This window comes from Saccopteryx leptura, chromosome 3 (genome assembly GCF_036850995.1).
Source record: "Saccopteryx leptura isolate mSacLep1 chromosome 3, mSacLep1_pri_phased_curated, whole genome shotgun sequence".
In the NCBI taxonomy this organism is placed as follows: Eukaryota; Metazoa; Chordata; class Mammalia; order Chiroptera; family Emballonuridae; genus Saccopteryx; species Saccopteryx leptura.
Genome location: NC_089505.1, coordinates 90837430 through 90907031, shown reverse-complemented (window position 1 = coordinate 90907031; position 69602 = coordinate 90837430). Strand labels below are relative to the sequence as shown.

General features: G+C 48.6%; 3 protein-coding genes across 6 annotated transcripts in view; 2 read left to right on the top strand and 1 right to left on the bottom strand.

Annotated features, from left to right (window-relative positions):
- The window catches only part of SRM (spermidine synthase), a 4141-nt gene extending 117 nt beyond the window's left edge, over positions 1-4024 (top strand). Inside the window, exons 1-8 of the mRNA XM_066375059.1 lie at positions 1-163; positions 714-834; positions 1281-1373; positions 2146-2299; positions 2907-2990; positions 3081-3226; positions 3308-3430; positions 3540-4024. The exon at positions 1-163 is cut by the window's left edge and continues 117 nt beyond it. Of these exons, the coding sequence (XP_066231156.1) occupies positions 1-163; positions 714-834; positions 1281-1373; positions 2146-2299; positions 2907-2990; positions 3081-3226; positions 3308-3430; positions 3540-3560 (905 nt within the window). The 3' untranslated portion in view covers positions 3561-4024. The remainder of the gene's footprint in view (positions 164-713; positions 835-1280; positions 1374-2145; positions 2300-2906; positions 2991-3080; positions 3227-3307; positions 3431-3539) is intronic.
- Positions 4025-10291: 6267 nt separating this feature from the next.
- MASP2 (MBL associated serine protease 2) lies at positions 10292-31881 on the top strand. Of its 3 annotated transcripts, none has more exons than XM_066375054.1 (11): positions 10292-10390; positions 10529-10757; positions 11311-11488; positions 12239-12370; positions 14694-14890; positions 14965-15112; positions 19180-19298; positions 20783-20861; positions 26054-26188; positions 26690-26764; positions 27935-31881. In XM_066375054.1, the coding sequence occupies exons 1-11, from the start codon at positions 10317-10319 to the stop codon at positions 28696-28698; spliced, it is 2130 nt and encodes a 709-aa protein (XP_066231151.1). In that variant the 5' UTR covers positions 10292-10316; the 3' UTR covers positions 28699-31881. The 3 variants fall into 3 exon arrangements, with proteins under 3 accessions (XP_066231151.1, XP_066231153.1, XP_066231152.1); XM_066375055.1 differs by having other exon boundaries at positions 10378-10444; XM_066375056.1 differs by lacking the exons at positions 14694-14890; positions 14965-15112; positions 19180-19298; ... (2 more) ...; positions 26690-26764; positions 27935-31881 and adding an exon at positions 13067-13208 and having other exon boundaries at positions 10302-10390.
- On the bottom strand, positions 26412-37603 carry TARDBP (TAR DNA binding protein). Of its 2 annotated transcripts, XR_010750179.1 has the most exons (7): positions 37472-37603; positions 36258-36506; positions 35100-35263; positions 34476-34616; positions 33704-33874; positions 30239-33316; positions 26412-26812 (listed from the first exon to the last, which is right to left on the bottom strand). XR_010750179.1 is itself a non-coding variant. In XM_066375058.1 (6 exons), exons 2-6 carry the CDS (start codon positions 36493-36495, stop codon positions 32786-32788), a joined length of 1245 nt encoding a protein of 414 aa, XP_066231155.1. In that variant the 5' UTR covers positions 36496-36498; positions 37472-37568; the 3' UTR covers positions 32288-32785. The 2 variants fall into 2 exon arrangements, 1 of the variants encoding a protein (XP_066231155.1); XM_066375058.1 differs by lacking the exon at positions 26412-26812 and having other exon boundaries at positions 32288-33316; positions 36258-36498; positions 37472-37568.
- Positions 37604-69602: the final 31999 nt, after the last annotated feature.

The window sequence follows — 69602 nt, the reverse complement described above, 5'->3', positions numbered from 1 at the left end:
AGCCCGGCCCCGACGGCCCCGCCGCTTCCGGCCCCGCTGCCATCCGCGAGGGCTGGTTCCGCGAGACGTGCAGCCTGTGGCCGGGCCAGGCCTTGTCCCTGCAGGTGGAGCAGCTGCTGCACCATCAGCGGTCGCGGTACCAGGATATCCTTGTCTTTCGCAGGTAGGTACTACCGCTGGCTCGCCCTGCACCCCCGATCCCCTAGGACGGCTCGCAGCCCAAACCACCCGCCTCTCACCCCCACGCGAATCAGCCGGGACTCCTGCCCTGATCTCGGCCCAGTCCACCTCCTTCCTGCCAGACCCCTTTACCTCCGACGCCCCTGGGCCGTCTCTGCCCACCCCTCCTCCTGAAGAACTGTCAGAAGTTGTGAACTAGGCCCGTGTGCTCCCTCGGTCCCCTCCCCACCCTGTATCCCGTCTCCTGGGTTGGGGGCCCGCGTTTCGGGCGGTCCTCTTTGGCAGGGAGGGAACCGGAGTCTGCGCCTACCCGACGCGCCGAGCTCCACGTGTCAGTCTGGGACACGTCAGAGTCTTACGGAGTCTAATGCCTAGCGGGCCTGCCTGCGGGTCCTCGCCACGTGTCACCCCCAGTACTCACCTCTGGGACTCCTTCGCAGGTTGGGGGAGATTCTTCTCACCCAGGGTGAGCGGAGGCACGTTGCCCCCACCCGAGGGGACCCAGGTCCCTGACTGTCACTCCCGCCCTGCAGTAAGAGCTACGGCAATGTGCTGGTGTTGGACGGTGTCATCCAGTGCACGGAGAGAGATGAGTTCTCCTACCAGGAGATGATAGCCAACCTGCCGCTCTGCAGCCACCCCAACCCACGCAAGGTACCCCGCTCCCACCAAGACTCAGCCTTGAGCCCAGTGATAGGAAAGCCACCCTAAGGATCCCACAGGACAGTACTGAGGCCCCCCAGTGTGCCCAGTGCTCAGCCAGATGCTTCATAAAGGGTTGTCAGAGGAAATGCTAGCCAGGACAAGGAGAACGAGTGGGAAAGCAGCCCACTTCACAGGGTGGCAGCTGACCCAGTCTGGGAGGAGCAAACAGTGCTGGCTGAGGCCTGGAGCTCAGGAAAGAGGTTCCTGAGTAGAAAATAAAGTAATGAGGTCTGTGGGTCAGAGGAGCTGCGGCACATACCCTCACTCCAGGTGGTTCTGTGTGAGCGCGTCTGCCCATTGCAGGCCCAGGCCACTGCGTCCTGCTGGAGCGTGTTTGCTGGCCCGAGGCCCTGCTGGGGCTGGACCCTTCTCCTGACTGTCCATCCCCCTACCAGGTGCTGATCATCGGGGGTGGGGACGGGGGCGTCCTGCGGGAGGTGGTGAAGCATTCCTCTGTGGAGTCCGTGGTCCAGTGCGAGATTGATGAGGTGAGTGCCCGCGCAGGGTCTGGGTTCAGGTTCCTGTTCTGCACTGAATTGGCGATGTAACCTTGAGCAAGTCGCTTAATATTTCTAGGCCTGTTTCTTCACCTTAAAAATATGTTGGGAGGATTTAGTAGGGCAGTAGTGGGCCTGTCACATAGTAAGTGTGCCATTGATGCTGTTTCTTAGTAAGACTGGGTGCTGGTTTTTAATTCAAGTCCCAGGCAAGGCCCAGAGATATTCAAACCACTTTAATGAGCATCTACTATGTGGCAGCCATGGCTCTAGGTGCTGGGGTACAATGATGAACGAGCAGCTTCAATCCCTGTTGGAACTGATATTTTAGTTAAAAAGAGATGGCAAAGGGTGATAAGATAAAGGCATGAAGGGCAGGTGGAGGCTGGTCAGGGCAGGCCCCTGGGAGGTGGGTTTGAGCTGCAGCCTGAATGAGAAGCCTCCGACCACACGGAGGCAGGAGGCAGAAACAGCTCTTCCAGTGAAGACTGGAATTGCCACCCTCTGAAAGCCCCTGAGATGGCGCGGGTCAGTCTGGGGGAAGGGAGTAGGAAGGTGGAGGTTCAGCTGAGAAGCAGGCCAGGGCCAACCCCCCTTGAGGAGTTGAAGGAGGTCCCAGAGCATTCCCCATGTTATAGATGTGGAAACTGGGGTTCCACAAAGTAAACAGCTGGCCCAGGGTGACCAGACTGTGAAAGGGACTACTGGGAGTCCCACGTGACTCCATCTGTCTCCATCCTGGTCCCTCCTGTTCCCTCTCCAGGATGTCATTCAGGTCTCTAAGAAGTTCCTGCCGAGCATGGCTGTTGGCTACTCCAGCTCAAAGCTGACCCTTCATGTGGGTGACGGATTTGAGTTCATGAAACAGAACCAGGACGCCTTTGACGTCATCATCACTGACTCCTCGGACCCCATGGGTAGGCAGAGGGTGCGCCAGGGCCTCCAGCAGCTGCCAGCCTCCCCCCTGCACAGCAGGCCTGAGTTGCAGACTCAGAGGACCCCGAGCTAGGACAGCACTTTTCCCTTCTCAGTTGTTCCCTTCCCCTCAAACATGGCTCAGAAGAGTAGGGGGCCCAGGCCACTGCTCAGAGTTCACAGTTAGTTGGGGACCTGGAGGAGAGGGGGACTCTGGCCTCAGCCCACTGAGTCCCCAGTTTCCTCGTTAGCCTCCTCTCTGCCCTTGACAGGTCAGCATCAGGGCCGGGGAGGGTTCTTCTTCTAAACCAAGGCCCAGGGTGGGAGTGCCCCTGTGCCATGGTAATAGGAATCCCCTGGGAATGGGGTTGCAGTGTGGAACCACCTGGGATGCGGGGGCAGCAGCCTCTGTACCTGTCAAAAGCATCTTCTTCATGGTTGGTTACTGAATTCCACAGACCAGGGTTCAAGTCCCAGTTCTGCTGCCTGGCAGCTGGGGGTGGCGGGAGGACTATGTAGTGGGGTGATGGTGGCCCCTGCCCCCTAGGCCAGGCTCTGGAGGTCTCAGCCAGAATGTGTTCATTGTCACTCGCCCCTCTCTCCCCGCAGGCCCTGCTGAGAGCCTCTTCAAGGAGTCCTATTACCAGCTCATGAAGACGGCCCTCAAGGAAGATGGGATTCTCTGCTGCCAGGGTGAGCGCCCGGAGCAGTTTGGCATCCCGGGCAGGCGGGCGGGCAGGGTGGGGCCGCCATCGTGCCAATGCTGACACTGCCTCCCCCCAGGCGAGTGCCAGTGGCTGCACCTGGACCTCATCAAGGACATGCAGCACTTCTGCAGATCGCTCTTCCCCGTGGTGGCCTACGCCTACTGCACCATCCCCACCTACCCCAGCGGCCAGATCGGCTTCATGCTGTGCAGCAAAAACCCAGTGAGCTTCTGGCTGTCCTGGGGGTGGGAGGGGGCAGATGGGCATGGAGAGCACTCCCCTGATGCCCCTGCCCCACCCCAGAGTACCAACTTCCAGGAGCCGGTGAGGCAGCTGACGCAGAAGCAGGTTGAACAGATGCAGCTGAGATACTACAACTCTGACGTGCACCGGGCAGCCTTCGTCCTGCCCGAGTTTGCCCGCAAGGTGAGCCCCTGGGGGGGCCGGCCTGGTGGGGGCACCCAGGCGCCCTGAGAGGCCTACCTCGGCCCCTACATGACCCAGCATTCTCCTGACGAGGCCCCATTCCCACCAGGCCCTGAATGATGTGAGCTGAGCCCAGGAGCCACTGCCAACATTGCCCGGGACCTCGGGCCGCCAGGGAGCCCTGGACAAGACCCCTGCCAGCACACCCGCCAACCAAGTGTTACAGGCCCCAGAATGCTGCCCAGCCTGCTGCTGGCCGGACTGTCTGTTTGTCTGTCTTTCTCTCTCTGTGGTGTTCAGCCTCTAAGCCTATATCAGCTGTGTACAGCACCGTCTTCGCCCTCTGTCTCCCCTCACTCACCAAACACATGTATTTATAACAAAGTTCTGAATTGTGTGTTCCCAGACCTTGAATGGGCCTGGCGGGGCTGCCCCAGCCATTATTGGGCATTTCTGTGTGCCAGGCTCTGAGCTGGACCCAGAGTCTGTCCTCCAAGTGTCTGCCGCATGTCTGCCAATAGGCAGGCCGGGCCCTTGTCCTCCGGTATCAGCGACACAGCAGTCATCAAACTGGACCCAAATCTGTCCTGAGAAGCTGCCTTAGTCATTCTTTCGTCCAGCCCCACACAGATGGTGACAGCCCAGGGGTCAGGGCTGTGAGGTTGACAGGATCAAGGTGGGGCCGCTCTGGGGCTGTACCTTCTCACACGGCCCTGCAGTGTTCATGGAAGATGGGAGGACAGACTGTCAGGTTCCACCTGGGGTGGGGGCTGTAGGGGACTCCACAGGCGGCTGCTTGGTCTGGGTATAGTTACTTGGGCCCGTTTGTTTAAGCACATCAGGCGCCCTGACGTGGCACAGAATTCAGGCTTGGGTTCCAATCCTGTCTGCCCCCCTCCTGGGTGCCTGCTGCTAAATTCCTGGAACCCGCTGGCCAAGTGCTGAGAGGTTGAGAAAGCAGGTGTGGGTGGCCACACCAGGATCGGGCCCTCTCCATGGTGCTGAAACCCGGTCTGTGCCTGGGTGCCTCACCCCTCCTGAAGGTCAGGACTGAGATTGGTGTTGGCAGAGGAGCCGCCACAACTGGGTGCAGGCTGGAGGAGGGGTTCTGTAGCCTGCTTCAGTCTCAGGACCTACAGCCATCAACCCAGAGGCGCTGCTGAGGATGCATTGCCCTGGGAGACTTAGGGGCAGGGAGCAGGACAAGGGAGTAGACCCAGCCTGCTGGTGGTACTGGAGCACTCCCTGGCTCCATCCCTACTCTGGGCAGCTACCTTGGACCTCATTCAGCAGGTACTGGGAATACATCATCATGGGGGTGGGGAGCAAGCAGGCAGCTTTGCAACCAACTCCTTGAGCACACACCTGGACCCCACCCCCATGAACTAACTCACTGGCCTCAGCACCTGACACGTGACCTAGGTCAGCAAGTATGGCCCCAAGCTACTGTCCCCATTCCATCTTCAAATTCTAGGACAGTCTTCAAATCCCAGCTTGGGAGCCAATATCACATATCACATGCAACCCAGGGTCTTCCCACTCCCAGGGAGACCAGGTCAAATCCGGCCTTATCTGGGCTATGATTTTTGTATCAGAAGAAGACACAGTGGCTAGTTATGGAGTGCTGACCCACCGTGTGTCTCAATTCCTTTAACCTCCGCAACCACCTGTGAGGAAGGTGCTATTAACCTACACAGGAAGGTTACGTGACACGTTCATGAGCAGGCAGGGGAGGATGCACCAGGCAGGTGGCCTTCCAAAAGTTGCTCCATTCTGCTTAGCCCTGCCTGGTTCTGCAGCTCAGCCTGAGCACCCTGGGCTTCCATCAGGGACATCCAACCAGAGGTCTATTCTCAGGGCCCCTCCCCCCTAGCCCTTCTTACCGACCATGTTCCAGGAAGGTCCATCCTGAGGGCAACCCAGGGAGGGTGGACAGGAGGGAGGGGGGTCCATCTCAGAGGGCTGAACCCGTGTCTGTCTGAACTCCAGTGACTTGAGCCACTCAACTCCCAATCTGGTTACCCCACCTGTAAAATGGGAGAGATGGTCCTCACTTAATCCAGGCTTCATTAAGAATTCTGCATCTCTCATTCGGTGTTCGTTAAGCTAGTAAAAATCAGAATGGCTTCTCAGGGCAGAGGAAGAAGGGGCGAGAGTGTCCATGTTATTTCTCAAAATTAGTCATGCCTCTGGTTTAAGGGTTTAGTAATTTGAATAGTTCCATGTGAATTGTTAGAAGAAAAATGGCAGGCAGTCCTGTGCCTACTTTTCCTTCCCACCCTGGAGGTGGCCATATTCCTTCTTGTCTCTGCGTCACATGCTTGTATTACTACTTCCCAACCTGTCATTTCTACTCATGATCTGTTGAATTTTCCACTAGGGAAGATAAGGATTTCCCTTGTTCCTTCCCTGTCCCTACCCCATACTCGCAACAATTAAATGATAATCTTGCTTAGCTCAATATTCAGTGTTACACTGTTGCAGCTACATAAATGCCACTCATAGCGGAGGCAGCAGTAAAGAGACCTCTTTCTCTTCTGCACAGCTTCGTTTTCCCTGGAGGGTTTTTGGGAATTGTTTTCGTTCACTTAGTTTTCAACAAATTTATCGCTGATATAACCCCAAACTTTTTACCAAATTCTCTAAAGCTCTTTAAGATTTGCGGATGCGCCTGACCAGGCGGTGGCGCAGTGGATAGAGCATTGGACTGGGATGCGAAGGAACTAGGTTTGAGACCCCGAGGTCGCCAGCTTGAGCAAGGGCTCATCTTGTTTGAGCAAAAGCTCACCAGCTTGGATCCAAGGTCGCTGGCTCCAGCAAGGGGTTACTCGGTCTGCTGAAGGCCCACGGTCAAGGTACATATGAGAAAGCAATCAATGAACAACTAAAGTGTCGCAATGTGCAATGAAAAACTGATGATTGATGCTTCTCATCTTCTCCGTTCCTGTCTGTCCCTGTCTATCCCTCTCACTGACTCTCTCTCTGTCTCTGTAAAAAAAATAATAATAATAATCTTTAAAAATAAAGAAAAAAAAAAGATTTGTGGATGCCCTGACCAGGCAGCTCAGTTGGTTAGAGCTTCGTCCTGATACGCCAAGGTTGCAGTTTTGATCTTCGGTCAGGGCACACACAAGAATCAACCAATGAATGCATAAATCAATGAAACAACAAACTGATGTTTCTCTTTCTCTCTCCCATCCTTTCTAAAGGTCTTATTATTCTGGATACTCAGGAGGACACTTTCATTTCTATCCTTTTTGTTGTTGTTGTTGTTTTTCTTTTTAAAAAATTCTTTTCAAAAACAATTCATTTTGGGTTTTTCTCAGAGGGACACTTTCAATCAGTGAACTCAGGTTCTCCTCAATTCTGAAAGATTTCCTTCTTTTGTTCAAAATTTCCTCTTCTGTTTTTTTATCTTTTTTTTCTGGAATTCCTGTTACTCTATTTCTATTTATTTATTTTTAAATTTATTTACTGATGTTAGAGAGGAAGGGACAGCAAGAGACAGAAACATTGATCTGTTCCTGTGTGCGCCCTGACCAGGGATCAATCCCGCAACCTTTGTGTATCTGGACGATGCTCTAACCAATCAAGCTATCCAGCCAGGGCTAATTTTTTTAAAGGCTTTTTATTGATTGGTTTTATTTTTAAGAGAGAGAGAAAAAAAAGAAAAGGCAAGTGGAGTGGGAAGTATCAACTACTAGTCACTTCTCGTATGTGCCTTGACCAGGCAAGCCCAGGGTTTCAAACCAGCGACCTCAGCGTTCCAGGTCAATATTCTATTCATTGTGCCACCACAGGTCAGGCAGGGCAAATTTTTATTGATTGATTTTAGAGAGAGGAAGGGAGAGAGAGAGAAACATTGATTTGTTGTTCCACCCATCCATGCATTCACTGGTTGATTCTTGAATGTGCCTTGGCCAGGGATTGAACCTGCTACTTTGGCATGTCAGGACGATGCTCTAATCAACTGAGCCACCCAGCCAGGGCTTACTGTATATTTGACATAATGTATAGGGCTTCTAAGTTCTTTAATATTTTTCATTTCCTTTTTACTCTGTTTTCTGGAAGATATTTTCAAACTTATTTTCCAAACATTTTATTACTTTTTCTTTCTTTCTTTTTTTACTTATTGATTTTAGAAAGAGGAAGGGAGAGAGAGAAATATCAATTTGTTGTTCCACTTATTTATGCACTCACTGGTTGAATCCTGACTGGGATTGAACCCACAACCTTAATGTATCAGGACGATGCTCTAACCAACAGAGCTACCCAGCCAGGGCTCTTAATTCTCTTTTTTAAATAGCACCCTGTTCTTGCTTCTCTTTTTCCTCTGAAGGTATTTATAATTGTTTTACTTTGGTTTGGGGCATTTTCTTTTCCCTGCTTTGTTTCTGTATTTTTTGGTCGATTGCTTGACTTCTTTTTTTAATCTTTCTCCATGTTTAGAGTTTTCCTTGGTATTCCTTGAATGTTCTGCTCCTGCGTTAGAGTGGGGATGAAAAAGTTCAAGAACCTGCCTGATCAGGTGGTGGCGCAGTGGATAGAGCATTGGACTGGGATGCAGAGGACCCAGGTTCGAGACCCCGAGGTCGCCAGATTGAGCGCGGGCTCATCTGGTTTGAATAAAAAGCCCACCAGCTTGAACCCAAGGTTGCTGGCTCCAGCAAAGGGTTACTCGGTCTGCTGAAGGCCCACGGTCAAGGCACATATGAGAAAGCAATCAATGAACAACTAAGGTGTTGCAATGCGCAACGAAAAACTAATGATTGATGCTTCTCATCTCTCTCCGTTCCTGTCTGTCTGTCCCTGTCTATCCCTCTCTCTCTCTGAAAGAAAAAAAAAAAAAAAGTTCAAGAACCTGACTGGGGCTTGTCAAGTGACATTCCCTGCGGGTGATGGCGGCTGAGCCACTTGTATGTAGAACCTTCAAAGCCAGTATCTTTAGGTCTTTCCTGTTGGGCTAGTCACACTTCCCAGAGAAGAGGGAGAAGCGTGGATAGCAGCCAGATTCTAGGAGTCGGGTTAGGAGGCAGGTTGGGGCTCTCAGTATCCAATCTATTTGCTTAATGCCCTTGTTAATGCTGGGACTCCCCATTGCACTCCCTTTAAGAATCAGTCTCCAAGCCCTGGCTGGGTGGCTCAAGGGATAAAGTGCTGACCCGAAGCACCAGAGATTGTGAGTTCAACACCCAGCCAGTCAGGGCACGTACAAGAAGCAATCAATAAGTACACAACTAAATGGAACAGCTAAGTGAAATGAGTTGATGCTTTTCCCTCACTCTTTTCTGTCCCTTTAGCTTTCTCTCAAATCAATGAAAAAAATTAAAAAAAAAGAATCAATCTTCAGCCCTGGCACGCAGAGGTTGGGGGTTCAATTCTTGGTCAGGGCACATACAGGAACAGACTAATGTTTCTGTCTCTCTCGCTCTAAAACCAATAAATAAATTTTAAAAAATAAAGAGAATGAGAATTACACATACAAGGTAATAAAACCCCAAAATGACAGCATCAGGACAAAGACTCAGTCCCCAGCCCTGGCCGAATATCTCAATTGGGTAGAGCATTGTCCCAATATGCAAAAGGTGCAAGTTCAATTCCTTCAGTCCCTGGTCGAGGCACATACAGGAATGGGTCAATGTTTCTATCTCTCTTTCTCTCTCTAAAATAAATACATTTTTTAAAAGTTAAGATAGAATTATTTCCTGACCTGTGGTGACACAGTGTATAGAGCGTAGACCTGGAATGCTGAGGTCGCTAGTTTGAAACCCTGGGATTGTCTGGTCAAGGCACACATGGGAGTTGATGCTTCCTGCTCTTCCCCCCTTCTCTCTCTCTCTCTCTTCTCTAAAATGAATAAATAAATAAATCTTTATATATATATGATTATTTAAAAAAAGGAATCCAGGCCCTGGCCAGTTGGCTCAGTGGTAGAGCATCGGCCTGGCGTGCAGGAGTCCCGGGTTCGATTCCCGGCCAGGGCACACAGAAGAAACGCCCATCTGCTTCTCCACCCCTCCCCCTCTCCTTCCTCTCTGTCTCTCTCTTCCCTTCCTGCAGCCGAGGCTCCATTGGAGCAAAGTTGTCCCGGGCGCTGAGGATGGCTCCGTGGCCTCTGCCTCAGGCGCTAGAATGGCTCTGGATGCAACAGAGCAATGCCCCAGATGGGCAGAGCATCGCCCCCTGGTGGGTGTGCCGGGTGGATCCCGGTCGGGCACATGCGGGAGTCGGTCTGACTGCCTCCCAGTTTCCAACTTCAGAAAAATACAAAAAAAAAAGAGAGAAAAAAGGAATCCGTCTCCAGGAACCTAGCATGCATATGATGTCTGACTACTCTCACAGGTCCCCAAACATATGTATGTATTAAATTTGGTGATTTTCTCTTGCAAAAAAACAAACAAAAACAAAACAAAAAAAAACTTGGAGTGGGGTGGGGTGGGGGGGAATCAGTTTCAAGTTTCTTCTGGGGTCAGGGGATGGGAAATAAGAATTGGCTGGCTTCTTAATTAACACTTCCAGAAGAACTTGGTGTTGCCAATTCCCAAACTAATTCCTGATCCCACTGCCAACTCGGAGTTGCCTTCCAGAGAGCTGTTTCCACCGGTCCATCTGTTTTTCCAGCTTCCAGAATGTTGGTGCTGGCTCCTCTCCCATGTTTGCCATCCTCGTGGACTCAGGTGTCCTATACAGCAAGTTTGCAAGAGGGAGCAAGAGCAGATGCATGGCTGTGTCCCTCCGTCCCTACCTAGAGCATCACTGTGGACACCTGGGCAGCCGCAGGTCACCCAGTGAGGAGGAGACACAGAGGTTAAGGGTGACCGGATCCAGCTCCTGGCTTCTGGAGTGTCCTATCCCCTCTGCCTTGCTGTCTGGGCAGGCAGGAGCCATGGGGTCAATTCCCAGAATTCCAGGGTCGGCCCGCTGCAGGGCTGGGCCAGGTGTTGGACAAACAGATCAAAGGTGAAACTGTGCGAATCCAGACCGGCCCGGCCAGCCTGAGGGGTGCACCATGAGGTGGGTGGGAGCCCCGCAGCCCCGCCGGCAGGGGGAGCGTGCCCGCAGGCCCCTCGCCCTCACCTGCCCCCGTGCTGCCCGCAGGCTGCTCATCCTCCTGAGCCTGCTGTGGGGCGCGGCAGCCGCCCCCGGGGACCCGCAGTGGCCCAAGCCCGTGTTCGGGCGCCTGGCGTCCCCAGGCTTCCCGGGGACGTATGCCGACAACCAGGAGCAGCGCTGGACCCTGACGGCCCCCCCGGGGTACCGCCTGCGTCTCTACTTCACCCACTTTCACCTGGAGCTCTCCTACCTGTGCGAGTACGACTTCGTCAAGGTGCCAGCAGGGCAGGGGCCCCGAGAGCCGGCCAGGGCTGGAGGGGAGGCGGGGACGCCCGGCAGGGGGTCTGGCCTCAGGGGGCGGGGACGCCCGCAGGGGGTCTGGCCTCAGGGGGCGGGGACACCCGGCAGGGGGTCTGGCCTCAGGGGGCGGGGACGCCCGGCAGGAGGTCTGGCCTCAGGGGGCGGGGACGCCCGGCAGGGGGTCTGGCCTCAGGGGGCGGGGACGCCCGGCAGGGGGTCTGGCCTCAGGGGGCGGGGACGCCCGGCAGGGGGTCTGGCCTCAGGGGGCGGGGACGCCCGGCAGGGGGTCTGGCCTCAGGGGGCGGGGACGCCCGGCAGGGGGTCTGGCCTCAGGGGGCGGGGACGCCCGGCAGGGGGTCTGGCCTCAGGGGGCGGGGACGCCCGGCAGGGGGTCTGGCCTCAGGGGGCGGGGACACCCGGCAGGGGGTCTGGCCTCAGGGGGCGGGGACACCCGGCAGGGGGTCTGGCCTCAGGGGGCGGGGAGGCCGTGGGTCCTGCGGTCCCTCCCAGCGACGCCCGCCCTCCAGCTGAGCTCGGGACCCGCGGTGCTGGCCACGCTGTGCGGCTGGGAGAGCACGGACACGGAGCGGGCCCCCGGCAACGACACCTTCTACTCGCCCGGCCCCAGCCTGGACGTCACCTTCCGCTCCGACTACTCCAACGAGAAGCCTTTCACGGGCTTCGAGGCCTTCTACGCGGCCGAGGGTGAGCTGAGGGTAGGCCCGGGGGCTGAGATGACCGCGGGGTACAGCGCCGTCATAGGCCAGGCCAGCCGCCCCTGCGGCGTCCCCACCTCCCAGGCGGGATTCCTGCCAGTCCAACCAGAGAGCAGTTCTCTTCCCTCTGACACCATCTGCAATGCAAACAGCAATCCCAGCCAGACCTCCTCGCGGACTGAGCCCCACTCCCTGCTGTGCGGGGGCTGAGACCTGGCCACCCTCACGACTTGGGGGGAGGGGGCGCTCACAGACGGACAGGAAGCTCCACCAGCCCGAGCTGAGGACACACAGAGTTTGGCCCCCCGTGTCTGCCTGTGGGTGGTCTTTGAGTCTGACGTTGATTTCAGATTCTGGCCCCTGCAGGGAGCAGCTGTGCAACCTTGGTCAAGTGGCTCAACCTCTCTGTGCTCCTCAGGAGGCTGCTGTAATGGTGGGGTGGATCTGTGTGGTAGTCCTGCCCACTGCCCCCTGGGTTCTATTGTCAGCTGCTCCCTTCACTCACCTTGAGCAGGACACAGCCTGTCATGGATTTTCAAGAGGTGTTATTTCCTTCTCCCTCCAAGTACTGTGGGGAGGTGGCAATGAGCCCAGGTGTCTGGTGCTCAGCTGGGCACCAGCCACCTTCGGACATGAGGAGGCTCCTCTCAGGTCAGCTGTGAGGGGGAAGTCTCCTGAGCCCAGGCCCTACTGCTGATCCACCTCCTGCTGACCACCAGCCTGGTCCACCCTCCCCCAGATATTGATGAGTGCCAAGTGCCCCCTGGAGAGGCACCCATCTGCGACCACCACTGCCACAACCACCTGGGTGGCTTTTACTGCTCCTGCCGTGCTGGCTACGTTCTCCACCAGAACAAGCGCACCTGCTCAGGTGAGCCACGGTCTCAAGGGAGACCCTGGGCGTGGCCCAGCCCCAACCCTCCTGAAGCCATGGCTGTTCTGTCCCCGGGTCTGGAAGCTGCAGCCCTTTCTCTGCTCTTCCATCCCCTCCACCCCTCCACTCCTCCACCTCTCCACCTCTCCACCTCTCCATCTCTCCACCTCTCCACCTCTCCATCTCTCCACCTTTCCACCTCTCCACCTCTCCATCTCTCCATCCCTCCACCTCTCCACCTCTCCATCCCTCCACATTCTCTAAATTCCTCCCCCCTTTCATCTATGGCTCACTCTCATTCCAGTACATTCACCAACTAGCACGTGTTAGGCCCTGCTGGGCTCTGGGACCCCATACAGGCCACCTCACCCCCCTGGAGAGGCTCCCAGTGTGGAGGCGTGGGGGGTCTAAGCCCAGCTCACGCAAACTCTTGTCCACAAAACTTCAGGATGAGGGGCAGGGCCTGCTCAAAATCACCAGTTCCCAGCCCCCAGCAGGTCAAACCCTTTCATCCCCACTGCCTAAGGATGCCCCTTCCTGCCCATGCCAGACACCTGGACAGAAGACAGAAACTCAGCTGGTGCCCTGGGGAGTGGGGAGCCCCGCCTGCTGGCTCTGACCCTGCCTCCCCGCCCACTCGCTCTGGTGACTCCTCCCCCGTGTCTCTCCTCCTCTCTCTGTTCTCTCTTCCAGAGCAGAGCCTCTAGCTTCCCCTCCAGCTCCGGCCTGCAGCAAGCAGTAGCTCTGGGTCAGGCGAGATGGTGCTGCTTGCAGCCCCCCATCCACCTCTCCAACCCCTGCCACGGAACTAACAATAAACCCGGCTCCACCTCCACCTGCAGCTGCGTGTCTCTGGGGTGGGAAGCAGGGGCAGGTGGTGGTGTGCTCCCTGGACCTGCCCCTCTCTCCCTCCCCTCATCATAGCCTGGATGAGCCTAGTCGGTGGGCGCCCCCCCCAGGACCCCAGGCTCCTTTGCTTGAAGGGCTCCCCATCCCTATTTGGAAGTGGCCCTACAGAGGAGGAGTTCACACAGGGGAACAGCTTTCTCTGCTCCCCCACCAGGTGCACAGGGGCGGAGCTCTGAGCATCCCTGGACCACCCCCTGTTCACAGGGCAGCCCAGGCCCTGTGTGTGCTGGGCCAGGGAAGCCTGACTCAGGGGCAGAGAAACCCAAGGAGGTGGCCTTGGGCGGGCAGTCTGGTTGGTCTCTGCATCCAGGACCAATTCCCTCTGCCCCGGTGGGGGGGGGGGGGAGCAGCCGCAGGAAGAAAGGAAGGTGGAATTGGGCTTCCTAGAAGACCCTCAGCTCATGCCTGACCTGTGGTGGTGCAGTGGATAAAGCATCGACCTGGAAATGCTGAGGTCGCCGGTTCGAAACCCTGGGCTTGCCTGGTCAAGGCACATATGGGAGTTGATGCTTCTAGCTCCTCCCCCCTTCTCTCTCTCACCTCTCTCTCCCTCTCTGTCTCTCGCCCTCTCTCTCTCCTCTCTAAAAATGAATAAATAAAATCATTAAAATAAATAAATAATTAATTTAAAAAAAAAAAGAAGACCCTCAGCTCAGGATTGCGTCCCCCTCTGTAGCCTAGGAGGATGGGACAGCCCCTCCCTGAATGACAGGATGCTCGCTAGGACAGGGTTAGCTGTTCCAGTGAGGGTAGAGGGTACCAGACTAGTTCATGATCAGTGTGGATTTAGACTTCCCTCAACCATCCCCCAGGACACAGCTTGGGCTCAGGGAAGGTGGGCAAAGGGAGGCCCTTCCTGGCCTCTTGACTGGCCCAGGTGCAGACCCAGGGGAGGCTGGACTGGCCCTGGCTGGACGTGGGTGGGAGCCCCAGGGCGGATGAGCTTGGGACTTACTGGGGTCAGGGTGAGTCAGGTTCTGTCAACCCAAGGAGACTCGCCTCCCCCCCAAATCCTGAGAAATAAGGACCCTCTCCCCTCCCCCCCCCCCCGGATCTTGGTGCCTCCTCCCCCCTTAGCACAGCCCAGCCTCACTCACTCTGCTCTGGGACTCTGGCCCAGGACTCCCACCACCAGGACCCCCTCAGCTTTAGGGCCTCCGCCCCCCAGGGATGTGAGTGAGGGCTCTGGAAGATGCACACCCAAGTGTTGCCTGTTTTAGCTGAGGCAAGTGTTGCCTGTTTTAGCTGAGGCCTGGGAGCTGAAGACACTCCCTCCCTGGATGGTTCCTTCAGCGGCTGGGGAGGGGTCCTTGGCCCCCAGAGGCGCCTCTGGAGCTGGCCACATGCAGGTGGGCAGGGTCACGCTGCCTGCACCAGGCTCACGCCGCCCTGTCCTGTCCCCTCCTCCCAGCCCTATGCTCAGGCCAGGTCTTCACCGAGCGGTCTGGGGTGATCAGCAGCCCTGAGTACCCACAGCCGTACCCCAAACTCTCCAGTTGCACCTACAGCATCCGCCTGGAGGAGGGGTTCAGCATCATCCTGGACTTCGTGGAGTCCTTCGACGTGGAGACGCACCCCGAGAGCCCGTGCCCCTACGACTCCCTCCAGGTCTGGTTCCCGGGCACCCCGCCGTGTCCTGGCTCCTGCAGGTCCCGAGGTGACCAGGGCCTCTCTTCTTTCAGATTCAAACAGACAAAAAGGAATATGGCCCCTTTTGTGGGAAGACATTGCCTAGTAGGATTGAAACCAAGAGCAACTCCGTGACCATGACCTTTATGACTGATCAGTCTGGGGACCATACAGGCTGGAAGGTCAACTACACCAGCACAGGTGAGGGCGGGGTGCAGGCTGGCAGGAAGCTGACTCCTGTCTCTTCCCGAAGCGTCAAGGAGGCACAAGGGACAGAAGACCCTCTGGTCAGGCCTGGGAAAGGTCAGGGAGGAAACACTTTTCCTTGGCGCTCTAAGCCTCACGGAGCAGGTCCGAAAAGCCCACTGACAAAAGGCAGATTAGCAGGAGAAAAGGACACATTTATTTCCTGTAAGTTTTACGTGGCACAGGAGCCTTCCTAAGGAAATGAGGACCTGGGGAAACAGCTAGAGCAGCGTGGGTTTGTGCTGGGGCTAGAGGGGGGGGGGGGGGGGGGCAGTCACGGAGGCAGGGGGTGGCCCAGAGGTCTGAGGGAAGTGACATAACTTGGGGAGCCTGTCCGAGCCTGTCCGCCCCCCCACCTGAGAGCTCGGGCTGCCCCCTCCCTGCAGGGTCTCACAAGGGTCCCATTACCCGCTTCGGGGAGAAGGGCGAGGTGGGGAAGGTCAGGGCGGCCTTCTGACTTTTTCTCAGACTCCTTCCAAGGTGTCATATTCAGAGTAGGGTCTTGAACTCCATCAAAAACAGACCAGGTCTGAGTGGGCTGGTCTGTGAAGGAAGGGGGCCCTCCGGGGAAATGCCATTCACCCAGTGGCAGAAAATGAAGAAACTTCCCTCTGACCCTCCGAGTTCATCTGGCTGGTCTAATTAATAATCAAAGAGATGGGAGGCAGACTCACAAGGCGAAATGACCAAATTCAGTACATACATGTGTACGGGAATCCCGCACACGGGAGAGAGTCTGAGACCCCCATGGGCACAAGAGGATCTGACAGAAAGAGAACAGGGGTGTATATGACGTTCTGAACTAGGAATGAGGGAGGCAGCTTGCGGCTTCAGCAGATCATTGCAAGAAGAGCATGTGTTTAGTAATTAGTAGTTTGCCCTGCCTGTAGGTAGGTCAAAATAGTTTTTCTCTGATAATCTCTTATTATGGGTGAGGCCCCTAAGGCAAGTTCTAGGTAGTTAAGTTTTTCTTGAGCCTGCAGCTAGAGTTGTGTTACCAGACTGAAGGAGTCTGTCCATATCAAAGCCCAGTAAGACATGAACAGGGGTTTGCAGCCGAGAAGGGAAGGATTTATTAAGGAGATGGTGCCACGCCCAGAGACACAGGCAGCTCGCACCCAAGGACCTGGCTGGATCCCTGGGCTTCTAGGGACTGGGGTATTTAAGGAGGAGAAAAAAAAATCATTAATCACAATAACTAATAGACTGACGGTTGTGGTCTCTACTGATTGGGCGGTGCTAGAGTAGAGGGTAACTAATCGTTGCATTTGGTTCTGAAGATTTGTTCTGTGGGATCGTTCTGCTTTCCTGGATCCAGAGCTAACACACAGCTGAGGCCAAGATGTCATGGTTAGTTTGATTGAAATCTCTGTCTCAATAGTCAATAGACCTGCCTGACCTGTGGGGGCGCAGTCAAGCGTCGACCTGGAACGCTGAGGTTCCTGGTTCAAAACCCTGGGCTTGCCCAGTCAAGGCACATATGGGAGTTGATGCTTCCTGCTTCCCCCTTCTCTCTTTCTCTCTCTCTCTTTCTCTCTCTCTCTCTTCTCTAAAATGAATAAATAAAAAATTTTAAAAATATATTAAATTTAAAAAAAAATAGTCAGTAGACCCAGGACCTTGTTTCTAAGACTAGGGGATGCTGACCAGCAAAAGCTCATTGTCCTGAGGGCTGACTGTTTAAGCAAGGGAGAGGGAGGTGGGGAAGTCAGGGTGCTGGGCGAGGCCAGTTTGAGTTAAAGTGGGGGGGGGGGACCAACACAAAAGTCTAGATGAAAGAAAATAAGGTTTCTGCACGGTTACAATTCCCTTTAGCTCAAAATGATCTGCATTCCAGGGGCACATCTTGGGTGACTCTTTCTGAACACCCCACCTTCCCCATCGACCCATCTATCCATCGGTAAGGAAGACTAAACATGTAGAGAAATTTTTCTTTTCTTTTTCTTTATTTCTGTTCTAGCAGAGAATTTTTATAAGTTTCTCTGAGGCAAAACTGAAGACAGTCACTGGGGAGCAAGCTCTCAGATGCTCTAGAGAGGAACGGCTTGCAGTCTCTCTGACGCATTTGAGGTTAAGGGGAGAACGTGCAGGTGGGGGAGAGAGGGCGTGGGGGGGTGACAGCGTAGTTAAGACTGGGTGCTCTCTTGAGGGCGTCACCCTTTAGGACGGCCTGAAAGGGGGCAAAGGTGTGTTAACCTAGATGGACAGAAACGGCGGACAGGGCTTGCTTGTGGCGAAGATAAGCCTTGTACTAAAGAGACTGTATGTCTGGGGAGGGACTACCCACCACGACAGATGCAGGTAGGACTTGCTGATCAGACTGCCCTGGAAGGTTGCTTTCCATGGGCCCCCTTTTTTCACCCACAAAGTAATAAAACTCCCTAAATGGATTTTCCAGTGTTAGAGCAAGTCGGGAGAATCAGGTTTGCCAGGCTGGTGGGTGAGAAGGGCCAGGACAGAGCCTTGAGGTGTGAGCAGGGCACTGGCTTAGGTACTAGGTGACTTTGGGGAGCACTGGGACCCTCCAGAGCCACCAGGGCTGTCCTGAGGGGAGACTCGGGGGTCTGCCAGGGAGTAAGAGCCACCCCAGGACACAGAGACCAGCAGCTGGAGGAAGGAGGACACTCAGCTAGTGACTGGGGCACGCCGAGGGGCAGCCGTGGAGGACGGGCGGAGGCATTGGGCTGCTAGCGGGCCAGGGTTTGAAGAGGAAAGCAGAAGACAGTCTCCCTGGGGGCCCGAGCACTGTGGGCGGGTGCTCAGGAGAGGAGGCACGCGGCTTCCCGAGCGCCAGTCTGGATCGGGCCTGGTTTCTCCCTGTGTGGGGGCTCACTGCAGTCCACTCTTTCCGAGCAATTAGCAAACCATTACCCTGGGTGCTTCATGTTCCATCCTCACAGCAGCCCTGGACGGTGAGCAACCATCCTCACCACACTCACCCTACAGCTGCAGAAACCGAGGCACAGAGCAGTTGACAGTCACCACAGGGAATGGAGAGCTGTGCCTTAAACCCAGGCAACATGTGGCCTTTCCTTCCAAGTGGGTGTCCCTGGCAGGGAGCAGGCACCCCCTGAGTGGTAACTCTCCTATCTTATTACATGCCTGGCTTTCTCCTCCTTCTCCTTCTCCTTCTAGAGAGAGAGAAAGAGAAACAAGAAGGGAGAGAGATAAGAAGCATCTACTTAGTTGCTTCATTTTAGTTGTTCATTGATTGCTTCTCATATGTGTCTTGACCGAGGGGCTCAAGCTGAACTAGTGACCCCTTGCTCAAGCCGGTGGCCTTGAGCTCAAGCTGATGACCTCAGGGTTTACAAACCTGGGACCTCAGCATCCTAGCTTGACACTCTATCCACTGCACCACCACTCATCAGGTTGCTTGGCTTTCTTTTTTTTAAGGACTTTATTTACTGTATTTTTTGCTCCATAAGACACATCCCACCCCCAAAAAAAGTGAAGGGGAAAATGCCCGTGCATCTATGGAGCGAAAAATACGGTATTTTATTAAATATTTTAATACACCATTTGGTTCAGCATATATTTTTCTTATTTTCCTCCTTAAAACTCTAGGTGTGTCTTATGGTCAGGTACATCTTATGGAGCAAAAAATACGGTATTCATTTTAGCGAGGGGCTTGAGAGAGAGAGAGAGAGAGAGAGAGAAGGGGGAAGAAGCAGGAAACATCGACTCCCATATGTGTCTTGACCAGGCAAGCCCAGGGCTTCAAACCAGCGAACTCAGCATTCCACGTCGATGCTGGGCCACCACAGGTCAGGCACTTGGCTTTTTTACATAGTGTGAGTCAAAACCTAGGCAAGGCCAATTTGTCCTCATTTGCACAATACTCAAACAAGAGTTTTATCTTGCTTTCGGTTTTAAATCTTGAGAACTCAACCAGACTTGTGGATCTCTTGCTTTGCATATTAAGTGTCTCACTTATAAACCAAGAACTTCAAATGCTCACTCAGTTTAGACTCACCTGCCATAGACCCATCAGAGCCCACAGCCTGGTTTCCTCTGCGCAGCCCAGCCGTGCCCTGATCCGGTGGCACCACCTAATGGCCACATCTCACCTGTGCAAGCCCAGTACATCCTGAAAGACAGCTTCTCTGTCTTTTGCGAAACTGGCTACGAGCTTCTGCAGGTATGTGAACGCAAAAACGGTTTAGTGCACCATGATCGTGATAGTTTTTAAATGTGTACATATTGGCGTCGCAAACACGGGGAAGAACAGGGGGAAAACAGCTGTTGCCACCATGGTGGGGTTTTGTGTTTTTTTTGGTGACTAGATAAACGTCAAAGAAACGATCAGTTTGCTGAGGACAGGGATGGCTATGGAGAAGTTTTTATTCTTAGGAAGCCTAAAAAAGCTACTCCGGAAAGATAGTGATTAAAGCAGACAAGTTTCCCCAGTTCACACATGGCAGCAGCTCTCGGTAAAGCGGCTGAACGGACAGAATGAGTTTGCTCTCTTTGTGCTGGGTGCTCCGCGAGGTCATCGCGTTTTTCTTTTTTGGGAGCACAGAGAGCACCGGGCTCAGGGAGCGCACGGGGTGGGGGGTGGGGGGGGGGGAGGCGGGGAGTCATCGAACTTTCAATTAAGCTCCGCCACCTGGTCAAACGATGACCTCTACATGCAACAACTCCTGGGCCCGCAAAAAAAGAAATTAAAGGGAGCTAGGAAATAGTATATTCCGCAAAGTTATAAATAGTGGCCACTGAGAAGGGACGGAGAGGATAATTTTAAAAAATGCTTAGTGTGTTGCTTTAGGGGCTCAGGTAGAAGATTAACACGTCCTCTTTATGTTCTTCAAAATTGTCACTGAATCCCAGTGGTTTAAAAGTAATAACAGTACAACGACAGCTAGCTGTGCAGCACAGGCCTGCGGAGGGTTGCTACCGGAAAGGGAGCAGCTTCTCCACCTTGCGAACTTTTGTTTTGGGGCGGGCTCTCCTCCTGGTCCTGTTGGGCTGCAAATCCGTTCAGCTGCTGAGCTTTTAAAATGCTCCCTGCTTGAAGCGTCGGGCTGCTGACGGAGCCTGCGTCTCTCCTTGAGTCTGCTTTTAGAGAAGTAGCATTTCAGTCAGCCCAACATGTTCCTCTGTGAGCAGTATCGGCAATGAAAACCGGTTGAGAACCCCTCCATGGAAATCTCGGGAAAGCGTCTTTTGTCACAATCATCCAGCCAAGGACCACAGGCTAGGAACATCCAGACACCTTCGTGCGGTGTCTCCTCGGGCAGGTGGCCTTCCCCACACTTCTGACCACCTCCCTTCGGCACGCTCCAGAGACATGGTGGGAAACACCAGAGGGAACTTGAGACATGTTCTCAGAATAGGGCAAAAAAAAAAAAAAAAAAAGTCATTAATGTGATTCCTACAAGGCCAAGACACCGTGAGCGAGGGTTTGTGTAGCCTGCGCGATGCGAGGAGCAGTCCCCGCGGCACGTGCGCCCCCGCGCGGAGGCAGGGCTGGGCTGGGGTGCGCCAGGCCCTGTGCGCGCATCGCTCCCTCGCGAGCATCTGGGGAACCGCTGGAAGAGGAACTACTTACTGTAAGGGTATAGCTTTGGGGGGTGGTTTTCTGATGTAAACAAGGAAATCAATATTTTCTGTGTCCCCCTTTAGGGTCATTTGCCCCTGAAATCATTTGTTGCAGTCTGTCAAAAAGATGAATCCTGGGACCAGCCGATGCCAGAATGCAGCAGTAAGTCACGAGAGCGGGATGCTTCCGCTGCCGTTCACTCCTGTTGCTGCTTCTGTTATTATTAAAAAAAACACAACAATACCATTTCTTATTTAGAGGAAGGGGAAAGAGAAGCATCAGTTTCCTTTTCCACCCATTTATGCATCCACTGTTTGACTCTTGGTTATGCCCTGACCGGGAACCACACCTATAACTCTGGCATATTGGGACCACGCTCCCATAGTCTACCTGGGACTGAGCTACCTGGCCAGCGCCTGTTAATATTTTTAAAAATTTTATTGATTCATTTATTTTAAATTACCTGGGATTAAACGTGCAACCTTGGTGTAACCAATGTTGCTCTAACCAACTGACCTATCAGGCTGGGGCTTCTTCTAGTCTATTTAAAAAGGATGATATTTAAAGCCCTGGCGGGTTGGCTCAGTGGTAGAGTGGTGGCCCCACGTGTGGATATCCCAGGTTTGATTCCTGGTCAGGGCATACAGGAGAAGCACCCATCTGCTTCTCCACCCTTCCCCCTCTCCTTTCTCTCTGTCTCTCTCTTCCCCTCCTGCAGCCAAGGCTCCAGTGGAGCAAAGTTGGCCTGAGCACTGAGAATGGCTCCATGGCATCTGCCTCAGGTGCTAAAATGGCTCTGGTTGCAACAGAGCAATGGCCCCAGATGGGCAGAACATCTCCTCCAAGTAGACATGCCAGGTGGATCCTGGTTGGGTGCATGCAAGAGTCTGTCTCTCTCTGCCTCCCTGCTTCTCACTTCAGAAAAATACAAAAAAAAAAAGAAGAAGATATTTATTAGGGCTTGAATTCCAAATTTGCTTCTCTTCCCCAGGCTCTCAGTGCACTCTTAAAGAGGTTAAAATGAAACCAAACTAGTGCGATAATTATTTGCTTTTTTTAAAGTGTGATTTTTCTTTAATTTAGAAATTAAATTTAATGGGGTGACATTGATCAATAGGAGTACTTTTAGAACTGTTGATTGTGTTGTGTGCCCATCACACAAAGTCAACTTATTTTCTGTCACCGTATATTTCTTCCTCTTTGCTCCCCTCCTAAAGAAGTGTGATCTTTAAAAGTATTTTTTCTAAGTATAAAATACTTATAGAAGATGAGAAATAGAGAAAATGACATTTTAATACCTGTAGTCCCACCGTACGAGTCTAATCACTATTACTATTTTCCTGCAATTACACACATCTCACACGTGTACACATGTACAGGCTACTGTATGTAAAGATGGGGTAACTGTATACACACATGCACACACACCAACTGAGGCAATACCCTGCCATTTTGTGAACCAAGACTCACGTATCTTTTAAAATATATATGTATTAGAGATTCTATTGATTTTAGAGAGAGAAGAGAGAGAAATGGGGAGGAGGAAGCATCAACTTATAGTACTTGCTTCTTCTATGTGCCTTGACTCTGCAAGTCTTAGGTTTTGAACCGGCAACCTCAGCATTCGGGTCAATGCTTTATCCACTGCACTACCACCAGTCAGGCAAGAGTCATGTATCTTATTTTTAATATATTTTCAATTATAAGAGTCACGTAAATTGGAAAAAAATATAAATTTACGAAAATATATAGTAAGGACCTGGCCTGCTAACTCAGTTGGTTAGAGAGTCGTCTTGATACGCCAAGGTTGCATGTTTGATCCCTGGCCAGGTCACATACAAACATCAACCAATGAATGCGTAAATAGTGGGACAACAAATTGATGTTTTTCTCTCTCCCCCTTCCACCCTCTCTAAGATATAATATTAGTTAAAACCACTCTTGCCCAAATCTCCAAACTACCACTAAGACTTTGGGGTCTACTCCTTCCTATTCTTTATTTCCCACGCTATATATACTAACATATTTCAGTGTTATATGCTTTTTTATTTCAAACTATAAGAGAAAATTTATTTAGAAAGTTACAGAGGGCCTGACCTGTGGTGGTGCAGTGGATGAGGCGTCGAACTGGAACACTGAAGTCGCCGGTTCAAAACCCTGGGCTTGCCCAGCCAAGGCACATATGGGAGTTGATGCTTCCTGCTCCTCCTCTCTCTCTCTCTCTCTCTCTCTCTCTCTCTCTCTCTCCTGAATCTCTAAAAATGAATAAATAAAATCTAAAAAAAAAAATGTTACAGAGGAAGTAAAAGTGAGCCCTAGACAAAATGGGCTAAGAAGTTGAGAGGCAGAAGGAGGGGCCTTGGAGCTCAGCGGAAAGGCAAAGGGAATGCACGGTGTGTGTGTGTGGGGGGGAGAAGTGGGAGAGGGTGAAGGCACGGATGTGCTTCCGAGAGGGAGAGTGCACCGTTATATGCTTTTTAACCAAAGTAGGATACTTACTCTGATTGCAGTTGCTTTTCCCTCTTGTTGGGCTGTCTTCCCACATCAATCTAAGTATTAATAGAGCCACCTATTCTTTTTAATCACTGCACAGTATTTCATCACACAATGCTTTTTTTCAATGATTATTTTTTAAGATTTTATTTATTGATTTTAGAGAGAGGAGGGCGGGAGAAGCAGGAAGCATCAACTCCTAGTAGTTGCTTGTTATATGTGTGTGCCTTGACTGGGCAAGCCTGGGATTCCAATCTTGTGACCTCAGTGTTCCAGGTCGATGCTCTATCTACTGTGCCACCACAGGTCAGGCCAAGCTGGTCTCTTTTGTTTCCAGTTTTATACTATTACATGCACTGCTGTAGTTAACAACCCTGTATATGTATTTCTCTATATTTTGTGCAAAGGCTTCTACAGGATGCCTAGGAGAATTTAATATTTTTATTTTTTTTAAATGTTTATTTTATTGATTTTAGAGAGAGGGAGAGAACAAGAGAGTTCCTGTATGTGCCCTGACCAGGGATCGATCTGGCAACCTTTACTCTTTGGGACGATGTTCTAACCAACTGGGCTATCCGGCCAGGCAATGTTTTTATTTCATAAATTTACAACAATCCATTTAGTTAAAAAAAAAAAAAAGCAGTAAGGAAGCACTGATGTGTTAGAAGTCAGAGGTCTGGATGTGAGCCCTGACTTGGCCATTTTTTGTTAGGTATTTATGGGTATCTCATACATAGTCAAGACAATGTAGGCAAAGAACCTGGCACAGAACCAGGCACACAGGTATTAAGTTGCTGAAAATTATTTAAATGCAATCTTTTATTAAAATTTTTTTTTTTTTTTTTTTTTCTGAAGCTGGAAACGGGGAGAGACAGTCAGACAGACTCCCACATGCGCCCGACCGGGATCCACCCGGTAAGCCCACCAGGGGCGATGCTCTGCCCACCAGGAGGCGATGCTCTGCCCCTCCGAGGGCATCACTCTGCCGCGACCAGAGCCACTCTAGCGCCTGGGGCAGAGGCCAAGGAGCCATCCCCAACGCCTGGGCCATCTTTGCTCCAATGGAGCCTTGGCTGCGGGAGGGGAAGAGAGAGACAGAGGGGAAGGAGGGGGTGGGGGTGGAGAAGCAAATGGGCGCTTCTCCTATGTGCCCTGGCCGGGAATCAAACCCGGGTCCCCCGCACGCCAGGCCGACGCTCTACTGCTGAGCCAACTGGCCAGGGCAAAAATTTCTTTTTTAGACATAGGGAGATAAGCATCAGCTCGTAGTTGTGTCACTTAGTTGTTCATTGATTGCTTCTCACAGCGGGGGGCTCAAGCAGAGCCAGTGACCTTTGGGCTCAAGCCAGCGACCTTGGGCTCAAGCCAGCGAGCATGGGACCATGTCCAAGATCCATACTCCAGCCGGTGACCTCATGCTCAAGCTGGTGAGACTGCCCTTGAGGTGGATGAGCCCACACTTGAGACCTTGGGGTTTCAAACCTTGGTCCTCAGAGTCTCAGGGTGATGCTCTATTCACTGTGCCACCGCCTGGTCAGGCAAATTAATTAATTAATTAGAGAGAGGAGAAAGTGGGGAGAGGTGCAGGAAGCATCAACTTCATAGTAGTTGATTCTTGAACGTGCCTTGACTGGGCAAGCCTAGGGTTTCAAAATGGCATAAATGCAATCTTTTCTTTTTCTTTTTTAAATTGAATTCATTGGGGTGACATTTGTTAAAATCACATAGGTTTCAGATGTACCATTCCATAAGACATTGTCCACTGCACTGTGTGTTCACCACCCCATCAATAAATTGAATCTTTTAATATCCACAGAAATATATTTAGATGTCTACTGTGTAGAGAACTTAAAAAAATTTTTGTGTGAACTTTTAGGCTGATAGCACTCTTACAGATTGGTCATTTCACATTAGCAGTGCCCCAAGTATAAATTCTAGTCCAAATTCTATATAAGACCTCTAGCTTTAGAGGGAGAGGAACGGAGGAACATCAACTTGTTCTACTTATTTATGTACTAATTGTTTTGGGGGTTTTTTTTAGAGGGAGATGAAAAGCATCAACTCCTACTTGCGTCCCCTTAGTTGTTCTTTGCTTCTCGTCTTGACTGGGGTGGGGGTGGGGGTGGGGGGACGGGGGCTGTAGCCAAGCCAGTGACCCCTTGCCCAAGCCAGCAACCTTGGGCTGACAGGTGACCTTGGAGTTTTGAAGCAAGGCCCTCAGCATCCCAGCTCAATGCTCTATCCACTGTATCACCACCGGTCAGGCCCCACTGTTGATTCATGTACGTGCCCTGATGGGACAGAACCCACAACTTTGGCATGACAGGACAACGATATAAACAACTGAGCGACCAGTCAGAGATCCAGGTATTCTAAGAAGTTCAATTTATGAAAAGGATCCTAAGGACAAGCTGAGAGTCACCTTTCTATTGTGTCCTTTTCCACGTTTAAGGCCAGCCCAGTCACAAACCGAGTGCCCTTTTACGTGGAACCAGACTGTGTAGGCACATGTAGGCTGTGGTTTTCTCCCATCAGTGTCGCTACAGACCTTGGTTAGTAGTGAGAGCACCAAGGAAGTCTCCGGGGTCTCAGATCCCCTTCCTCTGGAAAAGGCATCATACCTTTCCCGTGGGGACTCCACCTCAATCTATCCATTTAGTTAGGGGCAGGGCTGAGAGTGATGCTTTCAAATCATACTAAAGCAATTCTCTCCATTCTCAGAGATGAAATTAATAATGTCCACCATACAGGAGGAAAGGAATATGGCTTTGATAGCATCACACGACACAATTACCTGTCAGTCTCTAGATCTGTTAGAATTTTAAGCAGAAACTGACTCCTGCCTCTCCCATGTTTGTTAGTTGTTGACTGTGGCCCTCCTGATGATCTGCCCAATGGCCAAGTGGAGTATCTCACAGGTCCTGAAGTAACCACATACAAAGCTGAGATTCAGTACCGCTGTAATGAGACCTTCTACACAATGAGAAGAAACGATGGTAAGCAAATGGTTCCAAGTTGGGGGTGGCGGGTATTTGGAATGTAAACCCTCACAATCTGAAAATAAACTTTAACCAACATTTTTGGTTAAGGCTAGACAAAAGATTAAAAGCACTTCTCTCACCAGCTAAGTGAAATATTATAGCTGAAATGACTTGAATGTCAATTTGCAAGAATCCGAAAACAGATCTTATCTAGTAAATGACTACTACAAACACACAATATATTCCAAATGGTTTAATTTAACAAGTCAAAACCTTATCATTAAGCACTTGAGATCTTGATACATATTCAAGTTACACATCTAAAAGGTTTCCACTTTGCAAGCAAACATGGTAATGCAGAGACCTCCTATTTATGAAATCATGTAAAATGGTTATTCAGACACCTCTATTTCCCACTGATGCTCAAGAATCAACATTTTTCAAGGGGGTATTCAAGCAAATGACAACCACCTTATACATGCAGTTAAACATTTTTGCTTTTCCAATGATTTGCAGGTAAATATGTGTGTGAGGCTGATGGATTTTGGACGAGCTCCAAAGGAGAAAAATCACTCCCAGTCTGTGAGCCTGGTAATGGATACATTTATACCCGAGATTTGTAATTGATGGAAAGGAGAACTGGGTAGGAGACAATAAGCAGAGCTTTAGCTGTGGTAGGCAGAAATGTTAACTTCAGCACTTGGCTCTTAGAGCAAGTTATTATTTCCAAATAATATGTTCTCATTACCCCCTTTCCATATGGAGAGGTTGTCAGGGGCTGACTGCATCAGTCATTTGATTATTTTGGCCTTACAACTAGGCAAGCATAAAAAATTAATTTTAAAAATTATCTTGAACCATTTATACATTTATAAACATGAGTTCCTCTGTTGTTACTTTTCTTCTCTGTTAAAAATGCTATTAAAACCCAAAGCTAATAACTTCATTATTTCCCTAAGCAATTGTCTTCAATGACATCTAGTTTTTAAACATTAATGCAATTTGCCTTTTAATAGTACTTAAAATTTTTTTTAAAACCAGAATTGGCTCTGAAGATATAGTTGAGTAGAGACTTAAAAAATCAGAAAGGTAATAATATATTCATTACCGCTGTGTTATTTGGCTTAAATTAGTTCTTTTATCTTAGCTGACACAACGTTTATAAGTTTCAATACTATTCTGCCACAACAGGAAACATTTGCTACATTAATGAATGTATTTCCTTAGCAGTATACAGTAAAATTTATTTTGAAAGAATCAACTAGATAAAAATAATTTCTGAATCTGAAGGTTCCTGGCTACAATGGCAACATTCTAATTTTTTAACATTTAAATGTTCAAAGATGAAAGTAACTTTGCCAATCCTCTGACAGTGACCTTGGCTCCTGCTTTCCCAGAACCACACAACAACCCCCCACTTTGTACGGACAACAGTGGCAGTGAAAGCGTGCTCCCTTTCACTTCCTAGTCACATGGCCCAGGGCATCGGTGCACTTCCTGCTTGGCCTGTCCAGTAGTTCCCCATCACACAGGGGCACGCTAATCTTCTCTGTGTTGCCCCAATTTCAGTGCACATGCTGCCAAAGGGAGTATGGAACTGTGCTGTTTTAAAGTAGCCTCACTTGCCTGTACAGGTGGGCACCCACAATTCCTGTGATGCCCTGTTGGGTGGACATTAAACGTTCACAATCCCTGGGTGGTAACTGGAGGAAGCACCCCTGGGCTCCCATAAAGGCTCCATGTATCTGCTTCTCCCCCCAGTCTGCGGCCTATCAGCCCGTGCCACAGGAGGTCGGATATATGGAGGGCAGATTGCAAAGCTTGGTGACTTCCCGTGGCAAGTCCTGCTACTGGGTGACTCAATAGCAGCAGGTGCCCTTCTGTATGACAACTGGATCCTCACAGCTGCTCACGTTGTGTATGGGCAGAGAGAAGATGCCTCCTCCCTAAACATCCGGATGGGTACCCTAAAGAGACTGTCGCCTCATTACACACAAGCCTGGGCAGAGGCCATTTTTATACATGAAGGTTACACCCACAATGCTGGTTTTGATAATGACATTGCACTGATTAAATTGAAGAACAAAGTTGTAATCAATACCAACATCATGCCTATTTGCTTGCCAAGAAGAGAAGCTGAATCCTTCATGCAGACAAATGACATTGGAACCGCATCTGGATGGGGATTAACCCAAAGGGGTGTTCCTGCCAGAAGTCTAATGTTTGTTGACATACCGATTGCTGACCATCAGAAATGTGCTGCTGCGTATGAGAAGAAGCCCCAACCTGGGGCAAGGGTAACTGACAACATGCTCTGTGCTGGCTTCGAAAGTGGGGGCAAGGACAGCTGTAGAGGTGACAGTGGAGGGGCATTAGTGTTTCTAGATAATGAGACACACAGGTGGTTTGTGGGAGGAATAGTATCCTGGGGCTCCATTAATTGTGGGGAAGAACAAATGTATGGTGTCTATACAAAAGTCATTAACTATATCTCCTGGATCAAGAAAATAACTAGTAACTTTTAATTTTTGTCTCAAATCAGTAAATAACTCCTTTAAAAGAATACCTGTGAAATATCTCAGCAGCGATGTGACCTGAGAAACAACAAAGCCATTGTCACCCCCCCCCAAATCAAAACCAAACTACCGTGAACTACCAATGCACACCTCGCCAGTTTCCACCCTTTATGCTTTGATTCAAGGGGGCATAAACCAAGACATCCATCTTTGTCAGAGCAATAGAAACTCCCTTGTTAAATTTGCACTGAATTATTTACAAAGTCCAATATCCTTTTGTACTGGCCTTTTTGTTTGCATTTCTGGAAGTTGCCTGAATATGGTCTTTGACTATTTTTCTACTGTTTTTGGACTTGTTCTTATTGATCTCTAAGAGAGCTTTTATATGTTACAGCAGTATTGGTTCAGGAATAACCCTGATCATGATTTTTTTGTAGATGAGCTGGAAACATCAATACTTTAGCATAGGTACTAATTTTCATGTTAAAAACCAATACCACAAAACGGTGAGATATAATTTATCACTTATCAAAGTGGCAGACAAAAAGAACAGGAATAGTACTATTCACATCGTCAAAGACATAAGTTTTCTAAAGGACAATTTTGCAATATATTTCAAAAGTGTTAAAAGCATGCATTGTCTTTTACCTAGTAATTCCAATATGAAGAACTTAATTTAGCCATGAGGATGATCCTAGCACTTGGAAATAGCCTAAATAATGCTTCAATTCAAAAGATGATTGAATCAAATGTGGCATTTCCACAAGACGAAATATATCATCAGAAATAAATGGTGGTTTTATAGATGGACCTGTAGTTTCTCCTTCTTACAATGAACATGTAATACAGGGGCACACTTAGCCAAACAGATCACAGACCACACAATACCTGAGCATAAACTTGAACACACAATTAAGAGCAAATTTTCTAGTACTCAACATCGAAGAAATTGTTCTAATTATCACATACATCTTCTGAATTAAGTAGTTAACCTCCTTCTCCTAAGGCCAAAATTTAAAGCTCTAACTTAAACTTAAATTGTCATTTTATTTTTGTTGGCTAGTCCTTCCTAAAGTCTTGATTGCTAACAAAGTTTTTCCTTCTAGCCAGAGAGTTACCATTATATATAAAAATTCATTGAGTTATAGCCTAACTTCTCTTGTGCATATCAAGTGTAACTTCCTGAGACTCACTTTTTAAAGGTAACTTTGCAGCATCTTTGTCACATAGAAAAAGGAAACTTTTCCCAGTAAGACTCCAGACACTAAACTGTGGTGGCAACAAAAAGTTTTATTCAACTGGTTCAAAAAATTTTTTAGAATGAATGCATTTAGATGACCAAATAGACTTAAAAACAAATCTTTGCCAAATAGTTTACTTCTAAACTTCAAAAAAAATTTTAGGGTAGAATTAAATACCCATAGCTATTGTATTACCACATTATGTTAACAGAAGGCTACTCAACACTGAAAGCCTCCCAAGACCAGTAACTAGACTTACACAAGTGTAAATAAGGGATTAAAACCATGCCATCAACAAGTGAACTTACCCCGGGCTCCTCGCAGGCTGTCAGTTTAGTCTTTGGAGGTCCCTGAATACCATTTTAAGTGTTACCATGTTACTGCTGCTGAGTAACAGTGCAAGTGCTAAAATGCAAAATTCAGATGGTACAGGATTTGGAAATCATGCAGTTTAGGTGCAGAAAAAAAAATCAAACAAGCAAGATCCTTTTAAAGAGGAAAATGAATAATGAAACAATGTGATGGTCACACATCTAAACGATGACTTCACTTATAAAGGTTTAAAACATGTAACGTGCAAAACACCTATTTATCATAATCTAATTAGATAAGGGCATTAGGTAAACTATCAACACAAAAACTTACATTCTTTCATTAGAAAACAAGCTCAACTCTCATAGCAGTAATTACATAGAAAGTACAATAAGAGAATCAATGTTATTGCTTTTACATACTTAACAATGCATGGTGAGAGTCTAATCTGAGTTTTGTAAACGATTATATTCAACATGACTCTATTCCCCCCACCTCTGGAGGACAAGGCCCATTTCACTTAACACTTCCAACCCACCGCCCTGCTAGTTCTTAAAGCTATCAAGATTCTTAATGGATTTCAGGCACAAGATAATTTGTGGTTTCTTCTACTTTATCCCTATTGCAATTAATTCCACTTTTCAAATCCCAAACTAAAAAGATGCTGACATTCCCTTCTTTTCAATTGATATGCTTTGCTACAAAGCATTTAAAAAAATTAACAGTTTTTCCCACTCCCTCAAATAAGAATTTTTAGAAGGCATGATTTCCCAATGGAGATTTATACAATCCATGTAAATAGAACATCACCAAAATGCACAGAGGCACTAAGAAAAAGCTGGAGGCTACTGCTTACCATTTTAGGTGCGGTCACCCAGACTTATTAAAAACTAGATTTAAAAAGAAAAAAAACTTTTTCACTTTGGACAATGCAAGAACAAATAGCAATTAAGTCTGGGTATCAGGTGTCAATGCATGACAGGTGATGAATCCATTTGACTTGAGACAACTTTTCAAGTAAGTTTATTTGAAGCAAAATAAACTATTGCCAAGAAACTTTATGAAAGTTCCATCTCAAAAGGGTCAAAAAAGGGGAATTAACTGCTATGAATTCTTTGCATTCAGGGCTGCAAAACAAAGACACATATTATTTAAATCAGTTTTATTTAAGAATTTCCAACATTGACAACTCTTATAAAAAGCATCCAAGCACAGGACACAGAACTGCAGCAAACAGCATTCTTAGGGGTAGCTAACAGACATTAGAACTTCCACCCTTCTTTGAGACACCCCCAGCTCACTGGTGAACTCTGCTTCCAAATACTCCTGCAAAGCACACCACAAGCTCAGTCCATGTTCTCAACCCATCAGCTTCAGTTCACATTACCACGCTTACAGGTCAGTAACAGAAGAGAACACACACCATACAACATTCACAGCAGTTGACAAAGGGTAGGGGAAATACAAGTATCGTTTCACTTAACACATTCAACTAATGGGCGTTATCTAAGAACAAAACTCACTTAAAGTCTTCCAACAGATGTGGATGTCCTTTGAATGCAAGAAACATTCGTACGTTATTTGCTATCATTGCTCTCTGCACACTCTCTCACCAAAGCCACAGGATGGAGAGACACATCTCGCCAAGTTAAAAAATATCCATTTTGCACCACCGTCTCTGCACGCGCTCTCTCCTGTTCTCGCTCATACTAGCCTTTCATGCCTCGGCACCACCATCAATCCCACACAAGGTTTCAAAAGTTCAAACAGCCTTCTGGTTCCATATCACAGCCTTGCGTTCATAGCGTTGATATGACTCCATGAAATAAAGAGTAGCGGATAAAAATGGGACACCCACCGTCAAAGACGCAGCCTGTGCAGTGTGATGACGAAATCTTGAATGAGAAAGCATGTAGACAGAGGTATTCCTATGGCAGAATATTTACAGCACTACTTTCAATGAAGTGCTTCTTCCATAAACATTTGAAATGAGATGAACTGCAGAGATTAAATGAAGGCTTCATATTGTACTTTTGCATATGAAGGGAGACAAGTGTTAAAAAAACAAAAACAAAAGAACCAAACACTGTGACACATGATCTCCAAAAAGGAGACCCTAAGATTCCTAAGGAAGAAATCCGTATGGTGGGGTTCAAATTAAAACAAGGAGAAAAGAATATGTAGTTCTAATCAATGGTTTCCATTTTGAACATGCAAAGAATTCACTTGACAAGTCCAGGGATAAATATTACAGGAGAAACCTTTTGTTATCAATTGTAGTGTGTTGGTTTACCAATCAGGCAAACAGCAGTTCACTTTCAAACACTCAATATTTCAACCCTTTATGTAACAAAACTTATAAAATTCCTTTAGCTCTTCCTCTTTCTCTAAAGAAAAATGTCAGAAATACTGCTGAATATACTTCACACTGAACAAACCAATTTTGAAAATTCTCCGTACATATGTATTTTACAATATACTTACCATGAGTTTAGAAAAATTTGAATACCCACCCATCTATACAACCAACCATCACCCACTGTCTACATTCCCCAGCTAGAAGGTTTAGAATCCATGCTTGAGCCAAAGCCCCCATTAAAACCACTGCCTGACCCTGCATTTGAAGCTGATCCCCAACCAATGGCTGCACCTGAATTAGAACCACTGTAAGAGTTATTTCCAGAACCGAAGGCCTGATTTGGCTCCCTTTGCATGTTGCCTTGGCTTTGGTTATTACCTGATGGGCCTGACTGGTTCTGCTGACTGGCTAACATGCCCATCATACCCCAGCTGCTCTGCAGAGCTGCCTGGGCTGCCGCCATCATTGCTGGATTAATGCTGAAAGCACCAAAGTTCATCCCTCCACCCATGTTACTACCTTGATTGTTTCCCAAGCCAGCTCCACCCCCTCTACTGTTACCAAATCCACCCTGATTCCCAAAGCCACCTGGATTACCACCAAATCTTCCACTTCTTTCTAACTGTCTATTGCTATTGTGCTTGGGTTCAGCATTGGATATATGCACGCTGATTCCTTTAATGATCAAGTCCTCTCCACAAAGAGACTGGGCAACCTATAAGAAAATAAGGGGTGTAAATAGACGACTAAACCACTGATTTGTACATCAAAGTAGCAGTAAAACTTAAAAGATTTCAAGCCATTATCTAAACTAGAGGAAAAATAAACAATGAACACTCATTTCATTTAAACTCAAAATAGTCTTTAGCTTTAGAAGGGCAGCAAGAAAATTTTCAGTTTACTTTCTAAAGATACGTAACACTCCCAGTTACATACCACATACTGAAAAATATTAAAGTGTTTATCAAAAATATCTAAGTCTATATACCCCACAGCTTACAAGGTCAGAAAGCTGAGCAAAAATGGCAATTAGCTGGATGGGAAAAAATCAAAAGAGAAATTACCTAACTAGCTGGGACAAGATTATTAAAGAGAAAAATACCTGATCATCTGCAAATGTAACAAAGGCAAAAGCCCTGAACGGTTTGGGAATGAAGACATCTACCACTTCTCCGTACTGGCAAAAGAACTGCCGCAGCTCATCATCAGTCATGTCCTCTGTACAACGCCCAACAAACACCTTCCTGCTTCTCAGAGGTTCATCTGGGCTTTGCTGATCGAATTCAAAGGCAGGAAAAACATCAGAAATATTTTATGAGCAACGAAAAGGGTATTATGGTGGAGGATGTAACAAAACCCATCTGTCTTTTACATTAGGCGAGTCATTAAAAAGTAGGTACGTTCTTCTTCCTCTTTTTTTTTGGCATTAATATTCCTCTTTCTTATAAGACTTCAATGACGAATACAGTTTTTAAGTTTAAAGTTCATGAAAGTATATTTGGATCTAGAAAAGTCAACAACTGGACAATGTTCTGGCAAAAATAATAATATTCCCATAAGCAAGTCTTGCATACTTGGAACAAGTCAGGCCTCTTTAACAAGATTCCTGTACTCTTAATTATCTCCATGTTTTAACATGTCAACTGATAAGAAATTATTAACTCTCTAGAAATAACAAGTTAGAAAAGAATAAAGTTTAGCGTAGAGGAGTAATAAACTAAATGTTTCAAACAATCATAAAATATTCAGATTTCAGGGACACATCCTGACACTACCTTTTTCCAATTGTATTTAACATTTTATTTCATAGTGTCTTCTAAGGAAGTCTATCAGCAAAAGTACCCAAAGCAGAAAAAAAAGAAAAAGCAAAGTACCTTAGAATTAGGAAGTTTACAGTCACACCATCGTCCATCTATCATATGCCGCTGGGACATTACTTTCACCTGGGTTTCATATTCCGTAAATCGAACAAAGCCAAAGCCTTTTGAATGACCGGTTTTAATATCTTTCTTGACCTAGAAAAAGAATCATTTAAATTTAGGAAAACTACACGCACACTCAACACGTAACCAAATGAGAACTCCTTGAGTGTGAATGGCTTCAACTGGATATAGAGCCTTCATTAATACTTAAACCAAGTTATTCTTGACGTAAAAGCAACAGGAGGATTAGTGTTGAATTTAGATCCTATTAATAGCAGAGTAAAACTCCTTTACATAATAGAATTTCAACAAAATGTTTCAGAATGCAAAGATAAACTAGATCCAATGTTTATAAGTCTTAAATTAAAAATATTGTCTGCTGGCCCCAGCCAGGTAGCTCAGTTGTTTCAAGTAACCATCCCAATAAGCCAAGGTTCAATCCCTGGTCAGGGCACATGCAGGAACAGATCAATTTTACTGTTTGTCTTTGTCTCTGTCTCTCTTTCTCCTTCTCCCCCTTCCTATCTCTAAAACCAATAAATAAAAATTTAAAAATAAGTAAAAAATAAAGTTTACCTGAACCATAAGAACTTCTCCAAAGGTACTAAAATATTCTTTTAGATCCTGTTCAGTGGTTTTCCACGGGAGACCCAACACGATTAAGTCAGAAGTTTTCTGGACTGCTCTCTTCACTTTCACTGCTGAAGAAGCATCTGTCTCATCCATTTTTCTTTTGTTATCTAAACAAAATGAGCAAAAAACCTTTTAGAACTCTTCATTTAACACATCTTTCAACATATTGCCTCCTACATCTAGAAGGGAGAAGCAAAAAGATTCAAAGAACCTAAGGTGTGTCAACTTCTCGTAAAGAGTGGCGTGAGCTCTCTGGGCCAGCGCAGGGACTAAGCGGCTGAGGTGCTTTTCCGGGCAGACTCAGGGACTCGTGGCCCTCGTCCTGCAGAAGCACAGGACTACAGACGCATATCCTCCCTTCTCAAAAGGCACACCAAAGCAAAAACTATTCTACTCACTCCGACTTTAAAATATATTAAGGAGGAAAACACAAGGTTAAAAATGTGTGACTGCATCTTTTTTGCCTACTGATACGTATTTGGTTATTTTAATGCTTATAACTTAAAGGCTATATGCCAAATAAATCAGCAACTTTTAGCTCTAGCTGTGGATTTAAGGGTGACCTCAATTTTCTTTTTTAGACTTTCAACAATAAACTGACATTAATTTTGTAAGAGTAAAAAAAAAAAAAACCCACGTTATTTAAAAAAAAATGTGAAAGGGAAGAGGAGAGGAACAAAGTAATATTAAAAAAAAAAACTTTTTTTTTTTGAGCAGTTTTAGGTTCAGGGCAAAATTGAGAGGAAGGCAGAGATTTCCCATGTAGTGTCCTTCATACATGCTTCGCTTCCTCCATTATCAGCATCCTCCACCATGGTGATACATTTGTTACAAACCATGAACCTACATCAATACATCATTAACTAAAATGACATGGCAACATTTGTTCAGGTAATTATTTAAATACCTAGTTTTCACTTTCAAAAAATTTCTGTAATTTCCAGTTTTCACTCATTTAAACTAGTGGTCTTATGTACTAATCTAATAGTAACATTTAAAGAAATAACTTGGGTTATAGGAGAGACACTGCATCATGAAAGAGGCTAGATCTACCACTTACAATGAGACAAATCCAACTAGCAAAACCAAGTGGCAACAAACCTTTGGGATAGTTGACAACGTACACCAGATTTCCCCAGCCAGCATCAGGGGCATGCAGAATCCCTTCCACCAGCCGGACACCCCTCATACACTGAGACACCGGATTCCTGTAGCGCAGCCCACACGCCCCTGGAAACTGGGCGGTGACTGTGGACAGCAGCACGGTCCCGTCATCTTCGGATGGTATTTCAATGGGCTCGTCATTTTCATCCTCTGTTACCCGAATATATTCAGACATCTTCTAGATTTCTTAAACGGAAGAGAGATATGAATGACCAACACCCGTGTCAAAGGAACTGTTTCCTCATAATCAGCTGATTAATACCACCACTACCATGCCAGTCATTGTACTAGGACTACCAGAAAAATCCTTGCTGTTTGGATTCTTATGCGTGTTGGTGATCCCGGAAACGTTAGGAGGCCAAGACAGTAATTCCTAGTAAAATGTGATTCCTTGTTAGTTCATTCATTCATTCAAGAAACATTTTGCTGAGTGCCTATGACGCATCCGGTGCTGCAACTACAACTGGGAAACCAACAGTCTCGGGTGGCACGTTGCTTACACGAGGTGGGGATGAGGGTAAGCGACAGAAAGACAGCAAATAAGTCATCACAATCGTAAGTGATCCTGGGGCCCCGGGGGAACCACCTAAGCTGGTTGAGAGGTGAGTGGGAGGAGGGAATCAAAGCACTCTCCAAAAGGAAGCGATGCAGAGGGTGTCTTGGGACTGAATGGGGGGCAGTAAGCGGGGTAGAGAGAACAGAGCAAAGTTCTTCATTAAGGGACTTCCGGGGGACTTTCCAAACTGGAGCCTCAAGGACAGCGGAGACAAGTCCTTGGCGACGCGGACCGCCGCGTCCCCGCAGCCAGAGAGTGACAGCCGAGGTAGTTTTTGAGCGCGGCCCGGGGTGGGGCCCCAGGGGTACAAGGCCTAAGCTGGCAGTGTCCCCCGAGCCAAGTGCCAAGGGCACAAAGCAATGCCCCAGACAGGCCACACTTCCGCCTTAAGCTGCGCGGCCCCACGGGCCCAGCGTCCCCGCTGCAACAGCCCGCTGTCACCCGCGCCAGGCCCCAACGACGCTCCCGCGCGAGGCCGCTCGGGCAGGACGAGGCAGGCCCGGGCCCGGGGCGAAGCCGTGGGGTTCTCCGCAGGCCCAACGACAGGGTGCCGAGGCACACAGGCCGTCCTCAGTGAGCAGCGTCCGCGACTCACCCGCTAGGCCGCTGACAGGTAGCCCAACAGGGAAACTCTAGCAGCCAAGGATCCAGTAGCAGCCCAGCTACCGCTCCGTTCCCACAAAATGGCGCTAGGGCCGCCTCCTACCCCCGACGGCCGTCGTCCACTCCCACCGGCTCCCCATTAGCAGGGGGAGAATGCCACTAGGAGACATAACATTCCTCGACCTAGAGAGTTAGGCTCTCTTCTGGGAGCCTGAGCACATGTCTGAGATGTGAAGGCTAAAATATACAAGGATCTGGGTCTGAAAAGGTAAAAATTGGAAAAAAATGAAGGTGTAGGTTTTTAACCCCCCCACGTAGCGTAACAGATGGTTTCGCCCAACCAACTGTCGGCCCCGGGTCTCGGCCGGAGCTCGCGCACTTTCAAAGTGCGCGAGACTAGAGCAGGGTCCGGAGCGAGGAAGGGCGGGGTGGGGCGGGGCGGGACCCGGCGGAGGTGGGCGGGGCCTGGCGGGGTCGGAACGCGAGGTCCCGTTACCTCCTGACCTTCGTGCAGCTTGGGAGGGCAGGAGAGGCTAGGATCTTCTGTCTGAAAAGCCAGCTGGCTGTGCCCTCTTCTGCCTCCCATAGCTATCCTCCACACCTGGAAAGAGTAACTTCTGGTTTAAATAACAGCAATGATAGCACCTGCTATGTACTAGGTAACTTCTAAGTACTGTACTCGCATGTTGAATTCCCCTGGTAGTCCTGTGTGGTAGGTACTATAGACACGGTCCGCATGTAAAGATGAAGAGAAATGAGCGCAGAGAGGTCAAGTATCTTGCATATTGTTACCCAAGTGGTGGACCTGGGATTTGAACCCCAAACCTAATGCTAACATATTTTCTCTCTTGGCCTTACTCTAAGAGTAATATTATACTTCGTCTATGTTAGACACACATTGTGTTTCAACTTTTTAAAAGTTTATTGATTTTAGAGGAACGGGGAGGAGGGGGAGAGCGAGAAACTGATTTGTTGTTACACTTACTGATTTATTTTTAAAGATTTTATTTATTGATTTTAGAGAGAGGAGAGAAAGAAAGGTGGTGGGAGTGGAAGCATCAATTAGTAGTTAGTTGTTGCTTATTGTATGTGCCTTGACCAGGCAAGCCCAGGGTTTCAAACCAGCAACCTCAGCGTTCTAGGGGGATGCATTATCCCCTACACCACCACCGGCCAGGCTGTTGTTCCACTTATTGATGCATTCTTTGGTTGTTTCTTTCTGTGCCCTGACTGGGGATTGAACCTACAATCTTGGTGTATCTGGATGCTCTAACCAACTGAGCAACCTGGCCAGGGCTTGTTTTACAATTTTGAAATCAATACGTGTTTTTAGTTCCAGTTCCACCGATGATGTGTCCTAGTTTAACCTGCAGCAATTTAATTTTGTAGTGTATCAATGTATCAGCTTTAATGAGATGCAGTAATAGCAAAGTGCTCTACATTTATGTACTAACTCATTTAATTCTCAGAACAGCCTTATGAGGGAGGTACCATTGTTATCATTCCAGGTTTATAGATGAGGGAATCGAGGCACAGAGCTCACAGGGCTAGTAAATGGTGGAGCTAGGATTTGAACCAGGCAGTCTGGCTCTGTAGTGGGGACCTCCTGGTTCTTCCAGCCTCCTAAAGAATCAGTATTAAGTTCTCCAAGTCCATCTTTGTTGCCTACTGTTCATGTTAAACAAATTATGCCTGAACCAATTTGGAGAGCTATGGAGGAGGGAATGGAGGCAGACAGACTGAATGACCTTTACCTGCTCCCCAGGGGTAGCCTTACATACAGGTGATATGGCTGGACAGATAGCCCCTGATGGTCACTCATTTTTCAAAACACTGGACCAAGCAGGGAGGTCTGTGTCATTGTAATCCACCCCGTTATTTTTGGGGAAAAGTCAGTTTTATTATCCCCATTTTGCAGAAGAAAAAAAAACTGAGGCTTGGAGGCCATGTGACTTGCTTGAGGTCACATGCTTGCCCAAGAGTGTCACCGAGGCCATAAATGGCTGTCCCAGGTTGGCCAGAGCCTGAAGCTCTGCTCCATCCACGTCCCTGGGCCACTCTCTGTGACAAGATCCAGATTGAGGCATTTAGTGGAGACAGCTCTGTGAGGGTTGGGTGCCTGTTGCAAGTGGGCAGAGCAGGGTATGCAGAATGGAGAAAGGTCACACAGGGCCGGGCACAGCTTCACGGTGCTGATGGGCAAAGTTCTCCTTGTCTGAAATGTGTTTTGTAAGTTCTCTTGGTTTGTTTGCCCTCCCCATTCCTCTAAAATCAATAAACTTTTAAAAAGTTGAAACACAATGTGTGTCTAACATAGACGAAGTATAATATTACTCTTAGAGTAAGGCCAAGAGAGAAAATATGTTAGCATTAGGTTTGGGGTTCAAATCCCAGGTCCACCACTTGGGTAACAATATGCAAGATACTTGACCTCTCTGTGCTCATTTCTCTTCATCTTTACATGCAGACCTTACACATTAAACTGGAAGGTTGTTCAAGGGCCCAAAAGTGTCTCTTTCTCCCCATCTCCGCTCCTCTGAGACAATGGATCAGAAAGAATTTGCTGAGCTTTTGCTCCTTATGCAGCGCTGTGCTGAAATTACAGTGTAAAACCACGAGGAAAATGAAAGCCAGCCACAGCTTGGATGAAGTAGGCTGTACGGCAGGAAGGCGTGGACAGAGAACAACTGGAAAGCGGTCCCAGAGGCACAAAGCATGTAGGTGCCAGTGCAGGGCAGATACTGAGGGACTGAGGGTTCCCCAGCAGCTCTCTTTTAGGGGATGGACTGGCTTCCAGCATAAGGATAAGGATCCTCAGCTGGAAAGAAGAGATACTAGACCAGGGGTCCCCAAACTTTTTACACAGGGGGCCAGTTCACAGTCCCTCAGACCGTTGGAGGGCCGGACTATAAAAAAAAACTATGAACAAATCCCTATGCACACTGCACATATCTTATTTTAAAGTAAAAAAAACAAAACGGAAACAAATACAATATTTAAAATAAAGAACAAGTCAATTTAAATCAACAAACTGACCAGTATTTCAATGGGAACTATGCTCCTCTCACTGACCACCAATGAAAGAGGTACCCCTTCTGGAAGTGTGGCGGGGGCCGGATAAATGGCCTCAGGGGACCATATGTGGCCCGTGGGCCATAGTTTGGGGACCCCTGTACTAGACAGAGAGCCAGAGCATGCCGCCTCACCGCCCTACACCTCCCAGCACCTCCCACCGCCTCCCAGCTCCTCCCACCGCCTCCCAGCTCCTCCCACCGCCTCCCAGCACCTCCCACCGCCTCCCAGCTCCTCCCACCGCCTCCCAGCACCTCCCACCGCCTCCCAGCTCAGCCAGCTCCGTAAAGTGAACAAGCATTCCTGAGAATGGAAAGAAATACCATGGCACTTTATCAAAATTTGATTTTTCTCTTAATTTCTCTTTTTAGGTCCCATCAAAATTAGGAGCTGCTTCCCCAACTGGTTTAGGTCTAATTTAGATTTTTCTAAATTATTATTTCTTTTTTACTCTAATATCTGATTGCATGAATAGTAGAAAGGACTCCTGTGCACCCAGATTCTCCAACGGATAATATTTTGTTGCACTAGCTTTATCCTTCCCTCTCTCTGCAAACATATGAAATGATAACAGTAATATATATCTCACTACCGTGCCGTTATCAAACCCAGGAACTTGAACAGCGATGGAATACAGGCTCTACATGTTGGGCAGGCATGCCACGGAAGCAGTGTGTGTCCTCCTTGTGTGGCACATCAGGAGGTACAGGGCGTCTGTTGGTTCCATGACTGCTGATGTCAGCCTTCACCTCCTGGTTAAGTAGGATCTGCTGCTATTCTCCATGTAAAATCACTATGTCCCCTTGTGGAACGAGGTGATCATCTGGAGGTACATGTACAGAGACTATCCCAAATAGTCGGCTTGTCTTCAGATTTTCAAAAATTTTAGAATCTGTCGATTAGCTATTACTAAAATGGTTGCAAAATGGTGATTTTTCTGGTTCTCTTCAATGATTAATATTTAAACATTTTATTTTGAAAAATTTCAAACTATGATAAAATTGGGCAACAATACAATGAACCTCAGGATTGCTGCTACCTCGATGCAACAGTTGTTACTGTTTGGCCATATTTGCTTGATCTCTCTCTCTCTCTCTCTCTCTCTCTCTATATATATATATATATATATATGTATGTATTTTTTTTTCTGGACCATTTCAAAGTAAGTTGCAGTCGTCAAGACATTTCACCCCTAAAAACTTTGATCCGCATCTCCTAAGAATAAGGACATTTTCTTACATAATCACGATACCATTATCACACCCAAGAGAATAAACATTTCCCATTATCATTGAATATCCAGTCCATATTCAAATTCCCACATATATTCCCCAGCATGTTTTTTACAGCTGTTTTCTTGAACCAGCATCCAGTTACGTTTCATATATTGCATTTGGCTATTCTGTTTTTTAGTCTTTTTTTTTTTTTTTTTTTTTTTACAGAGGCAGAGATAGACAGGGACAGACAGACAGGAACGGAGAGAGATGAGAAACATCAATCATCAGTTTCTCGTTGCGCGTTGCGACTTCTTAGTTGTTCATTGATTGCTTTCTCACATGTGCCTTGACCGCGGGCCTTCAGCAGACCGAGTAACCCCCTGCTGGAGCCAGCGACCTTGGGTCCAAGCTAGTGAGCTCTTCGCTCAAGCCAGATGAGCCCGTGCTCAAGCTGGCGACCTCGGGGTCTCGAACCTGGGTCCTTCCACATCCCAGTCCGACGCTCTATCCACTGTGCCACCACCTGGTCAGGCTGTTTTTTAGTCTTTTTAAATCCAGAGTAATCTCCCCATCTAAGATACAGACTTAGTAAAAAACGATTGGGCCAGATAGTTCATACATTCTGGATTTATCTGCTTGGATCGTTGTGGCATCAGTTCATTCCTTTCCTCCCTGTTTTTCCTGCACATTAGAAGTTAGGTCTAAAGACATGATCACTTTCAGGTTAGACCCAATGGCCAGAACACTTTGTGGGTGAAGCTTCGTATGTCCCATTACACCCCTCAGGAACACATTGGCCCGGTTACATTACTTCTAGCAATGCTAAATTTGAACTCTTGGTGAAGACAGTGACCACCAGTTCCCTCCACAGAAAAGGTACATTTTTCCTCTTTACGATTAGCAGGTTAGCTCTGGGTGATGCTTTAGCACAGGACACACGTCTCATCTCCTTACAACCTTTCACTGAATGGTTTTAGCATCCACCAGTGATCCTTGCCTGGTACACTGGGGGCAGCAAAATAGCAAATTTGAAAATCCTATCATTCCTTCTACATTCTTTTGTAAAGAACGTTCCTTCATCACCTGAGGATGAGCTCGTTTCCCCTCAATACTTAACATTTTATCAGTTTTCAGAATAAGCCGATGTAATCGTCACCTCCAATGGTAACAAATTAAGTAAAAAAATTTTTTTGATAATCACTGTGAACTCTTGGACTTTTATTTCTTCAATGTTTCACAATAGGTTACAGTTGTTAGTGTTTTTCATGATCAGATTGTCCTAATTTTGGCCTAGGGAAACCCTTTAAACTGGTTTTGGGTCCTTTTGATGTGTCCCCATTAGCCTTTGAGCATGTCCTTGCTTTCAGGCCCATCGCCTGGAATCAGGCATTCCTGTTAAGAACTCCAGTTCCTTTGAGTCAGAAAAGTCATTTAGAACCTAGAATCTGGGCACTAGGGATGCTCGTTGCTACATTGGTTGTCACAAGTATTTTTTTTTTTTTTTTTGTATTTTTCTGAAGCTAGAAATGGGGAGAGACAGTCAGACAGACTCCCGCATGTGCCCAACTGGGATCCACCTGGCACGCCCACCAGGGGGTGACGCTCTGCCCACCAGGGGGCGATGCTCTGCCCCTCCGGGGCGTCGCTCTGCCGTGACCAGAGCCACTCTAGCGCCTGGGGCAGAGGCCAAGGAGCCATCCCCAGCGCTCCAATGGAGCCTCGGCTGCGGGAAGAGAAGAGAGAGACAGAGAGGAAGGAGAGGGGGAGGGGTGGAGAAGCAAATGGGCGCTTCTCCTGTGTGCCCTGGCTGGGAATCGAACCCGGGACTTCTACCCGCCAGGCGGATGCTCTACCACTGAGCCAACTAGCCAGGGCCTATCACAAGTATTTTTGAAAGGTATATTTATTGCATCATGATTTACTTTCCTTTTAAGTGTCTTAGAACGTGCCACAATTAAGATATGCCTCCACTAGTTGGTCTAGGTCTTAGATTTTAAAAATTATTTTTGTAAAAAGCCAATTAGTGCAAAAACACCAATAACAACAACAGAAATGCATCCCCTGCTCTCCCCAGCCCTTTCCTGTCTGTCTCAGAGCTAACCATTTTTTTTAGTTGTTTCTTATGGATTTACCTACATATTTTAAAATAATAAATCTGTTCTGTGATATTTTGATTTGTCCATTTTAGAGAGTGTTACGATCAGAGGATTTTTAGCTGCCCCCCCCCCATTATTCCTCTTACTAGACTTATATCCCCTTACTATACTTATTTATGGTTAAGTACACATTCAATGTTTTCATTAGTATGTCTACATAAGTTTTAGCCAATACTGAGCCAGTAAGTATACTTGTCCAGAAACTTTTTATTTTTCCCAGTGTTAATAATTGCCTGTTTTTTCCCATTGTTTTTTTTTAAATTTTTCTAATTTTTATTTTTATTCAGTGAGAGGAGGGGAGGCAGAGACAGACTCCTGCATGCCCCCTACTGGGATTCACCCAGCAAGCCCACCAGGGGGCGATGCTCTGCCCATCTGGGGCATTGCTCCATTGCTCAGCAACTGAGCTCTTAGTGCCTGAGGCAGAGGCCATGGAGCCATTCTTAGCACCTGTGGGCCATCTCTCTCCAATGGAGCCATGGCTGCAGGAGAAAAAGAGAGGGAGGGAGGGAGAGAGAGAGAGAGAGAGAGAGAGAGAGAAGTGAGAGGGGGATGGGTAGAGAAGCACACGCTTCTTCTGTGTGCCATGACCGGGAATCAAACTAGGGACATCCACATGCCAGTGCATAGTAAAGCTGGGGTTCTTGGTGCCAGAGCTTATCCTCTTAATTACTTCTTTGATCGCCCTGTTTAGGACCCTGGGGAACAAGTCTCTTTTTATTCTTTACGGAAAATAACCATGACGTATAACATTAATTGACCATTTACTAAGTGCTAGGCACTGTTCCAACTACTTTACATGGACAGCTTTGTTTAAGCCTCACAACAGTCCTATGAGGTAGGTGCTACATGGTTTTTAGCTCCGTTTGACAGAGAACCTTCAGGAAGTTAGACTTTCCCAGGGTCACCGGGTAGTGGGGGCAGCCTCAGGATCTCAGATCTGGGCTCTCTGGCTGCAGGGCCCCACTTTTTTTTTTCTTTTTAAAAATCTTTTCCATTTTGGGCCTCAGGAGCGGAGTTGAGTTCATTACCCTCCTTGGTTTTATGGTTTGTCATCCTACTCAGTCTGGGGAAAGTCTCTGTTATTTCCTTGTTCCCCCCACTTATTCCCAATCCTTGTGCCCTCCCATGCCTCTCCTAGACCCTCATGCAGGCCTATCTCTGTCCTTCTATCGGTGCGTGTCCTCAACAAAACCAGGCAGTTATGCAGCCTGCACTGTGGCAAACGGCGTTATTCCAGACCAGGGGTGGACTAGCCCCTGGGGCCAAATCCGGCCCGGGGCCAGAGTTTGTACAACCCACAAGCTTAAAAAAATAAAGTTTTTTAAAAAACATATTTAATGAGTTGAAAAAAAATCATCAAAGAATAATATTTTGTGATATGTGAAATTTATATGAAATTTTGATTTTCAGGGTCCGTCAATACATTTTGGGCCCATGGCCACACTTGTTCATGTGCGCATTGTCTGTGGCTGCTCTCGGTCGCTTCGGCAGATCATACGGCACAGGGTCGAAAATACTTACTTTCTGACCCTTTGCAGGAAGAAGATTGCTGACCCCCGCTCTAGAGGTCAGGGGTACACTAGTGAACATACATTTTTAATTTATATAAAGAGAATGATGGTTCAATGTGGGGAGGTGCGCATAATTCATCACCCAACCTGGAACTTTTGGGAGAGCAAGGGTGGGGGGCTATTAATTCCTGGGACAGCATGTGGCAAACTAGTCTGTCCTTGGAGAATGAGGAGATATATATGGTCATTTGTCTGCCTTTAACCCTCATTCTGCCCGAGATCACTGGCTTCATTCATCGTGTTTTTAGAATTTGTTCTTGATATAGACATACATCTAAAGTACTAGAGCAAACTACGGCCCATGGGCCAGCCAGATCTGGGCCACACTAGTTTTTGTATAGCCTGGAAGCTAATTTTAAGTGGCTGGGGAGGGAAATCAAAAGGAGATTCATATTTTGTGATACATTAAAATTCTATGAAATTCAGATTTCAGCATCCATAAACAGTCTTGTTGGAAATGGCCACGCCCCTACATTTGCATACAGTGTAAGGCGGCAGCAGAGACCCTAAAATAGTTACTATCTGGCCTTTCCCAGAAAGGTTTGCCAAGCCCTGCTCTGGATGATTGCTTGGACCTGCCGACCTGCCGCCCAGCGTTCTCTTGTGGGACTCTGGGACACGTTGATGGGCTTGTTCCCCTGGGAATGTCCCTTGTTTGTCCTCTGGTTTACCCAGGGACCCGGAGGGAGAAGCCGGTGGAGGCCATCTCTGAGGTCCAGCTAAGTGACCCAGCTGCCATGTGGAGTGGACGCACTTAATCTCCCTTCCTTCTGTGTTGTCTCAGTTTCTAAGACTTTTCAATTTTTCGTTATTTGACATTTCATCAAACAGTGCTGAGCTGTCCCCTTCTCCCCGTGCCATTTGTCAATGCACTCATTTATTCAACAAGAACTTCACGTACTGAGTGCTCAGTTATCCTGGGCGCTGGGGATACAGCAAAGCAGCAAAGTCCCTGTCCTCTGGGAGCTTACTGTCACCAAGGCCGTCTTCACGGAGCCCTTCCCAGCGCTTGGTGTCAACAGCCGTTGGCATCCTCACAACAATTCCATGGCATAGATAGCATCATCTCTATTTTCCTGATAAGAGAGCCAGCTCAGAAATGCCAGCGTGGGCATGAGCTCCAGCCCGGACCGGTTGTGGCACCTGGGATCTTCGAGCCTCGCTCTCCTGCCTCTCGGCGGTTTTGCCAACACTCCACCCCTCTCATTTCCACCTTCCTAATTTTTTGCTCTTCTGATGAGTGTAAAGTGCTCTCTTATGATGTTGTGTTAATTTGCATTTCTTGGATATCTAGTGAATTAGAATATTTCAGGAATCTGGGCTCTTCACTCTTAATTTGCTCCTTGAAATCAAACTAGTACATCTGCTATGCGAGGTGAAAAAAAAACATTTTAGCAAAGAAATCGGTAGACACGTATGTGCCTTCCCCCCTTGTTACCACCCCAGGCTTATGTTCTAGCCAGGGTCACAAAAAATCTTAGTGTCATATGCTCCATGCAGACCACCTGGGGTCCAAGTTCAAGCCACTCACCAGTCATGTGACTTCTTGCAAATTGCTAACCATTCTGGGCCTCTGTCTCCTCCTCTGTAATATAGAACCGTACCAGCCCCTGCTGTGTAGGATTGCTGGAGAATTAAAGTGCTTAGCACATAACAGCTACTCTTATTAACCCTGTCAGTGCTGAGAAAGGGGAAAACGCCACTATGGGGGGATGGGAGAGTTCAGCATTTTCTAGAGGGTCTCCTAGGACAGTGGCATAAATAATTTCAGGATGTAGCTTATTCAGAGGAAAATTCCACTAGACTAGAACAACCACAGGACCCAAAAAATTTCTACAGGAGTAAAGCCTGTGGTTGTTTGTCAACATGGCTTTATATTGGTCGGTGAGAGTGAGGTTATTCTAGTTGGTGCACACCCTCCACTGTCCCAGATCTGGGGGTTCAGACACATTAGAGGGTATCTAGCTCTCTTGGGTCTCACAGGTATTCTGGAGTCCTCACTAGGCGGTCTGACAGAGGCAGAGTGAATACCCAGACAAGGTGGGTGTTGCCTGAGCAATGGGAGTGTTGAAGGGGTTAGACCAGGGGTCCCCAAACTTTTTACACAGGGGGCCAGTTCACTGTCCCTCAGACCGTTGGAGGGCCGGACTATAAAAAAAACTATGAACAAATCTCTATGCACACTGCACATATCTTATTTTAAAGTAAAAAAAACAAAACGGAAACAAATACAATATTTAAAATAAAAAACAAGTAAATTTAAATCAACAAACTGACCAGTATTTCAATGGGAACTATGCTCCTCTCACTGACCACCAATGAAAGAGGTGCCCCTTCTGGAAATGCGGCGGGGGCTGGATAAATGGCCTCAGGGGGCCGCATGTGGCCCGCGGGCCGTAGTTTGGGGACCCCTGGGTTAGACCTTCCTCATACAAACCCTGGGCTTCGGTGCTGGGACCTGAGAGATCTTCAGCTCCTGGAGGCCCCATCTGGAAAACCCCAAATGTTCATTGAAACCAGACTCAAAGTAATTCGCAGTGAAAGAGAAGGGAAGTCAGACTGTGCAGGTGGGGTCTGGTGTCTGACTCAGCTGGGCCCGAAACCTAGCTGGGTGACTTGGTTTTCTGAGCCATTTCCTAATGTCTGTCTCACGTGGCGGCTTCACCTTTTGTGCATTACACATGAGTCCCTCTCATGGTTGGTGAAACCTGTGAACTTCTCAAAATAACACTTTTAAATACAAGGGATTATAAAAAAAACCCAACATTATATCCAACCCAAGTGCCCATTGATGAATGAATGACTAAACAAAACGTGGCATATACATACAATGGAATATTATTCAACCTTAAAAAAATAAGGAAATTCTGGCACATGAAACAATAGGGATGCCACTTGAAGACATTATGCAAAGTGAAATGACCCAGTCACAAAAGGACAAATGCTCTGTGAGTCCATTTATATGAGATGCTTAGAGTAGTCAAATTCATAGAGACAGAAAGTAGAGTGGTGGCTGCCAGGGGCTGGGGGAGGGGAAGATGGGGAGTGAGTGTTTAATGGGGACAGAGTTTCAGTTTTGCAAGATGGAAAGAGTTCTGTGGATGGGTGGTGGTGATGATTGCACAAGAATGTGAATTTACTTGAATTAAGGTCACTAAACAGTACACTTAAAATGATTAGAATGGTCCCTGGCTGGTTGGCTCAGTGGCAGAGTGTCAGCCTGGTGTGCGAGGGCCCTGGGTTTGATTCCTGGTCAGGGTACACAGGAGAAGTGCCCTATGTGTGCTTCTCCACCCCTCCCCCTCCCTCTTCTCTCTCTTTCTCTCTTCCCCTCCCACAGCATGGCTCTATTGGTTTGGCAAGTTGGTCCTGGGCTCTAAGGATGGATCCATGTCTTTGCCTTTAGATGCTAAAATAGCTCAATTGCCGAGCAATGGGGCAATGGTCCCAGGTGAGTAAAACATCACCCGATAGAGGGCTTGGCGGGTGGATCCAGGTCGGGGTGCATGCGGGAGTCTGTCCGTCTGCCTCCCTATGTCTCACTTAATAATAGTAAAAAAAATGGGCAAAATGGTAAATTTTATACTATGTGTATTTTACCTCAAGTGAAAATTAAAAAAAAAAGGTGCCTCATAGAGAAAAAGTTATTTCAAAACTCATTGACCAAAATATCAAGCAAATGTAAGATGTAGTAATATAGTGCTGCTTTCTTAGGAGTCAGATGGCAGCTGGTCAGCATACTTCCTTAATTCAAAAGTAGTGATGCTTATAAAAAAAAATCTCTGGAGGGCTCTGTAACAATTGTCCTGTGATACAGTGATATGTGGGGTTTCTATGAGGGAGGAGTCACAGTAGTGCTGTGGCTTGTTGCCTGCATTCAGAACAGGGGCTGATGCTAAATTTCAGATAGAAGTTAGTGAAAATAAAGATGGAATCCCCTCCCCCATCCAACTATACATGGACCTTTGGGGTGGACCCTAGGTAAGAAGCCCAGATTGGTTGCTAGATTTCTCAGAACCAGGTCTGACTCTGGGCACACTGAATAAATGGTGCTTCTTACCAGCAAAAAAGCTGGCTCCCCTCCTGAAGAAAGGATGGTCAAAAATCTGCGTTTTTTTCCAGAAGGAGAGTAAATGCCTCCCTGAAATAGATTGAATCAGTCCCTCTAATAGAATAAGGAAGAAAGTTGCATTTCTATATCACAACTCATTGACCATTCACTCCCTGGCTGCCAGGGTGCTGTGTTTCATAAATGATGAATCAGGTAGCTTTTCAGCAAGCCCAGCAATTGTTTGGTTAAATGTCGGTTTCCTCATCTGTAAAGTGGTAATGATGGTGCCAGATCTCACTGAGCAGGGCGAATTGTAAGTGCCTTGCAAGCGTGACAACTGGACTTAATATATTTTATTAATCTTTGACCTCTAACTATCAAAGGAAACCCGTTGAGTGGGTCAGTGGTTTCTGCTTTTGAAAAACCGGCTTAGGAGGTGTGAGAGCCTTTAGTTTAAAAAGGATTTCGCAATTTCTCATTTGCAAGAGAGGGAGGGGGTTAATAAATAAAACCAGTTGAAACTGTGCGGGGGCTGCGATTCGGCCAATTCCTGGGACTTCCCATCTATTGAGTAAAAGCAATTTTGAAAATGTGATTTTCCCAAATGGAGAAATGAAATTTGAGCTCAACTGAAAGAGCCCAATGAAACTTCTTTCTCTAAGACTCTCTAAGACAGGAGCTCCTATTGTGTGTGTGTAAGAATGTGTGTTGTGTGTAAGGGTATGTCTGAAGGGCATATTTGTAAGGGTTTTTTACAGGGTTATGTGTAGGAATATGTAGGAGGAATGGGATTTAAGTTGTCAAAAAAGGGAAGAAAATCTGCTTTTCAATTCTTGTTTCCTCTTCTTTTTTTGAAAGGCTTAACCAAGAGTTCGAAGGTGGCTCTTGCTGGTTCTCTGAGTTGAGCGAGTTGAGTTGTGTCCTGGACTTTGCGTTCCTGTCAGAAGCCTTCTGAAGAGGGCCTGGTCCCAGGCCCCTCCAGCCCCCTCGGGAATCCCTGTGAAGTTTTCACCGGCTGCGTGTTCTGCTGTTGTAGAAACAAACAGCTTCTTTCGGTGTCACAAGAGCCTCCTATCAGTGCATGAACAGATCCTGGTGACAACCAGCCTCCATGCACCATGCTGGGTCCCGAGTTTCAGCCCATGCCTTCTCAGGTGGCCCATGATGAATCCAGAGCAACACGGGATTAAAGGGAATGCAGAGCGGCAGAGGAATGAGTTAAAAAGAGGAATAATATGGCCCTGGCCGGCTGGCTCAGTGGTAGAGCATTGGCCTGGCATATGGAAGTCTTGGGTTTGATTCCTGGTCAGGGCACACAGGAGAAGCGCCCATCTGCTTTTCCACCCTTCCCCCTCTCCTTCCTTTCTATCTCTCTCTTCCCCTCCCACAGCCAAGGCTCCATTGAAGCAAAGTTGGCTGGGGCGCTGAGGATGGCTCCATGGCCTCCACCTCAGGCACTAGAATGACTCCAGTACAACAGAGCAACACCCCAGATGGGCAGAGCATCGCCCCCTGGTGGGCATGCCAGGTGGGTCCCGGTGCATGAGAGAGTCTGTCAGACTGCTTCTAACTTGGAAAAATACAAAAAGAAAAAGAGAGAGAGAGAGAGAAAGAGAGAAATAATGCAAAACCGATGGAGCATTCCATCAACACTCTAAGGAGAATCCAGGTGGTGGGTACATGAGGGTTCCGTGTACATGTCTGACTTTTCTGTATGTTTGGAAATTATCATAATGAAATACTGAACAAGGGGAGAGATCAAAAGAAAAAAAAAGATGTTATCCCAAGACACTACCATTTTGATATTGTTGGGGTCATATTCTTCTAGCTCAGGTAAAAGAATTAAAAAATTACTAACAGAATTAATTGGATTCCATGAATGGAGTGGACATACATTTCTGACCTTTAGATTCTACCCCAGTCTTGCTCACACTGAGTCAGCAAAGCAAGATGGTGGGTTGACTTGCGTCCCTCAAACAGATTTGTTCAAACTCCTGGTATTTGTGAAATGAGACCTCATTTGGAACTAGGGTCTTGGCAGATGTAATCAAGATCTAGTGAGGTCATAGTGGACTGGGGTGGGATCTAACCCGATGACTGGTGACCTTAGGAGAAGAGGGAAGTCTGGACAAGAGACACAGAGGGAGAAGACCATGTGAAGATGGAAGCAGAGATTTGAGTGATACATCTGCTAGCCAAGGAACACCAAGGGTGCCAGCAACATTAGGCACTAGAAGGAAGGTAGGCTCGTCCCCAGGGCCTCCAAAGAGCACAGGCCCCACGACACCTTGATTTGGACTTCTGGCCTCCATAATTGTGAGTATCCACCTCTGTTGTTTTAAGTCAATGTTTGCCATACTTTGTAGTGGTAGCCTTAGGAAGCCAATAGCGTGGCTGCTTTGGGCCATCACTGGAACAGAGGAGGATGGCCTGGTTCACTTTGGGGCAGCTGCTGGCACAAAGTAGCTGTTCAATAAGTTGTTGGGGCCGATGGACTAGTGGTATTACATACTTTACATGTATGTGTATGTGGTTTGTTGCCCACCCCCCCATATTAGCGTATCAACTCCATGAGGGTAGGGAAGAGAGTTCCTGTTCATCGATGTTACCCCGGCTCATTGTAGGCGCTCGATGAACGTTTGTTGAATGAACGCACACTATATTTCACAGAACTCCTGCCCTGTTGCTCCTTTATTCATTCAGTTAGCATGTACTAAGAGCTATGATGTGCCCAGCACTCTGCAGGGATTTTTGAAGTTCCTTGACTTTCACTGATAGCAGTTCTTTAGGGGGGTAGAAAAGGCACACATCCAGACAAAATGGAACAGTTAGAATCACGACATATATTTTTTTACTTGCAAGGGGTAGTAAGGGTTGTGGGGTCCAGAGTCCTTATTGTGCTGGTGTGTTAGTTCCCTGAGGCTGCCATAACAAGTAGCCACAGACTGGGTGCCTTAAACAACAGCAGTTTATTTTCTCACAGTCCTAGAGGCTAGAAGTCCAAGAGCAAGGTGTCAGCAGGGTTGCTTTCTTTCTTTCTTTCTTTCTTTCTTTCTTTTTTTTTTTTTTTTTTTGACAGAGAGTCAGAGAGAGGGATAGATAAGGACAGACAGACAGGAAGGGAGAGAGATAAGCATCAATCTTCGTTGCAGCACCTTAGTTGTTCATTGATCACTTTCATTATGTGCCTTGACCGTGGAGCTACAGCGGACCGAGTGACCCCTTGCTCAAGCCTGCGACCCTGCACTTAAGGTGGTAAGCCCGTGCTCAAGCCAGATGAGCCCACGCTCAAGCCGGCAACCTTGGGGTTTTGAACCTGGGTCCTCCATGTCCCAGTCCGACGCTCTATCCACTGCTCCACCGCCTGGTCAGGCAGGGTTGCTTTCTTTTTTTTTTTTTTTTTTTTGTATTTTTCTGAAGCTGGAAACGGGGAGAGACAGTCAGACAGACTCCCGCATGCGCCCGACCGGGATCCACCCGGCACGCCCACCAGGGGTGATGCTCTGCCCACCAAGGGGCGATGCTCTGCCCCTCCGGGGCGTCGCTCTGCCGCAACCAGAGCCACTCTAGCGCCCTGGGGCAGAGGCCAAGGAGCCATCCCCAGCGCCCAGGCCATCTTTGCTCCAATGGAGCCTTGGCTGCGGGAGGGGAAGAGAGAGACAGAGAAGAGTGAGGTGATCTGCCTGAGCTGGTTAGCAGCGGAACCGGGGCCGAGGTAGGTCTCCCAGCTTCTGGTCTGGTTCTTCTTCCTACTATTAATTACAGCCTTGCTTCGTGGCACTAAAGCATCTAATGCTTCAAAAATATCTGACATGACCCAGGCATGCAGTGTTAGTCCTAGGAAGCTTGGAGAACAGTCCCTTAGCTGAGCCTCACAGCGCCTAGGAACTGGGGAGATGGGAGAGAGTGGAGTGTGGGCTCCATGATAAGGCACAGCCAGGAGGAGGGGGGGGGTGGAGAAGCAAATGGGCGCTTCTCCTGTGTGCCCTGTCCGGGAATCGAACCCGGGTCCCCCGCACGCCAGGCCGACGCTCTACCGCTGAGCCAACCGGCCAGGGCCGAAGGGTTGCTTTCTTTAAGGTCTCTATTTGTGGCTTGTAGATGGCTGTTTTCTTCCCATGTCTTCACATGGTTTTCCCTCTTGGAGTGTTTGTGCCCTAACTTCTTCCTCTTATAAGGACAACAGTCAGATTCAGTGAAGGCCCACCCTCATGGCCTGTTTTGAACTCAATTACCTCTTGTAAAACCAGTAGCCACGGCCATCATCACAGCCACCTGGCCCATGCAGGTTCGCATTAGATTCGGACAGACAGTAATGAAACAATGGAGCCAGGAACTGGTGGGCCATTACCTTTAATCCTAGCTTGTACCCGGCAGGCAAGTAAAAACACACACTGGGCTCCAGAACCCACTCATTCAGTGCTCACAAAGCTACTGACTCATCCGAGTTTCCTAGGATCAAAGGTTTCTAGCTCACCAGACTTATTCACCTCTATTCCCCATCTCCTTCTTTCTCCCTGCACAAACTGGCTTCTCCTTTAGCATTCTGCCATCTTGGCTGCTTCTCCTCCCCTCCAAGTGGCCTTTATCTGCTCTCCTCTCTGCTCTCCTCCTAGAATGTAATCCATCTTCACCTGGAACAATGTGTTCCCTCCTTTTAAAACCTTTTGGCATGAAAGCCCTCCCCCAATACATTAATATAATCACGCCCATCCCAAGCGAGAAGGGAAACTAATATCATCTGGGCAACAGGCTTCCACATGGGCAGCGCCATCTTTAACAAAGTGAGCACAATATATTATCTGCCCAACACCTCTGTAGAGACTATCTTCAAATAGGGCACATTCTGAGGTACATGGGGTTAAGGCTTCACTATGGCTTTTGGGAGGACACAGCTCCAGCCTTCATGGCGGATGTGGGGAGGCAAGCACCGGGAGTGAGGTGATCTGCCTGAGCTGGTTAGCAGCGGAACCGGGGCCGAGGTGGGTCTCCCAGCTTCTGGTCTGGTTCTTCTTCCTACTATTAATTACAGCCTTGCTTCGTGGCACTAAAGCATCAAATGCTTCAAAAATATCTGACATGACCCAGGCATGCAGTGTTAGTCCTAGGAAGCTTGGAGAACAGTCCCTTAGCTGAGCCTCACAGCGCCTAGGAACTGGGGAGATGGGAGAGAGTGGAGTGTGGGCTCCATGATAAGGCACAGCCAGGAGGCAGGCGGGGCCAGGCGTGTGCTGGTGACACCTGTCTCTGGATGGACGGTGGCATTAGGCTCTCAGCTGACCTCCTAGCTTCTTCCATCATCATCTTCCAGGCCATTCTCAGCCCAGCAGCCTCTGTGATCTGCTCATGATTCTCTCGCCTCAGCTGATTCATTTGGAAATTCTCCATTCATTCTCTCAGAAAGTCTCCAAACCTCAGCCAGCTGGTGTGACTGCTTTCAGCGCCCTTTGCACTCTGCCCAGGGGGGCCCCGTGGAGGTTTCTGGGACTGTGACTCAGGGGAGAATGCCTATTGCTCAAGTTAAACTTGACTTCTCAGCCTCACTTAGCCCAGAGACAGTGGACAGGGTTCAAAACACGCCACCCCAACATTGGGTACCTTGGTATATGGACTATTTTAAGTTGAAGGCATTTGAGAAAGTGGCAGGAGTGGGAAGGACTCCCTGACCTTCCCCCGGAGCAGGTCACAGGCCCTCACGTGACAGGCATGTCCATGCGCCTAGAGGAGGGGAGTGTCCTTACCTCCAAAGAGAGAATCTGAACAAACCTCAGTTCCCGCAGGTAACTCATACTCATCACTTTACCGCTCTTCATCAAACCTCGCATAAACACACTCAGGTTCAACCATTTCTTTGGGTCTTTATTTCTTTCTGAAGGTTCTGCTGTTCTTTAGAACTAGTATTGCATAAATGTGTGCTTTTCTCCTGTTTTATTTTTTTTATTTTTCTGAAGTTGGAAATGGGGAGGCAGTCAGACAGACTCCTTCATGAGCCCGACTGGGATCCACCCGGCATGCCCACCAGGGGGCGATGCTCTGCCCATCTGGGGCGTCGCTCTGTTGCAACCAGAGCCATTCTAGCACCTGGGGCAGAGGCCGAGGAGCCATCCCCAGCGCCCGGGCCATCTTTGCTCCAGTGGAGCCTCGGCTGCGGGAGGGGAAGAGAGAGACAGAGAGGAAGGAGAGGGGGAGGGGTGGAGAAGCAGATGGGCGCCTCTCCTGTGTGCCCTGGCCGGGAATCGAACCCGGGATTCCTACACACAGGCCGACGCTCTACCACTGAGCCAACCGGCCAGGGCTCTCCTGTTTTTATCAGTTGAATTTGCAGACCCAACCTGAGACTCTAAGAGGGTCTAGGAAAGCTATGTTCTCCTACAGGCTGAGGGTGAGGCCGTGAGTTTCAGAAAAATAACTGATTGCCACCCTTCCGATCACCATTCTGATTTGGAGCTCCCAGGACCAAGAAGGGGGGGCGGGGCACAGGGAGGAGTTGAGAGATGCTGTCTGCCTACCTGTGTGGCCTTGAGACCAGCAGAGGGGATGGGAAGAGGTTGAGCTTTCATTTATGCTCAGGGCGGGAGAGGGCTGCTGAGCCTGAGGATATGGGCATCCCTGGCTGGCCATTGTCTCGTAACTGTCCCTTATCCAGGCCAGTCGGAAAAGGTCCTAAACCTGGTTACTGTGGGAACTGGGAGAGGCCAGTGGAATGGAGCGCCCCCAAACCCCTGGAAGCAGAAACCACATACTTCCCATCAGAATCCTGAAACCTCAGGGGGCCGACTGTGGGGCTGGACCAGGTCCGGAGGTCCTTGGGGAGGGGCGGGCCATCGGGGGTGACATCCAGACATAGTGGCTCCCCTCTTTCCCAGGCTGACAGGATTCGTTGTTCAGCTTTGTGAGGGATTTCCAGATGGTCGGGAGAAAATGGAACACTTTTTCTCAGAAGGGTCCTTAAAGCAGATTAGGGCTCCTGTTGACCAAGAGGTACTTGATTTCAAGGAGTTTTCCAGTGACAGGGTCCTGGCCACAGGCGATTGCATTGTGAGGACAGGAGGAAAATCTCATTTTCCTCAGCCACAGGGTTGCTGTCGCCTTCCCGGGCGGAGATCCACTTTGAAAAGCTCCTGGGAGCAGGAAGTGAGGCCTCAGGGTGTGCGGACTTGAATGTCAGAAGCTGGTTGTTACCACGTTCCGGGGGAGGGGGGCAGGTCACTGAGGGGCTTTTGTGAGGTTTGAAAGTCCGAAGATAATGAAGGTGAAGGAGAAACTGAGTGGGGACGGGCGGGAAAGGAGGAGGACTGAGCCCTTTCTCCCCGCCCCACCCCCAAGTTCAGGGATGGTCTCAGCTGGGTCGCACAAGTGAGGGGGCAAAACCAAACCCACCGCTTTCAAATCCTCACGGCCTGTGAATCTCCCGCGGGCTCGGAAGCTTGGGAAGAGGAGGTCGTCCACTACTCACCTCACTTGCTGCAGAGGCCTCTAAAGGGTCCCTCTGCCCAACTCTCCTGATAGGACAGCCAAGGCAGGAACTCCCTGGAGAAGAAGGTGCAGAAAGCCAGGCCCCCTGGTCTATCCCTCTGTGGGACAGAGGCTGGTTAGCATCCCACGAGCCTGGGGAGGAGCAGGGACCGGCCTGCCTCCTGGGAGGGGGATGTTGCTGTGGCTTTTGAACTCACTGGACGAAGTTAGGCGGGGGCAGCCTCCTGCCCAATGTCTGCAGGTTCGGCTCCAATTCCAGCCCAAGGAAATGTCCCGTCACTCTCTGCCAGCCGCCTCTGGGGAGACTGAGGGCCCTGGCAGTTGTCCTGGTCTGTCCCATGCAGAAATTCAAGGGCTTGATGACAGCAGCCTCACACGGAACCACAGCGCCCTTTCCTGCACTTTAAAATTCAACTTAAAAAAAAAATTAACATTTTTAAAAATTGAAGTCTAACACATCCATAAAAAAACATACAGATCTTGATAAAGGAGCATTTTTTTTTTTTTTAAAAAAAGGATGGATTCATGAGTTCCATACAAATATAAAATGAACACATGTCAGAGTTTTTATTTAACCCATTACCTGGTGAGGGAGCCAGGATGGTGTTACAGTCCGTTACAGTTGGTAGAGGCCGTCAGGAACGCTGGGTGAACCTGCTTGGTAGCTACAAAGCAGCTACCAAGGTCGGCGACACCTGTAGCCACACCGGACTCCACGTGCTCTTTTCTGGACAAGAATCATTTGCAGCATTACGACAACGTCCGGGGTTGTGAAATAGCTCACAGATGATGAACATGCAGTCGTGCGCTGGGCGGAGGGGCCACTGTCTTGTTCTACTGTCACTGGGCATGTGAGTAGTTCCCAGTTTTAGGAGATAATCGTGCTGTGGGGAGCCATCTTGGGCACGTCTTTCAGTGCCCGTGTGCTCACATTTCTGTCGGAGCTGGAATTCCTGGAGGTCACAGAGAGGAGGTGTGTTTATTTTAGTAGCTTCCACCAGGTTCCCAATGGGGCTGAAGCACTCACTCCCACCAGGGGCGGGAGCATTCTCACTGCTCCCCGTGCTGATGTTTCTCCCTGTTATCGTCATCCCTCTCCTAGCTGTTGGCACCAGGATCGGTTCCCGAACTCCCAAGGGAAATGTCTTTCTCAGAAGTTAGGCTCTAGCCTGCCATCATCTCTAAAATAGTTACAGTCTCAGAGCCAGAAAGATGCTTTTGATAGGCGAGACCCTGGCCCTTCCTTGCTTAGAGTTCTCCAGGGCGCCCCTTCGTTCTTAGGAAGAAACCTCAGCTTGCACTGTTTTTGCTCTGGTCCCTGCCTGCCCCTCTCGCCCCCGTACCCATCACCTGCCCCCTTGTCACTGGCTCCAGCCCCACACCCCTTCTTTTGATTCCTTAAATACACACCAATCTCATTCCTTACTTTGGGATCGTTGCATCAACCGTTCTGTCTGCAGTTATGTCCCTTTCCAGATCTCTGCGTGGGACTCCTTGACATACCAGCTTGGCTCCAAGGTCACCTCTCAGTGGTGTCCTTCCTGACATAAGAAAATCTGGAATAAACATAAAACGATGACTTCCCTGGGTCCCCTGGAAAACTCCTTGTTTGGAAGACCCCTGTCCTGCTACCTGATTCCAGGCTGTCATTGCCCCTGAGCTGTTGTAGAGTGCTCTAAGTTGCCAGGAATCCACAGCATGCAAATAGTCCTGTCTTTGGATGTGCAAATGGAATCAGGGGCGGTTTCATTGACTTTCATCCCCTTCGGTGCAGGAAACTGGTTTCCCGGCTATTTGCAAGTCGATCTCAACACTCCTCATATGTAAATGTGTCTGTTCTTTGATTTCTCCTTTGAACTGCGACATCTGTCTGGCTTCCTCAATGATGAGTTAGGTAAAATCTTTAATATAGGTTCATTTTTTAAAAGTCTGTATCAAAGTCATGATGCTACTTACTGAAAAATGACCTCTGAACATTGACCTTCCCCAACCCAAATTTCTTTTTTAGTGTGTTTGAAAGAGAGATAGTGTGGTGTGTGTGTGTGTGTGTGTGTGTGTGTGTGTGTGTGTGTGTGTGAGAGAGAGAGAGAGAGAGAGAGAGAGAGAGAAAGAGAGAGAGAGAGAGAGTTAGGCAAATAGGAAGGGAGAGAGATGAGAAGCATCAACTCATAGTTGCGGTGCCTTAGTTGCTCATTGATTGCTTTCTCATACAAGCCTTGATGGGGGGGGGGGCTCCAGCCAAGCCAGTGACCCCTTGCTCAAGTCAGTGACCTTAGGCTTCAAGCCAGTGACCATGGAGTCATGTCTATGATCCCATGCTCAAGCTGGTGACCCCACGCTCAAGCTGGATAAGACTGCGCTCAAGTCAGCAAGCTCAGGGTTTCGAACCCAGGTCCTCAGTATCCCAAGTTGATGCTCTATCCACTGTGCCACCCCGTGGTGCCAACCCAAACTTTTTGTATCTCATCACTGTGCTTCACTTTCCTCGGAGCTGGATCGTCATTGGAGATTCCTTCTTTCGTTTACTATGTCTTTACTTGATTTTGGTGGGTCTTTCCCTCCTGCTCGGTCACAGTGCAGAGTAGGCGCTCCGAAAAATAATAACACTGTGAGTGAAGAGAGGTCAGTCAGTAGCAGCTGAGAGCGGGGTGACACCACCCCCTGCCCTGCCCCTGCCCCTCCTCTTCTGCGAGGCCGGCTGTCTCCTCTGTGTTCAACCTGTGGTGTTCCCATGGATCCTCCCTGGCAGGTCAAACAAGGCCAGGCCCAGCCCAGCACTTGACGTTGCTGACTGGTGAGTGAATCACGTTTTTATGGCTTGCCATCAGGCTTTGGGCCCAGCAGGCTGATAAGCACCTTAGTGCTGTTGGGTAACTTCAGCGGTGAGAAAGCCTTCTGCAGAAGCCTGACTCTGTTTCTCCCCCCTCCCACACGAGGAGTGGGGATCCTGAGAGGCCGAGTGCTGCTGCCAGGGGTAGGGCTGGGCCCCGGATCCTCCGCCTCAGAGGCTGGCACTTGTTTCAGTAGTAAAAACCAGCACACAGAGCCTGTGTCATGTGCCAGGCCTGCTTTCAGGGACCTGTCTGTGAATTATCTTTACGACAGCACGGCTTTGAGAGGAGGGGCCAAGGTCCGGGGAGGGAATGACGATGTAGCTTCCACAGCGGTGCAGGGTAGAACTGGGATTCAGCCTGCGCTGGCCTGCTCCAGAGTCTCCGCCCTGAACTGAAGGCCCTAGTAGAAGAACAGCATGTCCTTGCTGAACATCTGCTCCAGGAGGTGCAAGCCTTGTGCAGCGAGGTTCAGGAGTTTCCAAGACCTCCCTTGCTTTTGACACCCACTTCCAGTCCCAGGGTTTCCAAGACCATGCGCAGGTTCGACAATCCACTGGAAGGTTACACAGAACTCAGAAAAGCCATCACACTCCTGTGTACGGTTCACCGCAGTGAGAGGGTACTGGGTTAAAGTCAGCCAAGGGAGGAGGTACACTGGGCAGAATCCAAGGGAAGTCCAGGTGCATGCTCCGGGTTGTCCTTCCCCAGTGGAGTTGTGCCAACGGCGCCAACATCTCCCAGCAACAAGAAGTGACAATATGCAATTACGCGCCGCTTAAGGACAGGCACGTTCTGAGAAACACATTGTTAGGCAATGTCATTGCTGTGTGAACATCACAGAGGCACTTACACATACCTAGGTGGCACAGCCCACGACACACATGGGCTGTGTGGTACCACCGATTGCTCCCAGGCTACAAGCCTGTACAGCATGTTCCTGTGCAAAACAACAGGAGATTAAATCAAGCACAAAAGAAAAAAGTGATGCAATGAAGAGGCGCGGTCAACTCAAGATGGTTGAGGCTGCTGGTGTAACACAACCTTCTGTCTTAGAGCAAACTTCATTTTAATCAGCAGAAAGAGTATCCTCTAAAATAACAATGAAAAGTATAGTATAGTAAATACAGAACCAGTCAGATAGTCATTTATTATCATTAGCAAGCATTATGGACTGTACACAAATGTGTGAGCCACACTGGCAGCTCAGTAGGCTTGTTTACACCAGCGTCACCACAAACGACGTGTTGCACCATGATGTGACAATGGCTTTGGCATTGCTAGGCGATAGGAATTTTTTAGCACCACTGTAATCTTACAGCATCACCATTGTATATGTGGTCCTATTTATATCTTTAAACTGCACACGGCTATCGGGTGTCTCTGCTGTGCAGATTCAGTCCAGAGCCCCCATTTTCTCCCCTGACTCTCTCAGACAACGCAAGGCTGTATCCACGATGATCCCGAGGCCTGCCATCCATCAGTCAGATGTCCCATTACCAGCAGAGGGACATGTCATTGGGTACAGTATTGATTCAGGGGTGTGTGCGTTCCAACATTTACTTGATATTTCTGACACTCAGTTTGGTCATGTGAAGAGCTGGAAAATGACGGCAGGGATGGTTAGGCACCTGATCCTGGGCTCCATGACCAAAAACAAGTCCTCTAATCTTTGAGTGACAGTAATTATCATAATAAGAGCTGTCCTCTTTAGGCACCAGATCTGTGATGAGCACCCTGTATAGAACATTGTATACATTGTCTCATTCAAGTCTTACATTCCCCCAGTGGAGCCTTTATCATCACCAGCACCATCATCATCATCATTGTTATCATCATTACCATCAGCAACAGCACCATCATCATCATCTGTTATCACCACCACCATCACCATCATCACCATCACCATCACCATCACTATTACCATTATCACCACCACCATCATCACCATCACCACCACCATCATCACCATCACCATCACCACCACCACCATCACTATCACTATCACCACCATCACCACCACCACCATCACTATCACTATCACCACCATCACCATCACCACCATCACTATTGCTACCACCATCACCATCACTATCACCATCATCACTATCACTATCATCACCACTACCATAACCATCACTATCACCATCATCACCATCACCACCACCACCATCACCACCATCACCATCATCACCATCATCACATCATCTCTGTTATTACCACCACCACCACCATCACCACCATCATCGCCATCATTGATCAATTCACAGAAAGAAACTGAAACTAAGCAACAGGTACACACACACACCAGAGGTGGGATTCAAAGCGGGTGCTCTGACTCACTCTTACCATTCAGTCACAGTACTCTCTGTCTTCCCCTATAAAATACAGTGGTATTTTAAAGACCTGTAGGACCTGGCTGCTCCAAGTGTGGTCCCAGGACCAACAACCTCGGCATGACCTGGGAGCTTATTGGAATTGCAGACTCTCACCTGGGACCTATTGAGTCAGGATCTGTATTTTAAAAAAGATGATTTGTTGGCACCCTGAAGTTTGGGAAGCCCCAGACATTTCTCCTCTGACATTTTGTGAACTGTGACATCTACATGGAGTAAAGAGTCCTTCTCAGCCTGACAATATGACTCCTATGTGCCCCTTCTTTACCATTCCACTGCCACAGGGCTGGGCGGAGAATTCCTTTGTTCCTTTTTAGAAGTATCTTCTTGTTTAACAAACAAAGCCAAGTGTTTTTCAGATTGTGTGGCCCTGTAGGTCCCCAGCAACCACGTGGAGGGTTTGAGGCAGTCTCTGAGCAGAAGCCTGCACTTGCCAGGTAAGGGACAGTGGTTGGCTGGGTAGGGCCTCCACCTAGGGAGAGATGCCGGTATGTATACCTCACTCACAGCGCCTTTGCACTGCCTTTCCCCTGCCTGGAAAGCTCCTCCCCCATTTCTCATGGCTTGTTCCTTCTGTCACTCAGATCTCTGCTCCACGTCCTGACTCTATCTAAGGTTGTCCCAGCCCACCCCCAGCCACAGTCTCATCCTGCTTGTGTCTCAGCCTCCATTACTACTTAAAATGACCTCCCACAGTGTCCATGGGCTTGTCGCTTGTGCTCCCCACAGGAGGTAGGTCTGTGAGGGCGAGGCCCATGAGTGTCTGTTTATTGCTTTCTCTCTAGAACCAAGAACACTGCCTGGTACACAGTAGGTACTCAATAAATATCTGTTGAATGAATGAACAGCCTGAAACCCTAGAAGAGGTGTCTTTCTAGTGTTGATATGCTCCAAAACCCAAGCCACCCAGGCAAATAATGGATGTGGGGCTTAAGGGGCGATTCTTACAACACATGAAGTGTGTGTATGGGGGGGAGGTCATCTAATGCTTGGTGGGGGAATTGTGCACTGAAAATAGCAAAAACTAGGGGTTGGTGTCACAGAAACTCTTCAGCCATGGACTTGCCAACAGCAAAAGTGGGAAGTGGGTGGGTGCCAGCAGGGATGGCCTGGAACCTTCTGGAGGGAACAAGATGTGCAAACTGCCTGCTTCCCTCTGTTCTCCATCCGGGGCAGCAGAACAGGCCTTGGGAATTTCCTTCCTCTTTTGCACTGAGAGAAATTGAGGAGAGGGGCTTTCTGAGCTCTCTCCAAGATGAGGACCATCTCACAGAGCCCCTGTTTGTTCTGGGAATCCACAGAGCACCTTCAGGAACTGGTGGGGCCGCAATCTGTCCCGGGAGGATCCGCGGCCCGATGGCCAGCCAGCCAGGGCTGCTTCAGGGAGCAGCGTTTATGTATTAAAAGGCCACTTTTCGAGGAGAAATGCTGTGGATACATTAAGCTGTCGCCTGTTCTTTGGTGAGCCGTTATTAATGGAAAACAATAGATTAATAGTTTTAAAACGTGTGTTCAATAAGTAATTTTTATGGCTCTGGATAGAGCCCATTAAACATTTCTGTGTGTTATTATAAAGAAGTTTTAAGCGTAAAATCATAAAGTCAATAATCAGAGAATTAGTCACAGCGGCCAGCCACAGGCCATTAGTTTTAGGCGCTGTCAGAGACACCTGTGGCTTCCGCGGGAGCCTTCTCATTTCAGGCGGCGGCAGCGCCAGGTGGGGATGGAGAAATGACAGTGCCTGCTGCATTCCATAAACTTGAGGGGACAGCAGGCAGGTGTGAGCCGCAGGATGCCAGGCAAATATTTACAAAGTGCAAACGTGAACGCAAAACTAAAACGATCCAGGTCAATTTGCACATCCTGACTTAGACACTTTATTTCCCCAGCGATTGCCTACCTTTCAGAGCCTCCCTCTGCCAGCCACGCAGCCTTGATCTCTTGCTAAAGATAGAGGTGGAAGCCGCGTGCTCTTAAAGGGAAATTGTGTGGCCGGAGACACCCCCACAGAAAGGCATCCAGAGCCGTTTTCTGAAAAATGACGTTTTCTTCTCCCATCAAATACACAACCAAGTCAAGAATTTACAAACAAAAACTGTAAGCTTTTTAAAAAAGGCCTTCTAAAAAAAAAAAAAATCTCAACAAAAGCAATGTAACTAATACAAAATAATACAAAATGTCAATTGTAATTTAAATTAAAAAAAAATTTTTTTTAAATCTTAAAAAGTAATACAAGATAATTAGGGAAACTTGAGAAAATCCAAAAAAGATATTCAAAACTACCCATAATTTCTCTACCCAGAGATGTTCCTCTATGTAGGTCACTCACTCAACAAATGTTTATTGAGACTGTTTTATGCCCGACACCACTCTAGGCACTAGGGAGGCAGTGATGACCCAAACTGACACTCCTGACCCCCATGGAACTGATATTTAGGTGGGTGGAGGGAACACGGCAACAGATAGAATAAATAAATAAATTACAACACAGGTTAGAAGGTAATAAAGGCTGCAGTAAGCAGGGGATAGGATAAAGGCGATAAGAGGATAAGAGGGTGGGCCTCATTGAGAGGGCGATATTTGCATAAAGACTTGAAGGAGGTGGAGTGAGCCATGCAGGTATCTAAGAGAAGGGAGTTCCAGGCAGGGTGCACAGCCAGTGCAAAGGCCCTGAGGCAGCAGTGTGCCTGGAATGCTTGAGAAATAGCAGGAGGCCATGTGGCTAGGGCGGAGGGAGGGAAGTGAAGAAATGGAAGAGGAGTTGGAGGAGGTGAGGGGCAAAAAACACATGGGGCTTGCAAGGACTTTGGCTATTCCTTGGAGTGAAAAATGGAGAGGTTTGGGCAGGGGAGGAACATGATCTGACCTAATACTGAAAAGGATTCTGCTAGCTGCTGCATGGAGTATGGACAACTAGGGGTGAGGGAGGAAGCCAGGAGGTGAGAGGAGGCAGTTGCAGAAACCTAGGCCAGGGACCAGCACGGAGAGAGGGGGTGGGATTCTAGATGTATTCTAAAGGTGTATACCTTCCAGGCCTTTTCCTGTTACTGCTGTTTTTATCTATCACAGGTGGGGGGCTTCCAGGCACAGCAGACTCGGTTCTATCTAGGTGTCTGTTATCTCTGACCCCACAGAGAAGAAGCCTTAGCAGGCTCGTCCCATGTTTCTGTCCTTTCTCTTTACAAGGATCTCTAGGGCCCCCTGACCGCTGGGATTCTTGTTTTGCCAAACATGACTACTTCTGCATCCTGGTCCCGATGGTGACCTTGTTTTTCAAGCCTGGTACTCTGCCTGCTTTGTGCAGAAGGAGGTGCATTTGGGAAATAGTTTCCATAGGGATACTGGAGGATGTCTCTTGGGACACTTCCATGCTTTAAGATGGCAGGAGCTAAGCCTGAGCGCAGAGGTCAAGAAGAGGGCGCCGCACCATTACTCCTCTGTAGAAACAGAGCGGAGAGATAGAAGAGAGGGGCAAGGTCCAGGCACTGCCCTCTCGGAGTTGCTGGGCATAGATCTGAAAAGACCACTGGGCATGTTAACTCGGCTCGGATGCTGCCTCCTCCAGGCAGTCTTCCTGATAGTTGATCACTCCTCCTCTGTGCATTGTACCGGAGGCCTCTGTCATTGTAGCTCCCAGCCAGATTCATAGCATAGCTGCTCACACAGCCATCTTCTGCTAGATCTGGGAGAGTCTTTGTTGGGGGTGGGGTACACTGACAGTGTTTGCCTTAGGGCCTGGCACACAGTAGGTGCTTAGTAAATACTTAATGAAGTAAATAAGTGGTGCTGCCAGATTCCCCGAGGCTGCTGACCTTGGAGCAGAGGGAGCATAAGCTTCAGGGCCCCTCAGTCGCCCTCTGGCCCCTTATGTGCTCACGAGACCACGTGATTGTAAAATTAGCAAAAGTAAGATATCTTAGTGTTCTTTTTCTTTTTAAGAGGCCTTTCCCCCAGATTTTATGAACTTCAGGCCCCACACAACCAGGGAAGGCTCAGAGAAGCAGGTTTCAGAGCTGGGTGGGACTCAGTGGGGTGGGTTTATGCCCATCGGAGGGGGGAACTAATGCTTCTCTGGGGGCCAGGAGGACAGGCAGGTGTTCCGATTTAGGCAGCAGCTGCTGGCCCGGCGCGGGGTGGGCGGGCAGAGGGTGGTAGCTCCCTGAGCACTCTGGTTGCTTCGATGTCACTGCCTGGCTTCTGAGAGAGCAGACTGTCCCCATGGGCCCCTTTCATCTTCACCTCCATTTCCTCTTCCCCTCGTTTCTTTGTCCTCCCTTTCCTGACCAAGCCCAGAGTTTCTCCCGAGAGAGTTGTGGTCCACAGTGGAGGAAGAAACTTCAGAAGCCATCCTGTCCTTCTCTTTCTCTTCCTGTCTGCAGTCTCCCTCCTCTTTGACGCACCCCCCCCCCCCACACACACACACTGTGGCTTCGTCATTTACCTACTCTGAGCCTCAGTGGCCTCATCTGTAAAATAGGGATAAGAAGGCCTGCCTTGTGAGACACCTGTGACGGTCAAAGGAGAAAAGGCATGAGCACATGTTTGTCACCTGTCAACGGACATTCAGGCACAAGCTCTTGTTCTGTCCCACCAGGGTTGACCTTCTTACAATCCACAAATGTCCCCCAGGCTGGGGGCCTTCCCTGGTGGGGCTGAACTGCCCGAGCCCAGAAGCTGAATCGGGGTTCCAAGTCCCTGCCACCTCGGTCTCATTTCCAAGAGAACTGCCAGCTTCCTGTCAGCGATGTTAATCATATTTGCCACGCGAATAGTCACTGACCTCTAATTGCGGCCTATTAACTGTGTTTTCCTCTTTCATTTGCACTTGTGAATTTTGCCCTGATTTCAGAGAACAAATTACAGGTTTGAAATCAGAGTAGTTCAAAGAAGGTTGAAGAGGTTGGAGCTCAGTGACCGCTACATAATGAAGTGTCCAGTGTCAATGTCCAGGCTGGGGTGGGGCCAGTGGACATCCCAGGTTGGGCTTCTCTCCAGAAGCCGTGGCTCCCGAGCCTTAGAGCGGTGGCAGCTGCAGGTGTGATGGATGTGGCCTTGTGGGCACTGGCTGGGTATCCGGTTCCATTGGGCTTTGTCTGACCAAGTTGGGAGGAGCTGGGATAGAGTGAGGGGGGGATTATTAAAGGTTTGAGAACTAACTAACGTTCTCAACTTCTCATAGTAACTGGTCCAGGGACAGTGTGAGGACGGGGACTATCACCCAAGCTGCAAAATTGTGTCCTTGTGTTCTTTCTTTTGGAGTTGAATGCTCCTGCTTGCCCTGGGTACTGGGAAAGGATTATAGAATTTTAACTATAAAAAGGACCTCAGATCCCAGCTGGTGTGGTGTCTCCATTCGAAAGGAAACAGAAGCTTCTTCCCGAGTCCAATAATGAGCTCCTTCACTGCCTCGTGGGCTCCTTGAAGTCAGATTTCTCCTGGCCCTGGGGGAGCCTCTGTGAACTAAACAATTCTTGGGGGGGGGGTATAGGTTAAAACTGCTGTTGTCAGCAGGAGCCAAACCCGCAGCAGACAGGAGTGTGCCAGACCGAGGAGGCAGTCAAAAAGTTTTACTCGTTTTCATTCATTTAGCAAACACTTTTATGCCACTCACTCGATACTGGGTACTGTTCTAACTGCTTTGTAAGGTTCAAATAGCAGAGCTGTGGGTGCTATTATAATCCCCATTCTACAGATGAGAGAACTAAGGAGAGAGATGAGGGGGCATGTCCAAGGTCCCCTCAGCTGGCAAGCGGCAGAGCCCAGGGCTGTTAAGCCAACCTTGTCCCTGCAGAGAAGGGCCACCTCCATTCTATCCCAGCCCCATCTGGCCAGAGTTTCCAACTGTTCCAGAGAAATCAGAAATCTGTAACTGAATGGTAAAATCTCCTAATTTAAAAAAGTTGACTTGAATTTTGTAGACATTGTGTGATTCAAAGAAAATACTGAACTTGGCCCGGGCAACCCCTACCTGGTACAAGGAAGATGGGCCAAGGAGAGAAAGAAGAGAGAAAAGAAGGGGAAGGGAGCAAAGAGAAAATGAGGAATGAAAGGAGTTTGGGGTGAAAAGGCTGCCTATGTGAGTCATGGCTCATTCAAACAGCATTTATTAAACACCCACTATACACCAGGCGCTGCTCTGGTGCCGAGGGAACAAAATTGAGTAAGACATAGACCCGTGCCCCAGGAAGAGCTTACGTGGTGTTCTCACATGGTCTGAATTTCCAGACAAGGGCACTGCGGCAGGAAGAGTCCCTGGGACGTGGCTCCCAGAACTGAGCTCTTTCTAGCCCTGAGCAGGGCTCACTGCCATGTTGGGCAGATGGGCAGACCCCTCTGATATTCTTTGCTTCACAACCTTAAGGAGCAGGGTTGAACAGGCGGGGCTTTCTCTACCCACTTGCCTTTTTAGTGGTACAACTGACCACGCCAAGCCTGGTGTTGGTCCTTTTAAGAATTGCAGGGCCCCACTGCCTCCCCAGATCCCCAGGCTTGCCACCAGATTCTTGACATTCGGTGGCTGGTCCAACTTCTCCCTCCGCCCTGGGCCTGTAATTCTGGGAGCTGCCGCCAGGGGGCGAGTGCTGCGGGTGTCACGCGACGCTGGGCCGAGTTGCTGAGAAAAGCAGGATCGGCCCCCGGCCCAGGCGCCTGCTTTGTCTCCAATGACCTGCCTCTCGAGCCTGGATGCACCGCATCCTCATCAAGGGAGGTGTGGGAGCCTGCGGTGCACCATGTCCCGGAACACAGACGCAGCGAGGTGGGCAGCCTGCACGCGACAGAAGACAGGTCTCCGCTGTCCCAGTCCCCCTCCCCCTCCCTGCCCCCCTTCCGTCCCCCCAACCTCCTCGAATTGACTGATTCATTCCTGGTGACTTCTGCAGTCGATGCTTCCGTATCTGCACCTTGAACTTGCATTAAGTTTTAATTAAAGCCGTTTCACTGGCCTTGCCCTTGGCTAAATGCAGCCGTGGGCACAGGACACATGGATATTTAATAGTCTGCCTCTCTCCGCTGAAGGCGCAGGGTGCCCAAGGGTGTACCCGAGCCGTGCCCACTCGCAGTGATCCGCGCGCTCGTTTAAGTGTGCCCACAGGCCCCGAGCGGGAGGCCGTGCAATAACTATTCATTGCCCTGGGTTAAGTGTGCCCAGGGGCACCCGTAAACTCGGTGCGGTGATTAGCGATTGCTCCCAGTGAAGGCTGCCCGAGGTCCTGCCGAATGTCCTCGGCCCTAAATATAGCCTCCGCGTGGGGCCTTAAAGGGCACGGCGTTTTTGCTGTGCACTTGATCGCGTCTTCCTTCTTTAAGCAGAACTGTTTCCTTCCTCCTTAAAGCCCTGCCTCCAGGGGC

Excerpts from the sequence above, each read along its gene's own strand:
- MASP2 (XM_066375054.1), top strand. The coding sequence starts at position 10,317 with ATGGGGTCAATTCCCAGAATTCCAGGGTCGGCCCGCTGCAGGGCTGGG. Across the intron at positions 19,299-20,782 it reads CTGGCTACGAGCTTCTGCAG|GGTCATTTGCCCCTGAAATC; the intron begins GTATGTGAACGC and ends GTCCCCCTTTAG. Across the intron at positions 26,765-27,934 it reads ACTCCCAGTCTGTGAGCCTG|TCTGCGGCCTATCAGCCCGT; the intron begins GTAATGGATACA and ends TTCTCCCCCCAG.
- TARDBP (XM_066375058.1), bottom strand. The coding sequence starts at position 36,495 with ATGTCTGAATATATTCGGGTAACAGAGGATGAAAATGACGAGCCCATT. Across the intron at positions 35,264-36,257 it reads CGTTGTCAACTATCCCAAAG|ATAACAAAAGAAAAATGGAT; the intron begins GTTTGTTGCCAC and ends CATTTTGTTTAG. Across the intron at positions 33,317-33,703 it reads TTACATTTGCAGATGATCAG|GTTGCCCAGTCTCTTTGTGG; the intron begins GTATTTTTCTCT and ends ATTTTCTTATAG.